The following is a 72089-nucleotide window of genomic DNA, read 5'->3' on the forward strand; positions in this document are numbered from 1 at the left end:
TAGAAAGCCACATGCCTACTGTTACAAGCAATAGTAATCAGAAAGATGAGATACGTGTGTTTTGGCAAACTTCTATAAATGATCAAAGACCTAAGCTGAGAGTGTGTGTAAATGGCATTTTTATTACTGGCCTACTGGACACAGGTGCTGATGTAAGTATCATTACCCCCAGAATCTTGGCATCCATATTGGCCTCTTCAGAATGTAAATGTTCTGCTCCTGGGAATTGGAACCCTATGTCGAGTAAGGCAGAGCACGAGATGGGTTGAATGTATAGGGCCTGAGGGACAAATAGGAAAATTAAGGCCTTATGTAGCCAATATTGCAATGAATTTATGGGGTTGTGACCTATTACAACAATGGAATACTCAAATTAACATTCCTGCTACTTCTAGAGCCCATATTTCTGAAAGGAATATTAAAAGTTATTACAAAAGGACAAAACCGGCCATTAGGGCTGTGCAGGAACAAGCAATTGATGTCCCTTCAGAAATACCAACAGCCTTGCCTCTAAAATGGTTGACTGAGAAACCAATATGGACAAAGCAATGGCCTTTAGCTGAGGAAAAGCTACAGGCTTTAGAACAGCTGGTACAAGAGCAACTAGATGCTGGACATATAGAAGAATCTACCAGCCCTTGGAATTCTCCTGTATTTGTGGTTAAGAAAAAATCAGGTAAATGGAGAATGGTGACAGATCTCAGGGCCATCAACAAGGTTATTCAACCTATGGGCCCTCTGCAATCTGGAATTCCGTTGCCCTCTTTATTACCAAAAGGATGGCCTCTCCTAGTTATTGATTTAAAGGATTGTTTTTTCACTATACCTTTGCAAAAAGAAGATAGAGAAAAATTTGCCTTCACAGTGCCTACTTATAACAATTCTCAACCTTCGAGGAGGTACCACTGGACCGTCCTCCCCCAGGGTATGTTAAATAGCCCCTCCCTGTGCCAATATTTTGTGAACCAACCATTGCAAATAATACGCAAGAAATTTCCCAAATCTATTGTATACCATTACATGGACGACATATTGTTATCTGATTCAAACATAGATACCTTGAACAGACTGTTTGAAGAAATACAGATACTGTTACCTAAATGGGGATTGCAAATTGCTCCTGAAAAGATTCAGAAGGGAGATTCTGTTAATTATTTAGGTTATAGAATAGGTTTGCAAAAAATTAAGACACAGAAGGCACAAATTTGGAGAGATCGCTTACGGACTCTTAATGACTTTCAAAGACTGTTAGGAGACATTTCCAGTTTACGACCAACTATTGGGATAACACCTGATCTAATAATTCATTTGAACAAAACCTTGGATAGTGATAAAGATTTAAACAGTCCCAGAGAATTAACAGCTGAAGCAGAAAAGGAACTGACAAAATAAAGGCAATGCAGATATCAAAGAATATTTACCAGTTTATTGTTAAACTTACTGAACCAAAGTTCCAGCGTAGCACAGGTAGCGAGGAACAAAAAAGGGGTGAGCCGCCTCTCCGCGCACCCTTTATTGGCAGGGATTCGCCTGAGGCAAACCCCGCCCTCTAAAGGGAGCTGATTTAACCCCTTCATCTCCCCCTTTTGTCTAAATAAGACACAACTAAACCAAATATAACTATAACAATAATAACAAATGATAAATATAACAAACAATATTGAGAGCAAAAGTTTTGCTAAAGAGTAACTACAATTAAATAATCTTCAACTCCATCAAAGATCTGAGAAGGGAGTAAATATTACTTAACAAAAAAGAGATATCCAAAATGTGCAACAAATGACAGAGACAACTGACTGCCTGGGCAATCACCCAAAATCTCGTTTGCAATGTTGAGTCAACCAACTTTGGCTAAGGCCTAACATAACTGACATACCATTCTCAAATGCAAGGAACTTTCTTAGGATTATCCTACCCTGTCTTGGCAAGATAAGACAATCCTGTTTATATCTTAGTCAGTAGTTGAGGTATGGGTTTTTCTTAACCCAAAGGCCAGTTCTGCCAGGAAGACAAGCTCCCAGTGGAGTGTCTTTGGTGCTCAACGTTCTCTCGGGAGTAGAGTGGTGTTGCCAGGAGTAAATTGTGTCTCGATGGCACAGAATTCTAGGTTAGATTAAAGGCCATTTTCTACAGCTCTTCAAAGAGGCTGAAGATTATACTATCTATACTGAAAATAATCTCTATGTATCTAAAAGACCTGATTAACCTAAAAATAATATGACAAACATGTAATTCTCAATACCTATCTAATTTGAAAACTAAGGGAATAAACAATTGTGCAATGTATGAAGACAATGATCTTCACCTGTAAACAATGTCATTACTTATCAAATGTAAACAATGTTATTACATAAATAGTACCAGAGGTAGAAATGTACATTGTGATATGATAGATGTATCCATACAATATAAGCATACTCTTATACCAAAATAGAGGTAGGAACACTCACATTCAATATTCAATATATCAATATACAAGAAACAGTACCAACATAATTTTCTAAAAACAGTAAGTCACAAATACCAATCATCCCATCAACCCAGTTAATCCCCCCCTTTTTTTTTATCCCTAATTACATACAATATCTCCCCATCCCCTCACTCCTAAACCAACCACTAAAAGATGTCCCTAACCCTGTGGGCAAACTCTGTTGGGAGAGGGGACGTCGTCCTCTTAGATTGCTTCTAGCTGACATGGGGGCGACGTTCTTCTTAGGGGCCCCTGTGAAAGCAAACGATGGTAAAATTCCCAAATTAACCTTTGACTTAAGAAAATTATAACTAGTCTCTGTGTGTTTTGAGAAGGTCCGGCCAGAGAATGTGCATCATATGAAATTGTCTCTTGCAGTTGGTACCAAAAAACAGGTCTAAAATTAGTGCTTAAAAAAAAAAATTCATGACGTCATAAAAACCAGATTGAGGTGATGTTGTGGGGCCCCATCTTCATCCTGGAAACTTCAAAAATTACTGTAGGAAAATATGTTGCTTGTTATGGGAAATTTAAACATTAACAACAAGGACTTATACTGACATATAAAGAAAGACACAGATGTGAGGGAAGGCAAAGAAAGTTTATCAAGTATAAAATTATTCTTATTCTGTCCCATTTCATGGCTCCTGACCTGAGACAGAAACTTTGAAATACCTCTTATCAACAGGCTTGGAATTGAAGAAGGACTGAGCCATAGTCCAACTCCAAAACCAGCTCTACACATTTATAAAGAAATGTTCAATAAAACATATGAATATATATATATATATATATATATATATATATATATATATATATATATATATATAAAATCAATACTTACGATATGTATAGAATTTTATTGTTGATGTTTAATGGGTCGTAACTATTTTCCATCCATCAGTAATTAAATATTCAGGGTCCCTCAAATTCTTTGGAGATGAATATTTTCCTGTGGAGATAAGAAAAGAACCCTGCCCCCATCCTATTAGTAATCCTTACCATCTGTACGTCGGTCATCCTTGTGAATGAATTGTTATTTATCTTTTCCAAGTGACTTCCCTTCCTCAAACCGAACCTTTATTAATTTTGACGGTATCCATAATTTTTCCTCACCTGTGGAGATAAGAGCAAAACCCCTTCCCCAACGCAGCACATCTCCTGGCTTCCATTGTGAGGTCAGTACATCCTTGAAATAAACTGGTTGATTTAGTTCAGCAGACTTTTCCATTATCCAATGTCTTTCTGCAGCCGTCGTTCCCTTCTCGTTAGTGTTGAGAAAATTCAAGGTTAACAAAGCATTATGTAACCTATTTCTAGGGGTGTTTTCCACTCCTTTCTGTTTGTTCAACATATCCTTTATAGTTCGATTTGATCTTTCTATGACTGCTTGACCTGTAGGATTGTATGGTATACCTGTAACATGATTGATATTGTAATGATCAAAAAACCGTTTCATCTTCCTAGAGACATAAGCAGGACCATTATCTGTCTTTATTTGTGTAGGTATACCCATGATAGCCATGACTTCTAATAAATGAGTGATTACTGATCAGCTTTTTCTGAACTTAAAGCAGTTGCCCACTGAAAGCCTGAATAAGTGTCGATGGTGTGATGAACATACTTCAATTTGCCAAATTCTGCAAAGTGGAACACATCCATCTGCCAGATTTCATTTCTATGAGTGCCCTTTGGATTAACTCCTGCCGGCAGTGGCGTTTGGTTATAGAAAGAGCAGGTAGGGCATTTCTTCACAATCTCCTTAGCATGTTGCCATGTAATAGAAAACTCTTTCTTCAAAACTTTGCTATTAACATGATGTTTTTTATGAAATTCAGAGGCTTGAAGCACACTACCAATCAATAATTGATCAATTTCTGCATTACCTTGTGCTAGAGGACCTGGCAGACCCGTATGGGATCGGATGTGTGTTATGTACATAGGGCAAAGCCGGTTCCTTACAGGATGGGAGTCAGACATCAGTACCATACTGGTATTTGGCGGTTTGATGGGTGTGTGGGGTCTTTGCCAGACTCCACCTAGCATCATGGATTCCCTACTTTACTGATATTATGGAGTTCGGTGCATTCATCATATGTGTGCATGTCACACACTAGTGGGCAACATATGTACATGTTTATCCTGTGTGTGGGTGAGTGTTTGAGTGTATTCATGAGTTTTATAACCCAAGTACTACAGAACATGATCAATGAAAGGGAACACTGTTTTCCAGATATGGCAGGGAAATTATTTAAATGAAGTCACAAGGGTTGGATGGCATGGATAAGACCTATGAGAGTTCAAGGCATATCGAATCCAGGCATGACAAAGTAGGTGGCAGACAGAATTCTGGCAAAACTAAGTAGGTAGCTTGATGTCCAACTTACTGGAGAAGAGCAACTGAGCGGAGACACTTTTCACTAAGCAACATGCTCTAGTGGAGATCAAACATCCTTTGACTTACAGCCAGTACGAATTAACCCTTTCATCAAATGAAACCTAATTTTCTCTGATTTTGAGTATACATTTGTGTCCCTTCCTGATTAATCTACTCTTTATCCTCTTAAGTCCCAATAACTCACGCTGATATCGGTCACATCTTTCCATTTGACATGGTTTTCCCTCAAGCTTCATACCGCCCCGAGATCATACAACTTTTTGTCCCCTCTCCACTGCTTCTTGACAGCCATCTTGTCCTTTACCACACCACGCATCCCCAGTCCTTTACTCTCCAAGGGGAAAAGACCATAAATCCTGCTTTGTTTGGAGGCATGTATTTCTGTGATGCCCCATCCACCAAACACAATCCATCATTGACCAAATAACACAACATGTTAACAAATTTTTATTCTTTGAGAAAGAATAATCCATTGGAAAAGATACCAGCATTCATAGAAGACCTGAGGTATCTCTGAAAAAACACATTCCCAAAGAGAGCATTAAGTCTGCCCCTCAAAATTTGAGAATTTCACTTTAACAGATCTTCACCAAATCATAGACATAGATATGGAAGTCATTATCAAACTTGATGAAATACACAGAAGGTTTGTTGGGAACTTGGCAAATAATTTTACCTATCTCTTGGGTTCCATCTTTTTTGTTGTACTGCACTCTTTTGCCCTGCAAGGAATCCCTGCCTAATTCCAAAGTCACCTCTACTGGAGGACATTCAGGCGTGATGTGGAGGTTGCCTTCAATGGAATCATCATGATGGTGGTAAAGGTACAGGACCGGATCATTCTCGTTGACAATGTAGAAACAGGTCGTTATGGTCTGCACCTCATCTGGGACCACGCCACTCCACTCTTCCTTAGAGCCTGGCATGATGTGGAGGTTGCCTTCCAGGTAGTCATCCAGGAGGTGGTAAATGTACAAGACCGGATCTTTCTTGTAGGTAATATAAAACCAGGTCTTCATGATTGGCACCTCTTCTAGGACCATCCCGTTCCAGTCATTCTTAGAGCCATTTGTGCCCATGAATGTATGTTTCACTGCTCTGCCAACTATGGTGTTTGAGAGATGAGTGTCTGTCACCTGAGGAAATGGCACATTGTTAGGCAGGATCTTCAGGTTTAAAATCCTTTCATCACTATGAAGCTCCAAGCCATAGACACAATCAATCCCATCATATTTCAACAAATAGAGAGAGGGATATGTTGGCAGTTGATCTAGAATGATGGCTTTCCAATGGGTGACTGGTTCATTGGCTTCCTTCCAGCCATGAGAAATTCTGTGGCCAACAATATTCTCCAGGGCCTCAAAAGGCTTACTAAGTTTTTGCTTCTGGAGCGATGGCCCATTCTTCTTCTGGAGATGTGGCATGCAACTCATACTAAGAGACATCTTCATCATGGCGGGAGACTTTCTGAGATAGGCCACAGCACTCCTGTTCCACTGTCTCTTGGCTCTGTTTCTGTGCTTGGGCTTCATTGCTGCCAATCTCTGCATAGGAAGAACTCTTCAGTTTAAATCAGACACAAAGTGGTTTCCTCCACCATAAGTGCCTGCAAGGATAAGAAGGTGAGCATGTGAGGTCAAGGCTCTTTTTAGGAATAACTTTGGAGCAGGTGAAAAAGGCAGGGCTGAATAGATTTGGATACCTAAATGTAATATGTTCTTAAGAAATTAATAGGAAAATTATCAAACTCTTGTCTACAGCTCAGTATATGTGTATCAGAGACATATTCCTGCTGCAAAATGCAATTGACCTCTACTGAGAAACCTACTTCCTGACTTACTATATCAATGAGAGACGAAGCTATGCCTATACCTAAAGTGAGAAAGAAATATCTGAACAAATGGCAAAGAATTCAAAGAACATCCACTCCTCTCCTTACCACTCAAGATACTGGTTAGTTGGCTGATCTATAACCACCTGCCCAAGGTCATGGCACTCCAGTCCACTGGCTATCTCTATTGTGTCTCCTGATCCAGATCCAGGTTGATTACATAAAGATATTCTGTATCTTCATTAGAGAAGTGAGTACTGTGAGTCAAACTGCCAAAAGAAAGAAACATTAATCTGTGCAACAGCACCTATTAGAAATAATTATCTTTTAAAACACATATGGACAAAGAGGATCTTTGCCATTTAAGTGGACTGAGGAATTGGACATTTTTAGCAAAGATAGACTGGGGAGAATACCTGACATTAACCGTCCCGCAGCTATCAAATATAGGAGCTGTTAACGACATAAATTTTGGACCCAGAGCAGATTTGAAAGAAACCTTTCTTTGACTACAGAGGTCCTAGTTGCTTCCTAAACATATTTACCAAAAGAAAATATCTTGGCTCTCTAGATTCCAACTTCTGGAAATTCGGTTGAACAGTTGTGGAGCCCAAGAGCTGAACTGACCTCCTCAGCCACCATGAAGATAGTAAGCCCACCTTCACAGAAGACCAGTGCTTCATGTGGAACAGAGTTGCCACCCCCAACCAAAGCTTTGTGACATCATCAAGGCTCTACTTATGTCATAAAACTCCTCCTAGCCAGGTTTCTTCCCTACTAACCCCCAGAAATATCCAGCATACAGGTCCTAAAATGCTGTTCATACAGCCCCATGAAGACCCAAAATAAAAACCCCAATCTTCTTCCCAATTACTTGAGACATATTTTCCAAGTAACTCAACCCCTTTATGTGTTTTTTTTTTTTTTTCTGTAAAATAATTTTTGGTCTGAGTCAACAACTCACATGAATCTTTTTTTTTCCTAGCTCCAATGTCCTCATTGGTTATTTTCTATTGATTTTTCCATTACTTCATAATAATAATTATCAAACTTTCCACTTCTCTTCCTCCTCCCACATTCTTCTTGCTCCGCAAATAAACCTCTCCACTCAAACACCAGTCCAAATAGAGGGCAGGGTACATTGAGCTGTGGGAAGTCCAAGCCCACCCTTCATCCATCCAGATTTAGCAAGGTATGCATCCACAAAAAATATGATCACAAAAAGCCAGTGTATGATATGCAGACAATTGCAAGTGCCATTATCTTTGGCTTCTCCGTCTGCCCCAATTGTCAGCCACATTCAGAGCCTCCTGTTTGATCCCATGTTCTTTCACTCCCAGGTCACTGGATTAGTTGAAATCCCCTTAGTTCAGGCACAGTGTCTCATAGTGTGGATCAAGCCCTTATATTCCTGACATCCTTGCTCTTTTTCTCCATCCATCTGCTCTTCCACTGGAGCTTGGAAGCTCCATCTAGTTTTCTGATTTTGACCCTGACTTGATCTCCATCATTTGCCAAACAAAAGTTCCATGGTGGTTTTCAAGATAGTCAGTCATCAGTCTGACTATGGGACAAGGCACACATAGTTCCTAGGGACATGTCACAGTGCGGTCAACTTCTCCTCCCTGCTTAAGTACCTAGAGAGGGTCACCCTATGGCCTTCTGAGAACCACTCGAGAGATATCGATCTTGACATCCCCAGAATGGCCCCATAAATTGAGATATCATCAGTGTATGTGCATTAACTTGTGTGTGTTTGTGTGTGTGTATTTAAATCACAATAACAAATGGATTATAATATTGAAGTTTCTTCTCATCTTGAGAAGAATATTTGCTACAGAAACACTCTCACAGTAATAGTGAGAGTGTAAACTATCTAAGAAAGGAGAAATAACTGGAGGAATCCCCCAGGAGTTAGGCTCAGTGTCCCAGGAATTACGCCCAAGGAAAGTCAATGAAATCAGTGATGGAAGATAAAACCCAGCCTAAATAAAACCCTAAATCATTTAGGTGGAACATGAGATACTCTTACAACAGTTACAAGAGGTCTAAAATGCCTGGACTGGAACATAAGGGGAACACAATGACGTGGAGCTGAGAGTGCATGTCAAAACTTACTGAATCTGGCAAAAATTATGTAAGCATACCAAAGAAACCACCAGTGGGACAAAACCCTAAGAAATCTGTATGAGAACATATCATGTTGAACATAATGAGATTTATAGACAAAGGAAAGATCTCAATTATGTCACTGTCACACAGGTGATGATGAACCAGTTCCATCGTAGAGTGACTCCCTGCTGTGTTTAAGATAACCTGTCAATTCTGTCTAGTCAGTTACAAGGAAATTTGCATTAAGTGCACAGATTAACTATCAGAATCATTTACTGCACAATCAAAGGCAAGGCAAAGAAATCATAGACATGTTGTTGAATGCTGATGATGTTATTGGGAGTTTTGATGGGTTTTTTTCTTAAAGGGAAATCATCGTTGACTCTCATGCATGAAGCAGATCCTTTCTCTGTGATGTTTCCTGAATAGCCACTGAGATACCAGCCCATTGAGTTGTGGTCTCTCTCTCTTTTACAAAGCAACTTCTACCTTCAGCTTGATCTCTTGCTTGAGCTTCCCTTCCGGCTACTAGGCTCCTTTTCTGATCCTGCAGAGGGCTTTTGTAAGGGATTGTGATCTCTAAGTTTTTCCCCTTTCAAGAACTAATCATTCTATTAATCACAATTCTAAACTGCTGTGGGAGTTGTTTGTGACTTATGCCTTCACATGTGATACAAGCGACCTGTGTGTATAGGGTCTTCTCTCTGTTCATGCGGGGAAGGCATGGCAGCAGGAGTAGATGGCTGCTCATTCTCTGTAAGGAAATCAGTAAACACTGGGGACCAAGTACAAGGATGTCCTGAAATATTAAGTCTTGTCCTTTCAAGGCCCCAAAGCCTCAAGCTAGGTTCATGGTCACGACAATCTCCAAAACCCACCGAGCATGAAGTATTCAGAACCAGAAGCCTGTGTGTGCCATATCACATAAATTCATCGTGAGTTCACCAATCTGTTTTTTTTAATTCTAAATTATTTTCTTCCATCAGAACGATCTCTATTACCAATTAACCAAATTTGCTGCATCTTTGGTGTCCTAGAATTGCTTTAAATTGTTGCTGGGACAGTCTTACAAACCTTCCTGTGCTGTTATGAGACCTTAAGGGGACAGCACTTATTTCAGAAATCAAAGGCAGTTGGGTTCAATCCTATGGTTAGCTGTTAGCTAGACACTGGAAGGATGGATTTGACTAAGAAAGGGAGACAGAATACATGGAGGCAGGTAATTTTTCCTTTGTAAAATGACCCATTTTGAGGCCTTACTCAGGCTCTTCTCTTCTCCTAATCTTGGTTTTTTTATTAGTTTAGGAGAAGAATTAAAACTCCATTTACAGTATCTGTGAACCTGAATGAGTTAAGTATGTGTGACCAACTTGATGTCTGCCTGTCTGTCAACAGGGCCAGAGTTCAGGGGCATCTGATGCATAGCACAGGAATGTCAGCCATCAATCTCTGGTCCACCTAACTCTACAGCATTAGAGTTGTCATGGTTGCTCATCTGATCTTCCTCATATGATCTCCATCCACAGAGATGTCAGAAAAATCCTCCCCTAAGAGTGCAAGTTCTTTACAAATGAAAGAGTATACAACAGAAGACACATGGGAGATTGATATGGGCAAGCTGTTGAAAGGATAAAGTGACAGAAGAAGTTTATTGATTAATTAAAGAAAGAATCCGCTTCAGCTGATAGGTTAGAACATAGGTAGGTGGAGTAAACAAAATAGAATGCCGGGAGGAAGAGGTAGTGAGCTCAGAGAAGCCATGCTCCCCTCTCCCCGGCAGATGCCATAGCTCTGCTCTCTGAGGCAGATGTCGATGCAGCCAGCCACCATGTCAGACATGCTGAATTTTTCCTGGTAATTGCACCTCGTTATACTACACTGATTATTAGAAATGGGTTAAAATGCTGAATCTAATGGGCCAGCAGTGTTTAAAAGAATACAGTTTTTGTGTATTTATTTCAGGCATAACCTTCATGCGGCCGTGGTGCTGGGGACACAGCCTCGCTGCTCAAATAACTACAGAATGGCTTGCAGCCTTGTGGACAACTGAATCCACTGAAAGCCTGAGAAAGCTTGGGAAAGAGTAAAGCATGTTTTCTTGGTAGCAGCGATTTCTCGGTCTGCTCTGCTTGCTAGAAGATAGCAAGGTCTCTCATCTAAAAGAGGCTTGCTGACTCAGCTTCAGCTGCAAAACCCTGCAGCCCTTAAGAGGTCCTGCCACAAAACATTTAAATGGTGTTGATAAAAGCCAACTGAATGCTTGTATGTTTTCAGCAGTAGCAGGAAAAAAAACTGTGTTATTTTAAAATGCCGGCTTTCTGGGCCATCCTGCCTGGGCAAACTCTGACTGTTTGAGGAAGGAGGGCCAGCTACAGAAAGAGGTCTTGAGTGTTGTCTGTTGCAGCCTCTTTGATAGCAAGGACCTTGAAACACTGTAGACTTGTGGCACTGAATGCGGCTCTGTTCGGTACCTCAGCCACAAGGTTGGAATGGCAGAAAGCTAAGGAATGGGCTACATCTGGCCAGCAAAGCCACGGCCTTAGTCCTACTGAGATTGCTTGGTAAATGAAAGACTCATGTGGTCAGAAAAACAGAGAGACAAATAGAGTAAAGAGAGATTCAAAGAGAAAGGAAAATTTTAAATGATTTACAGTGTGTTAAAAATATGTGCAGGCGAAAATTTGAAGTTCTTAAAGTTAAAAAAAGGAAGAGAGTTGTTGGGTGTGGTAGGACACACCTGTAAACCCAACACATGGGAGGCAGAGGGAGATTGACCTCTGTACCTTCAAGGTGAGGTAGCACACACCTTTAATCCCAGTGCCTTGAAGGCAGAGACAAACAGATCTTTGTGAGTTCAATGTGTAGTCGCATACACCTTTAATCCCAATGCCTGAAAGGCAGAGAGAGGCAGATCTCTGAGACTTCAAGGACAGACAGGTATACAGAGTTATTCCAGGTCAAAGAACAGAGAACCTGTCTCAAAAGGCAAAAAATAAAAAGGAAAAATATATAAAATAGAGGTTAAATTGAAGCGCACAAAGATGGAAAATTCACAGCGAATTTTGATATTGTATGCTATTATGCTCTTTTTGAATCATTTGAATTTTGAGGCAGTAGCAATAGCTGCTGGAAGATGTTTCTTTATAAAAGCTGCTGAAATAATCCAACATAGATGTTTTGAAAATGCCTTGACTTTGAAATTTGGATCTAAGGACATGATGCTTTGGAAAGGAGTTTCTATTTTGTTTTCACAGAGGGTGATAGTCTGTGGATGCCTCTATCCTAATATGGTAGGATGGACCACGCCCTACTTAAAGGTTGCTGTGAACACCTTTAAAAAATTGCTTCGCTCAACTGCCAACTGAGATAAATCAATAATGATGCCACCATTCAGCAGGAAGCATTTTGGAGAGAAGAAACTGCACCCACGTTCCCAAATATAGCTTATAAACATTCTTTTACATTTAAAGTGGGTAGTGATATAGATATGAATATTTGCATTAGTATAGATTTTGCTTTACTGATAGAGATTTTAGGTCAATTTTGTTATATGTATATGCATTTTTGATCTTAATTAAGGTATTGTGATTGTGTAGTTCATTTAAAAATATAATGTATATAGGTTATTAATGGATAATCATTAATAATAGTCAAGTTTGTAGTCAAGTTAGTTAGATCTTCTATCTACATAGATATATATATATATTTCAGTTAGATAGGCATTATTCATATCTCTCTAGACTAAAAATTAGGCTATTTAATGTTTTAGTACCTTAGGGTTTTTCATGACAGTGAGACACTCTACTCTTGGCAGCACATATCTACTTCAGGAAGAAGATGGGCATCAAAGAGGATCCTTATGGAGTTTGATAGCCATTTGGGGAAGAAACTGCTCTTGCCTGGATTGTTGCATAAACTGTACACAGAAAACACTCAGAGAGAGGACTACTGAACTTGCCTAAAGGTGAGATGATCTTTTCGTGTTCCTGATTCAGGAAAGGGTCAGCAAAACATTCTTCAAGACAAGCAGATAGTGACTGCCTTTGAAATTTACTGCTTCATGGAAATGTCTGCTGGAAACTATGGGCCTGTAGACTGAGGATGGAAACCCCAACGGTACAGAGGAACTTTGGGTGACTGTCCAGGCAGCGAGATGTCTCTGTCATTTCTAGAGTTTGAAAATGGCTTACTTTTTGTTTGCTTAGGTAATACTGTAGTATTTTGGAGTCTCTGATGGAGTTGAAGAAGAGATAGATAGTTATAGTTTTCCATTGTTATGATAAAAGATAAAATAGATATAAATATTGTAACTGTAATTCTTGCTTGATAACTGTTTTGTTATATGTAATTTTGCTATGTTAAAGTTAAAGATTCCGTTCTTGTTTAAACAGAAATAGGAGTAATGATGGAGTATAGGTCATTGGTTAATTAAATAAAGAAACTGTTTGGCCTGCAAGGTTAGAACATAGGTGGGTGGAATAAACATAAGAGAATGCTGGGAGGAATAGGAATTGAGCTTAGAGATGCTATGCACCTCTCCCATGGGCAGAAATGGTAGCTCTGCACTCTGAGGCAGATGGCGATACAGCCAGCCACCAGGTCAGACATGCTAAATCTTTCCTTCTAAGCGCACCTCGTGCTGCAACATACATTATTAGACATGGGTTAAGAGGCTGAAAATAATGGGGCAGGCAGTGTTGAAATGAATAGTTTTGTGTTGTTATTTCGGAGCATAACCTTACAAGGCGGCCCCATGGGGATGCAGTCCTGCTGCTCCAATTTCTACAATCAAGGGGGAAATGGAAGAAGGGAAGAAAGAAGAGAGAGAGACAAGGAAGAATGGATGAATTCAATCATTCATGGGAAAAATGAGTGAACCAATGAATGAGGAGACCTAGTAGGAAAAAATGTGCTGCATTCCCTCAGAGAGTCAGGTCAAATTAAGGATTGACAAGGTTTTCCACTAAGGAGGAGGCTTATTCCATTTTACCTTCTTTGTGCTCCAGGCCCACCCACAAGATTGATGATGAGGACAGGGAGAAGAAGAGGAGAGGGTGTACCAGAATTCCCTGGTACAATTTCTCACCCAAATTGTAGCCAAATCACCTGACCTGGGACAGCTGATCTACATGCTGGACCCTAACTCCCAGTTTGAAAACTCTAACATTTTAACCAAGTTTGTGAAGATGAAGGAACCAAAAAGAGCCCAGTTACAGGATGGCAGGTTCCTTACAGGATGGGAGTCAGACATCAGTACCATACTGGTATTTGGCGGTTTGATGGGTGTGTGGGGTCTTTGCCAGACTCCAGCTAGCATCATGGATTCCCTACTTTACTGATATTATGGAGTTCGGTGCATTCATCATATGTGTGCATGTCACACACTAGTGGGCATCATATGTACATGTTTATCCTGTGTGTGGGTGAGTGTGTTCATGAGTTTTATAGCCCAAGTACTACAGAACATGATCAATGAAAGGGAACACTGTTTTCCAGATATGGCAGGGCAATTATTTAAATGAACTGACAAGGGTTGGATGGCATGGATAAGACCTATGAGAGTTCAAGGCATAACGAATCCAGGCATGACAAAGTAGGTGGCAGACAGAATTCTGGCAAAACTAAGTAGGTAGCTTGATGTCCAACTTGCTGGAGAAGAGCAACTGAGCGGAGACACTTTTCACTAAGCAACATGCTCTAGTGGAGATCAAACATCCTTTGACTTACAGCCAGTACGAATTAAACCATTCATCAAATGAAACCTAATTTTCTCTGATTTTGAGTATACTTTTGTGTCCCTTCCTGATTAATCTACTCTTTATCCTCTTAAGTCCCAATACCTCATGCTGATATCGGTCACATCTTTCCATTTGACATGGTTTTCCCTCAAGCTTCATACCGCCCCGAGATCATACAACTTTTTGTCCCCTCTCCACTGCTTCCTTGACAGCCATCTTGTCCTTTACCACACCACGCATCCCCAGTCCTGTACTCTCCAAGGGGAAAAGACCATAAATCCTGCTTTGTTTTGAGGCATGTATTTCTGTGATGCCCCATCCACCAAACACAATCCATCATTGACCAAATAACACAACATGTTAACAAATTTTTATTCTTTGAGAAAGAATAATCCATTGGAAAAGATACCAGGATTCATAGAAGACCTGAGGTATCTCTGAAAAAACACATTCCCAAAGAGAGCATTAAGTCTGCCCCTCAAAATTTGAGAATTTCACTTTAACAGATCTTCACCAAATCATAGACATAGATATGGAAATCATTATCAAACTTCATGAAATACACAGAAGGTTTGTTGGGAACTTGGCAAATAATTTTACCTATCTCTTGGGTTCCATCTTTTTTGTTGTACTGCACTCTTTTGCCCTCCAAGGAATCCCTGCCTAATTCCAAAGTCACCTCTACTGGAGGACATTCAGGCGTGAGGTGGAGATTGCCTTCAATGGAATCATCATGATGGTGGTAAAGGTACAGGACCGGATCATTCTCGTTGACAATGTAGAAACAGGTCGTTATGGTCTGCACCTCATCTGGGACCACGCCACTCCACTCTTCCTTAGAGCCTGGCATGATGTGGATATTGCCTTCCCAGTAGTCATCCAGGAGGTGGTAAATGTACAAGACTGGATCTTTCTTGTAAGTAATATAAAACCAGGTCTTCATGATTGGCACCTCTTCTAGGACCATCCCGTTCCAGTCATTCTTAGAGCCATTTGTGTCCATGAATGTATGTTTCACTGCTCTGCCAACTATGGTGTTTGAGAGATGAGTGTCTGTCACCTGAGGAAATGGCACATTATTAGGCAGGATCTTCAGGTTTAAAATCCTTTCATCACTATGAAGCTCCAAGCCATAGACACAATCAATCCCATCATATTTCAACAAATAGAGAGAGGGATATGTTGGCAGTTGATCTAGAATGATGGCTTTCCAATGGGTGACTGGTTCATTGGCTTCCTTCCAGCCATGAGAAATTCTGCGGCCAACAATATTCTCCAGGGCCTCAAAAGGCTTACTAAGTTTTTGCTTCTGGAGCGATGGCCCATTCTTCTTCTGAAGATGTGGCATGCCACTCATACTAAGAGGCATCTTCATCATGGCGGGAGACTTTCTGAGATAGGCCACAGCACTCCTGTTCCACTGTCTCTTGGCTCTGTTTCTGTGCTTGGGCTTCATAGCTGCCAATCTCTGCATAGGAAGAACTCTTCAGTTTAAATCAGACACAAAGTGGTTTCCTCCACCATAAGTGCCTGCAAGGATAAGAAGGTGAGGATGTGAGGTCAAGGCTCTTTTTAGGAATAACTTTGGAGCAGGTGAAAAAGGCAGGGCTGAATAGATTTGGATACCTAAATGTAATATGTTCTTAAGAAATTAATAGGAAAATTATCAAACTCTTGTCTACAGCTCAGTATATGTGTATCAGAGACATATTCCTGCTGCAAAATGCAATTGACCTCTACTGAGAAACCTACTTCCTGACTTACTATATCAATGAGAGAGGAAGCTATGCCTATACCTAAAGTGAGAAAGAAATATCTGAACAGATGGCAAAGAATTCAAAGAACGGCCACTCCTCTCCTTACCACTCAAGCTACTGGTTAGTTGGCTGATCTATAACCACCTGCCCAAGGTCATGGCACTCCAGTCCACTGGCTCTCTCTATTGTGTCTCCTGATCCAGATCCAGGTTGATTACATAAAGATATTCTGTATCTTCATTAGAGAAGTGAGTACTGTGAGTCAAACTGCCAAAAGAAAGAAACATTAATCTGTGCAACAGCACCTATTAGAAATAATTATCTTTTAAAACACATATGGACAAAGAGGATTTTTGCCATTTAAGTGGACTGAGAAATTGGACATTTTTAGCAAAGATAGAGTGGGGAGAATACCTGACATTAACCGTCCCCCAGCTATCAAATATAGGAGCTGTTAACGACATAAATTTTGGACCCAGAGCAGATTTGAAAGAAACCTTTCTTTGACTACAGAGGTCCTAGTTGCTTCCTAAACATATTTACCAAAAGAAAATATCTTGGCTCTCTAGATTCCAACTTCTGGAAATTCGGTTGAACAGTTGAGGAGCCCAAGAGCTGAACTGACCTCCTCAGCCACCGTGAAGATAGTAAGCCCACCTTCACAGAAGACTAGTGCTTCATGTGGAACAGAGTTGCCACCCCCAACCAAAGCTTTGTGACATCATCAAGGCTCTACTTATGTCATAAAACTTCTCCTAGCCAGGTTTCTTCCCTACTAACCCCCAGAAATATCCAGCATACAGGTCCTAAAATGCTGCTCATACAGCCCCATGAAGACCCAAAATAAAAACCCCAATCTTCTTCCCAATTACTTGAGTTATATTTTCCAAGTAACTCAACCTTTTTATGTGTGTTTTTTTTTTTCTTCTGTATATTAATTTTTGGTCTGAGTCAACAACTCACACGAATGTTTTTTTTTCCTAGCTCCAATGTCCTCATTGGTTATTTTCTATTGATTTTTCCATTACTTCATAATAACAATTATCAAACTTTCCACTTCTCTTCCTCCTCCCACATTCTTCTTGCTCCTCAAATAAACCTCTCCACTCAAACACCAGTCCAAATAGAGGGCAGGGTACTTTGAGCTGTGGGAAGTCCAAGCCCACCCTTCATCCATCCAGATTTAGCAAGGTATGCATCCACAAAAAATATGATCACAAAAAGCCAGTGTATGATATGCACACATTTGCAAGTGCCATTATCTTTGGCTTCTCCGTCTGCCCCAATTGTCAGCCACATTCAGAGCTTCCAGTTTGATCCCATGTTCTTTCATTCCCAGGTCACTGGATTAGTTGAAATCCCCTTAGTTCAGGCACAATGTCTCATAGTGTGGACCAAGCCCTTATATTCTGGACATCCTTACTCTTTTTCTCCATCCTTCTGCTCTTCCACTGGAGCTTGGAAGCTCGATCTAGTTTTCTGATTTTGACCCTGACTTGATCTCCATCATTTGCCAAACAAAAGTTCCATGGTGGTTTTCAAGATAGTCAGTCATCAGTCTGACTATGGGACAAGGCACACATAGTTCCTAGGGACATGTCACAGTGCGGTCAAATTCTCTTCCCTGCTTAAGGACCTAGAGAGGGTCACCCTATGGCCTTCTGAGAACCACTAGAGAGATATCGATCTTGACATCCAGGGAATGGCCCCATAAATTGAGATATCATCAGTGTAAGTGCATTAACTTGTGTGTGTTTGTGTGTGTGTATTTAAATCACAATAACAAATGGATTGTAATATTGAAGTTTCTTCTCATCTTGAGAAGAATATTTGCTACAGAAACCCTCTCACAGTAATAGTGAGAGTGTAAACTATCTAAGAAAAGAGAAATAACTGGAGGAATCCCCCAGGAGTTAGGCTCAGTGTCCCAGGAATTACGCCCAAGGAAAGTCAATGAACTCAGTGATGGAAGATAAAACACAGCCTAAATAAAACCCTAAATCATTTAGGTGGAACATGAGATACTCTTACAACAGTTACAAGAGGTCTAAAATGCCTGGACTGGAACATAAGTGGAACACAATGACGTGGAGCTGAGAGTGCATGGCAAAACTGATTGGATCTGGAAAAAATTATGTAAGCATACCAAGGAAACCACCAGTGGAACAAAACCCTAAGAAATCTGTATGACAACATATCATGTTGAACATAATGAGATTTATAGACAAAGGAAAGATCTCAATTATGTCACTGTCACACAGGTGATGATGAACCAGTTCCATCGTAGAGTGACCCCCTGCTGTGTTTAAGATAACCTGTCAATTCTGTCTAGTCAGTTACAAGGAAATTTGCATTAATTGCACAGATTAACTACAGCATCATTTACTGCTCAATCAAAGGCAAGGCAAAGAAATCATAGACATGTTGTTGAATGCTGATGATGTTATTGGGAGTTTTGATGGTTTTTTTTTCTTAAAGGGAAATCATCGGTGACTCTCATGCATGAAGCAGATCCTTTCACTGTGATGTTTCCTGAATAGCCACTGAGATACCAGCCCATTGAGTTGTGGTCTCTCTCTCTTTTAAAAAGCAACTTCTACCTTCAGCTTGATCTCTTGCTTGAGCTTCCCTTCTGGCTACTAGGCTCCTTTTCTGATCATGCAGAGGGCTTTTGTATATGATTGTGATCTCTAAGTTTTTCCCCTTTCAAGAACTAATCATTCTATTAATCACAATTCTAAACTGCTGTGGGAGTTTGTTTCTGACTTATGCCTTCACATGTGATACAAGCGACCTGTGTGTATAGGGTCTTCTCTCTGTTCATGTGGGGAAGGCATGGCAGCAGGAGTAGATGGCTGCTCATTCTCTGTAAGGAAATCAGTAAACAGTGGGGACCAAGTACAAGGATGTCCTGAAATATTAAGTCTTGTCCTTTCAAGGCGCCAAAGCCTCCAGCTAGGTTCATGGTCACGACAATCTCCAAAACCCACCGAGCATGAAGTATTCAGAACCAGAAGCCTGTGTGTGCCATATCACATAAATTCATCGTGAGTACACCAATCTGTTTTTTTTTTAATTCTAAATTATTTTGTCCCATCGGAACGATCTATATTACCAATTAACCAAATTTGCTGCATCTTTGGTGTCCTAGAATTGCTTTAAATTGTTGCTGGGACAGTCTTACAAACCTTCCTGTGCTGTTATGAGACCTTAAGGGGACAGCACTTATTTCAGAAATCAAAGGCAGTTGGGTTCAATCCTATGGTTAGCTGTTAGCTAGACACTGGAAGGATGGATTTGACTAAGAAAGGGAGACAGAATACATGGAGGCAGGTAACCTTTCCTTTGCAAAATGACCCATTTTGAGGCCTTACTTCAGGCTCTTCTCTTCTCTAAATCTTGGTTTTTTTTATTAGTTTAGGAGAAGAATTAAAACTCCATTTACAGTATCTGTGAACCTGAATGAGTTAAGTATGTGTGACCAACTTGATGTCTGCCTGTCTGTCAACAGGGCCAGAGTTCAGGGGCATCTGATGCATAGCACAGGAATGTCAGCCATCAATCTCCTGTCCACCTAACTCTACAGCATTAGAGTTGTCATGGTTGCTCATCTGATCTTTCTCATATGATCTCCATCCACAGAGATGTCAGAAAAATCCTCCCCTGAGAGTGCAAGTTCTTTACAAATGAAAGATTATACAACAGAAGACACATGGGAGATTTATATGGGCAAGCTGTTGAAAGGATAAAGTGACAGAAGAAGTTTATTGATTAATTAAAGAAAGAATCCGCTTCAGCTGATAGGTTAGAACATAGGTAGGTGGAGTAAACAAAATAGAATGCCGGGAGGAAGAGGTAGTGAGCTCAGAGAAGCCATGCTCCCCTCTCCCCGGCAGATGCCATAGCTCTGCTCTCTGAGGAAGATGTCGATGCAGCCAGCCACCATGTCAGACATGCTGAATTTTTCCTGGTAAGCGCACCTCATAATACTACACTGATTGTTAGAAATGGGTTAAAATGCTGAATCTAATGGGCCAGCAGTGTTTAAAAGAATACAGTTTTTGTGTATTTATTTCAGGCATAACCTTCATGCGGCCGTGGTGCTGGGGACACAGCCTCGCTGCTCAAATAACTACAGAATGTCTTGCAGCCTTGTGGACAACTGAATCCACTGAAAGCCTGAGAAAGCTTGGGAAAGAGTAAAGCATGTTTTCTTGGTAGCAGCGATTTCTCGGTCTGCTCTGCTTGCTAGAAGAAAGCAAGGGCTCTCATCTAAAAGAGGCTTGCTGACTCAGCTTCAGCTGCAAAACACTGCAGCGCTTAAGAGGTCCTGCCACAAAACAGTTAATTGGTGTTGATAAAAGCCAACTGAATGCTTGTATGTTTTCAGCAGTAGCAGGAAAAAAAAAACTGTGTTGTTTTAAAATGCCGGCTTTCTGGGCCATCCTGCCTGGGCAAACTCTGACTGTTTGAGGAAGGAGGGCCAGCTACAGAAAGAGGGCTTAAGTGTTGTCTGTTGCAGCCTCTTTGATGGCAAGGACCTTGAAACACTGAAGACTTGTGGCACTGAATGCGGCTCTGTTCGGTACCTCAGCCACAAGGTTGGAATGGCAGAAAGCTAAGGAATGGGCTACATCTGGCCAGCAAAGCCACGGCTTTAGTCCTACTGAGATTGCTTGGTAGATGAAAGACTCATGTGGTCAGAAAAACAGAGAGAGAAATAGAGTAAAGAGAGATTCAAAGACAAAGGAAATTTTTAAATGATTTACAGTGTGTTAAAAATATGTGCAGGCTAAAATTTGAAGTTCTTAAAGTTAAAAAAAGGAAGAGAGTTGTTGGGTGTGGTAGTACACACCAGTAAACCCAACACATGGGAGGCAGAGGGAGATTGACCTCTGTACCATCAGGGTGAGGTAGCACACGTCTTTAATCCCAGTGCCTTGAAGGCAGAGACAAACAGATCTTTGTGAGTTCAATGTGTAGTAGCATACACCTTTAATCCCAATGCCTGAAAGGCAGAGAGAGGCAGATCTCTGAGACTTCAAGGACAGACAGGTATACAGAGTTATTCCAGGTCAAAGATACAGAGAACCTGTCTCAAAAGGCAAAAAATAAAAAGGAAAAATAAACAAAATAGAGGTTAAATTGAAGCGCACAAAGATGGAAAAATCACAGCGAATTTTGATATTGTATGCTATTATGCTCTTTTTGAATCATTTGAATTTTGAGGCAGTAGCAATAGCTGCTAAAAGATGTTTCTTTATAAAAGCTGCTGAAATAATCCAACAGAGATATTTTGAAAATGCCTTTACTTTGAAATTTGGATCTAAGGACATGATGCTTTGGAAAGGATTTTCTATTTTGTTTTCACAGAGGGTGATAGTCTGTGGATGCCTCTATCCTAATATGGTAGGATGGACCACGCCCTACTTAAAGGTTGCTGTGAACACCTTTAAAAAATTGCTTCGCTCAACTGCCAACTGAGATAAATCAATAATGATGCCACCATTCAGCAGGAAGCATTTTGGAGAGAAAAAACTGCACCCACGTTCCCAAATATGGCTTATAAACGTTCTTTTACATTTAAAGTGGGATGTGATATAGACATGAATATTTGCATTAGTATAGATTTTGCTTTTCTGATAGAGATTTTAGGTCAATTTTGTTATATGTACATGCATTTTTGATCTTAATTAAGGTATTGTGATTGTGTAGTTCATTTAAAAATATAATGTATATAGGTTATTAATGGATAATCATTAATAATAGTCAAGTTTGTAGTCATGTTAGTTAGAGTTTCTAGCTACATAGATATATATATTTCTGTTAGATAGGCATTATTCATATCTCTCTAGACTACAAAATAGGGTATTTAATATTTTAGTACCTTAGGGTTTTTCATGACAGTGAGACACTCTACTCTTGGCAGCACATATCTACTTCAGGAAGAAGATGGGCATCACAGAGGATCCTTATGTAGTTTGATAGCCATTTGGGGAAGAAACTGCTCTTGCCTGGATTGTTGCATAAACTGTACACAGAAAACACTCAGAGAGAGGACTACTGAACTTGCCTAAAGGTGAGATGATCTTTTCGTGTTCCTGATTCAGGAAAGGGTCAGCAAAACATTCTTCAAGACAAGCAGATAGTGACTGCCTTTGAAATTTCCTGCTTCATGGAAATGTCTGCTGGAAACTATGGGCCTGTAGGCTGAGGATGGAAACACCAACGCTACAGAGGAACTTTGGGTGACTGTCCAGGCAGCGAGATGTCTCTGTCATTTCTAGAGTTTGAAAATGGCTTACTTTTTGTTTGCTTAGGTAATACTGTATTATTCTGGAGTCTCTGATGGAGTTGAAGAATAGATAGACAGTTATAGTTTTCCATTTTTATGATAAAAGATAAAATAGATATAAATATTGTAACTGTAATTCTTGCTTGATAACTGTTTTGTTATATGTAATTTTGCTATGTTAAAGTTAAAGATTCCGTTCTTGTTTAAACAGAAATAGGAGTAATGATGGAGTATAGGTCATTGGTTAATTAAATAAAGAAACTGTTTGGCCTGAAAGGTTAGAACATAGGTGGGTGGAATAAACATAAGAGAATGCTGGGAGGAATAGGAATTGAGCTTAGAGATGCCATGCACCTCTCCCATGGGCAGAAATGGTAGCTCTGCACTCTGAGGCAGATGGCGATACAGCCAGCCACCAGGTCAGACATGCTAAATCTTTCCTTCTAAGCGCACCTCGTGCTGCAACATACATTATTAGACATGGGTTAAGAGGCTGAAAATAATGGGGCAGGCAGTGTTGAAATGAATAGTTTTGTGTTGTTCTTTCGGAGCATAACCTTACAAGGCGGCCCCATGGGGATGCAGCCCTGCTGCTCAAATTTCTACAATCAAGGGGGAAATGGAAGAAGGGAAGAAAGAAGAGAGAGAGACAAGGAAGAATGGATGAATTCAATCATTCATGGGAAAAATGAGTGAACCAATGAATGAGGAGACCTAGTAGGAAAAAATGTGCTGCATTCCCTCAGAGAGTCAGGTCAAATTAAGGATTGACAAGGTTTTCCACTAAGGAGGAGGCTTATTCCATTTTACCTTCTTTGTGCTCCAGGCCCACCCACAAGAGTGATGATGAGGACAGGGAGAAGAAGAGGAGAGGGTGTACCAGAATTCCCTGGTACAACTTCTCACCCAAATTGTAGCCAAATCACCTGACCTGGGAATGCTGATCTACATGCTGGACCCTACCTCCCAGTTTGACCACTCTAACATTTTAACCAAGTTTGTGAAGATGAAGGAACCAAAAATAGCCCAGTTACAGGATGGCAGGTTCCTTACAGGATGGGAGTCAGACATCAGTACCATACTGGTATTTGGCGGTTTGATGGGTGTGTGGGGTCTTTGCCAGACTCCACCTAGCATCATGGATTCCCTACTTTACTGATATTATGGAGTTCGGTGCATTCATCATATGTGTGCATGTCACACACTAGTGGGCATCATATGTACATGTTTATCCTGTGTGTGGGTGAGTGTGTTCATGAGTTTTATAGCCCAAGTACTACAGAACATGATCAATGAAAGGGAACACTGTTTTCCAGACATGGCAGGGCAATTATTTAAATGAACTGACAAGGGTTGGATGGCATGGATAAGACCTATGAGAGTTCAAGGCATACCGAATCCAGGCATGACAAAGTAGGTGGCAGACAGAATTCTGGCAAAACTAAGTAGTTAGCTTGATGTCCAACTTACTGGAGAAGAGCAACTGAGCGGAGACACTTTTCACTAAGCAATATGCTCTAGTGGAGATCAAACATCCTTTGACTTACAGCCAGTACGAATTAAACCATTCATCAAATGAAACCTAATTTTCTCTGATTTTGAGTATACATTTGTGTCCTTTCCTGAATAATCTACTCTTTATCCTCTTAAGTCCCAATACCTCACGCTGATATCGGTCACATCTTTCCATTTGACATGGTTTTCCCTCAAGCTTCATACCGCCCCGAGATCATACAACTTTTTGTCCCCTCTCCACTGCTTCCTTGACAGCCATCTTGTCCTTTACCACACCACGCATCCCCAGTCCTTTACTCTCCAAGGGGAAAAGACCATAAATCCTGCTTTGTTTTGAGGCATGTATTTCTGTGATGCCCCATCCACCAAACACAATCCATCATTGACCAAATAACACAACATGTTAACAAATTTTTATTCTTTGAGAAAGAATAATCCATTGGAAAAGATACCAGGATTCATAGAAGACCTGAGGTATCTCTGAAAATAACACGTTCCCAAAGAGAAAATTAAGTCTGCCCCTCAAAATTTGAGAATTTCACTTTAACAGATCTTCACCAAATCATAGACATAGATATGGAAGTCATTATCAAACTTGATGAAATACACAGAAGGTTTGTTGGGAACTTGGCAAATAATTTTACCTATCTCTTGGGTTCCATCTTTTTTGTTGTACTGCACTCTTTTGCCCTCCAAGGAATCCCTGCCTAATTCCAAATTCACCTCTACTGGAGGACATTCAGGCGTGATGTGGAGGTTGCCTTCAATGGAATCATCATGATGGTGGTAAAGGTACAGGACCGGATCATTCTCGTTGACAATGTAGAAACAGGTCGTTATGGTCTGCACCTCACCTGGGACCACGCCACTCCACTCTTCCTTAGAGCCTGGCATGATGTGGAGGTTGCCTTCCAGGTAGTCATCCAGGAGGTGGTAAATGTACAAGACCGGATCTTTCTTGTAGGTAATATAAAACCAGGTCTTCATGATTGGCACCTCTTCTAGGACCATCCCGTTCCAGTCTTTCTTAGAGCCATTTGTGCCCATGAATGTATGTTTCACTGCTCTGCCAACTATGGTGTTTGAGAGATGAGTGTCTGTCACCTGAGGAAATGGCACATTATTAGGCAGGATCTTCAGGTTTAAAATCCTTTAATCACTATGAAGCTCCAAGCCATAGACACAATCAATCCCATCATATTTCAACAAATAGAGAGAGGGATATGTTGGCAGTTGATCTAGAATGATGGCTTTCCAATGGGTGACTGGTTCATTGGCTTCCTTCCAGCCATGAGAAATTCTGCGGCCAACAATATTCTCCAGGGCCTCAAAAGGCTTACTAAGTTTTTGCTTCTGGAGCGATGGCCCATTCTTCTTCTGGAGATGTGGCATGCAACTCATACTAAGAGGCATCTTCATCATGGCGGGAGACTTTCTGAGATAGGCCACAGCACTCCTGTTCCACTGTGTCTTGGCTCTGTTTCTGTGCTTGGGCTTCATAGCTGCCAATCTCTGCATAGGAAGAACTCTTCAGTTTAAATCAGACACAAAGTGGTTTCCTCCACTATAAGTGCCTGCAAGGATAAGAAGGTGAGGATGTGAGGTCAAGGCTCTTTTTAGGAATAACTTTGGAGCAAAGTGAAAAAGGCAGGGCTGAATAGATTTGGATACCTAAATGGAATATGTTCTTAAGAAATTAATAGGAAAATTATCAAACTCTTGTTTACATCTCAGTATTTGTGTATCAGAGACATATTCCTGCTGCAAAATGCAATTGACCTCTACTGAGAAACCTACTTCCTGACTTACTATATCAATGAGAGAGGAAGCTATGCCTATACCTAAAGTGAGAAAGAAATATCTGAACAGATGGCAAAGAATTCAAAGAACGGCCACTCCTCTCCTTACCACTCAAGCTACTGGTTAGTTGGCTGATCTATAACCACCTGCCCAAGGTCATGGCACTCCAGTCCCCTGGCTCTCTCTATTGTGTCTCCTGATCCAGATCCAGGTTGATTACATAAAGATATTCTGTATCTTCATTAGAGAAGTGAGTACTGTGAGTCAAACTGCCAAAAGAAAGAAACATTAAGCTGTGCAACAGCACCTCTTAGAAATAATTATCTTTTAAAACACATATGGACAAATAGGATCTTTGCCATTTAAGTGGACTGAGGAATTGGACATTTTTAGCAAAGATAGAGTGGGGAGAATACCTGACATTAACCGTCCCCCAGCTATCAAATATAGGAGCTGTTAACGACATAAATTTTGGACCCAGAGCAGATTTGAAAGAAACCTTTCTTTGACTACAGAGGTCCTAGTTGCTTCCTAAACATATTTACCAAAAGAAAATATCTTGGCTCTCTAGATTCCAACTTCTGGAAATTCGGTTGAACAGTTGAGGAGCCCAAGAGCTGAACTGACCTCCTCAGCCACCGTGAAGATAGTAAGCCCACCTTCACAGAAGACTAGTGCTTCATGTGGAACAGAGTTGCCACCCCCAACCAAAGCTTTGTGACATCATCAAGGCTCTACTTATGTCATATAACTCCTCCTAGCCAGGTTTCTTCCCTACTAACCCCCAGAAATATGTAGCATACAGGTCCTAAAATGCTGCTCATACAGCCCCATGAAGACCCAAAATAAAAACCCCAATCTTCTTCCCAATTACTTGAGTTATATTTTCCAAGTAATTCAACCTTTTTATGTGTGTTTTTTTTTTCTTCTGTATAATAATTTTTGGTCTGAGTCAACAACTCACATGAATGTTTTTTTTCCTAGCTCCAATGTCCTCAGTGGTTATTTTCTATTGATTTTTCCATTACTTCATAATAATAATTATCAAACTTTCCACTTCTCTTCCTCCTCCCACATTCTTCTTGATCAGCAAATAAACCTCTCCACTCAAACACCAGTCCAAATAGAGGGCAGGGTACTTTGAGCTGTGGGAAGTCCAAGCCCACCCTTCATCCATCCAGATTTAGCAAGGTATGCATCCACAAAAAATATGATCACAAAAAGCCAGTGTATGATATGCAGACAATTGCAAGTGCCATTATCTTTGGCTTCTCCGTCTGCCACAATTGTCAGCCACATTCAGAGCTTCCAGTTTGATCCCATGTTCTTTCATTCCCAGGTCACTGGATTAGTTGAAATCCCCTTAGTTCAGGCACAGTGTCTCATAGTGTGGACCAAGCCCTTATATTCCTGACATCCTTGCTCTTTTTCTCCATCCATCTGCTCTTCCACTGGAGCTTGGAAGCTCCATCTAGGTTTCTGATTTTGACCCTGACTTGATCTCCATCATTTGCCAAACAAAAGTTCCATGGTGGTTTTCAAGATAGTCAGTCATCAGTCTGACTATGGGACAAGGCACACATAGTTCCTAGGGACATGTCACAGTGCGGTCAACTTCTCCTCCCTGCTTAAGTACCTAGAGAGGGTCACCCTATGGCCTTCTGAGAACCACTCGAGAGATATCGATCTTGACATCCAGAGAATGGCCCCATAAATTGAGATATCATCAGTGTAAGTGCATTAACTTGTGTGTGTTTGTGTGTGTGTATTTAAATCACAATAACAAATGGATTGTAATATTGAAGTTTCTTCTCATCTTGAGAAGAATATTTGCTACAGAAACACTCTCACAGTAATAGTGAGAGTGTAAACTATCTAAGAAAGGAGAAATAACTGGAGGAATCCCCCAGGAGTTAGGCTCAGTGTCCCAGGAATTACGCCCAAGGAAAGTCAATGAACTCAGTGATGGAAGATAAAACACAGCCTAAATAAAACCCTAAATCATTTAGGTGGAACATGAGATACTCTTACAACAGTTACAAGAGGTCTAAAATGCCTGGACTGGAACACAATGACGTGGAGCTGAGAGTGCATGGCAAAACTGATTGGATCTGGCAAAAATTATGTAAGCATACCAAGGAAACCAGGAGTGGGACAAAACCCTAAGAAATCTGTATGACAACATATCATGTTGAACATAATGAGATTTATAGACAAAGGAAAGATCTTAATTATGTCACTGTCACACAGGTGATGATGAACCAGTTCCATCATAGAGTGACTCCCTGCTGTGTTTAAGATAACCTGTCAATTCTGTCTAGTCAGTTACAAGGAATTTTGCATTAATTGCACAGATTAATTTTCATCATCATTTACTGCACCATCAAAGGCAAGGCAAAGAAATCATAGACATGTTGTTGAATGCTGATGATGTTATTGGGAGTTTTGATGGGTTTTTTCTTAAAGGGAAATCATCGGTGACTCTCATGCATGAAGCAGATCCTTTCTCTGTGATGTTTCCTGAATAGCCACTGAGATACCAGCCCATTGAGTTGTGGTCTCTCTCTCTTTTACAAAGCAACTTCTACCTTCAGCTTGATCTCTTGCTTGAGCTTCCCTTCCGGCTACTAGGCTCCTTTTCTGATCCTGCAGAGGGCTTTTGTAAGGGATTGTGATCTCTAAGTTTTTCCCCTTTCAAGAACTAATCATTCTATTAATCACAATTCTAAACTGCTGTGGGAGTTTGTTTGTGACTTATGCCTTCACATGTGATACAAGCGACCTGTGTGTATAGGGTCTTCTCTCTGTTCATGTGAGGAAGGCATGGCAGCAGGAGTAGATGGCTGCTCATTCTCTGTAAGGAAATCAGTAAACAGTGGGCACCAAGTACAAGGATGTCCTGAAATATTAAGTCTTGTCCTTTCAAGGCCCCAAAGCCTCCAGCTAGGTTCAGGGTCACGACAATCTCCAAAACCCACCGAGCATGAAGTATTCAGAACCAGAAGCCTGTGTGTGCCATATCACATAAATTCATCGTGAGTACACCAATCTGTTTTTTTTTTTAATTCTAAATTATTTTGTCCCATCAGAACGATCTATATTACCAATTAACCAAATTTGCTGCATCTTTGGTGTCCTAGAATTGCTTTAAATTGTTGCTGGGACAGTCTTACAAACCTTCCTGTGCTGTTATGAGACCTTAAGGGGACAGCACTTATTTCAGAAATCAAAGGCAGTTGGGTTCAATCCTATGGTTAGCTGTTAGCTAGACACTGGAAGGATGGATTTGACTAAGAAAGGGAGACAGCATACATGGAGGCAGGTAACCTTTCCTTTGCAAAATGACCCATTTTGAGGCCTTACATCAGGCTCTTCTCTTCTCCTAATCTTGGTTTTTTTATTAGTTTAGGAGAAGAATTAAAACTCCATTTACAGTATCTGTGAACCTGAATGAGTTAAGTATGTGTGACCAACTTGATGTCTGCCTGTCTGTCAACAGGGCCAGAGTTCAGAGGCATCTGATGCATAGGACAGGAATGTCAGCCATCAATCTCTGGTCCACCTAACTCTACAGCATTAGAGTTGTCATGGTTGCTCATCTGACCTTCCTCATATGATCTCCATCCACAGAGATGTCAGAAAAATCCTCCCCTGAGAGTGCAAGTTCTTTACAAATGAAAGATTATACAACAGAAGACACATGGGAGATTTATATGGGCAAGCTGTTGAAAAGATAAAGTGACAGAAGAAGTTTATTGATTAATAAAAGAAAGAATCCACTTCAGCTGATAGGTTAGAACATAGGTAGGTGGAGTAAACAAAATAGAATGCCGGGAGGAAGAGGTAGTGAGCTCAGAGAAGCCATGCTCCCCTCTCCCCGGCAGATGCCATAGCTCTGCTCTCTAAGGCAGATGTCGATGCAGCCAGCCACCATGTCAGACATGCTGAACTTTTCCTGGTAAGTGCACCTCGTTATACTACACTGATTATTAGAAATGGGTTAAAATGCTGAATCTAATGGGCCAGCAGTGTTTAAAAGAATACAATTTTTGTGTATTTATTTCAGGCATAACCTTCATGCGGCCGTGGTGCTGGGGACACAGCCTCGCTGCTCAAATAACTACAGAATGGCTTGCAACCTTGTAAACAACAGAATCCACTGAAAGCCTGAGAAAGCTTGGGAAAGAGTAAAGCATGTTTTCTTGGTAGCAGCGATTTCTCGGTCTGCTCTGCTTGCTAGAAGAAAGCAAGGGCTCTCATCTAAAAGAGGCTTGCTGACTCAGCTTCAGCTGCAAAACCCTGCAGCCCTTAAGAGGTCCTGCCACAAAACAGTTAAATGGTGTTGATAAAAGCCAACTGAATGCTTGTATGTTTTCAGCAGTAGCAGGAAAACAAACTGTGTTGTTTTAAAATGCCGGGTTTCTGGGCCATCCTGCCTGGGCAAACTCTGACTGTTTGAGGAAGGAGGGCCAGCTACAGAAAGAGGGCTTGAGTGTTGTCTGTTGCAGCCCCTTTGATGGCAAGGACCTTGAAACACTGTAGACTTGTGGCACTGAATCGGCTCTGTTCGGTACCTCAGCCACAAGGTTGGGATGGCAGAAAGCTAAGGAATGGGATACATCTGGCCAGCAAAGCCACGGCTTTAGTCCTACTGAGATTGCTTGGTAAATGAAAGACTCATGTGGTCAGAAAAACAGAGAGAGAAATAGAGTAAAGAGAGATTCAAAGACAAAGAAAAATTTGAAATGATTTACAGTGTGTTAAAAATATGTGCAGGCTAAAATTTGAAGTTCTTAAAGTTAAAAAAAGGAAGAGAGTTGTTGTGTGTGGTAGTACACAGCTGTAAACCCAACAAATGGGAGGCAGAGGGAGATTGACCTCTGTACCTTCAAGGTGAGGTAGCACACGCCTTTAATCCCAGTGCCTTGAAGGCAGAGACAAACAGATCTTTGTGAGTTCAATGTGTAGTAGCATACACCTCTAATCCCAATGCCTGAAAGGCAGAGAGAGGCAGATCTCAGAGACTTCAAGGACAGACAGGTATACAGAATTATTCCAGGTCAAAGATACAGAGAACCTGTCTCAAAAGGCAAAAAATAAAAAGGAAAAATAAACAAAATAGAGGTTAAATTGAAGCGCACAAAGATGGAAAATTCACAGCGAATTTTGATATTGTATGCTATTATGCTCTTTTTGAATCATTTGAATTTTGAGGCAGTAGCAATAGCTGCTCAAAGATGTTTCTTTATAAAAGCTGCTGAAATAATCCAACATAGATATTTTGAAAATGCCTTGACTTTGAAATTTGGATCTAAGGACATGATGCTTTGGAAAGGAGTTTCTATTTTGTTTTCACGGAGGGTGATAGTCTGTGGATGCCTCTATCCTAAAATGGTAGGATGGACCAAGCCCTACTTAAAGGTTGCTGTGAACACCTTTAAAAAATTGCTTCGCTCAACTGCCAACTGAGATAAATCAATAATGATGCCACCATTCAGCAGGAAGCATTTTGGAGAGAAAAAAACTGCACCCACATTCCCAAATATGGCTTATAAACGTTCTTTTACATTTAAAGTGGGATGTGATATAGATATGAATATTTGCATTAGTATAGATTTTGCTTTACTGATAGAGATTTTAGGTCAATTTTGTTAAACGTATATGCATTTTTGATCTAATTAAGGTATTGTGATTGTGTAGTTCATTTAAAAATATAATGTATATAGGTTATTAATGGATAATCATTAATAATAGTGAAGTTTGTAGTCATGTTAGTTAGATTTTCTATCTACATAGATATATATATTTCAGTCAGGTAGGCATTATTCATAACTCTCTATACTACAAAATAGGCTATTTAATGTTTTAGTACCTTAGGGTTTTTCATGACAGTGAGACACTCTACTCTTGGCAGCACATATCTACTTCAGGAAGAAGATGGGCATCACAGAGGATCCTTATGTAGTTTGATAGCCATTTGGGGAAGAAACTGCTCTTGCCTGGATTGTTGCATAAACTGTACACAGAAAACACTCAGAGAGAGGACTACTGAACTTGCCTAAAGTGAGATGATCTTTCGTGTTCCCGATTCAGGAAAGGGTCAGCAAAACATTCTTAAAGAGAAGCAGATAGTGACTGCCTTTGAAATTTCCTGCTTCATGGAAATGTCTGCTGGAAACTATGGGCCTGTAGGCTGAGGATGGAAACACCAATGGTACAGAGGAACTTTGGGTGACTGTCCAGGCAGCGAGATGTCTCTGTCATTTCTAGAGTTTGAAAATGGCTTACTTTTTGTTTGCTTAGGTAATACTGTATTATTCTGGAGTCTCTGATGTAGTTGAAGAATAGATAGACAGTTATAGTTTTCCATTGTTATGATAAAAGATAAAATAGATATAAATATTGTAACTGTAATTCTTGCTTGATAACTGTTTTGTTATATGTAATTTTGCTATGTTAAAGTTAAAGATTCCGTTCTTGTTTAAACAGAAATAGGAGTAATGATGGAGTATAGGTCATTGGTTAATTAAATAAAGAAACTGTTTGGCCTGAAAGGTTAGAACATAGGTGGGTGGAATAAACATAAGAGAATGCTGGGAGGAATAGGAATTGAGCTTAGAGATGCCATGCACCTCTCCCATGGGCAGAAATGGTAGCTCTGCACTCTGAGGCAGATGGCGATACAGCCAGCCACCAGGTCAGACATGCTAAATCTTTCCTTCTAAGCGCACCTCGTGCTGCAACATACATTATTAGACATGGGTTAAGAGGCTGAAAATAATGGGGCAGGCAGTGTTGAAATGAATAGTTTTGTGTTGTTCTTTCGGAGCATAACCTTACAAGGCGGCCCCATGGGGATGCAGCCCTGCTGCTCAAATTTCTACAATCAAGGGGGAAATGGAAGAAGGGAAGAAAGAAGAGAGAGAGACAAGGAAGAATGGATGAATTCAATCATTCCTTGGAAAAATGAGTGAACCAATGAATGAGGAGACCTAGTAGGAAAAAATGTGCTGCATTCCCTCAGAGAGTCAGGTCAAATTAAGGATTGACAAGGTTTTCCACTAAGGAGGAGGCTTATTCCATTTTACCTTCTTTGTGCTCCAGGCCCACCCACAGAGTGATGATGAGGACAGGGAGAAGAAGAGGAGAGTGTGTACCAGAATTCCTTGGTACAATTTCTCACCCAAATTGTAGCCAAATCTCCTGACCTGCGACAGCTGATCTACATGCTGGACCCTAACTCCCAGTTTGAAAACTCTAACATTTTAACCAAGTTTGTGAAGATGAAGGAACCAAAAATAGCCCAGTTACAGGATGGCAGGTTCCTTACAGGATGGGAGTCAGACATCAGTACCATACTGGTGTTTGGCGGTTTGATGGGTGTGTGGGGTCTTTGCCAGACTCCACCTAGCATCATGGATTCCCTACTTTACTGATATTATGGAGTTCGGTGCATTCATCATATGTGTGCATGTCACACACTAGTGGGAATCATATGTACATGTTTATCCTGTGTGTGGGTGAGTGTGTTCATGAGTTTTATAGCCCAAGTACTACAGAACATGATCAATGAAAGGGAAAACTGTTTTCCAGATATGGCAGGGCAATTATTTAAATGAACTGACAAGGGTTGGATGGCATGGATAAGACCTATGAGAGTTCAAGGCATACCGAACCCAGGCATGACAAAGTAGGTGGCAGACAGAATTCTGGCAAAACTAAGTAGGTAGCTTGATGTCCAACTTACTGGAGAAGAGCAACTGAGCGGAGACACTTTTCACTAAGCAACATGCTCTAGTGGAGATCAAACATCCTTTGACTTACAGCCAGTACGAATTAAACCATTCATCAAATGAAACCTAATTTTCTCTGATTTTGAGTATACATTTGTGTCCCTTCCTGATTAATCTACTCTATCCTCTTAAGTCCCAATACCTCACGCTGATAGCGGTCACATCTTTCCATTTGACATGGTTTTCCATCAAGCTTCATACCGCCCCGAGATCATACAACTTTTTGTCCCCTCTCCACTGCTTCCTTGACAGCCATCTTGTCCTTTACCACACCACGCATCCCCAGTCCTGTACTCTCCAAGGGGTAAAGACCATAAATCCTGCTTTGTTTTGAGGCATGTATTTCTGTGATGCCCCATCCACCAAACACAATCCATCATTGACCAAATAACACAACATGTCAACAATTTTTTATTCTTTGAGAAAGAATAATCCATTGGAAAAGATACCAGGATTCATAGAAGACCTGAGGTATCTCTGAAAAAACACATTCCCAAAGAGAGAATTAAGTCTGCCCCTCAAAATTTGAGAATTTCACTTTAACAGATCTTCACCAAATCATAGACATAGATATGGAAGTCATTATCAAACTTGATGAAATACACAGAAGGTTTGTTGGGAACTTGGCAAATAATTTTACCTATCTCTTGGGTTCCATCTTTTTTGTTGTACTGCACTCTTTTGCCCTCCAAGGAATCCCTGCCTAATTCCAAAGTCACCTCTGCTAGAGGACATTCAGGCATGATGTGGAGGTTGCCTTCAATGGAATCATCATGATGGTGGTAACGGTACAGGACCGGATCATTCTCGTTGACAATGTAGAAACAGGTCGTTATGGTCTGCACCTCATCTGGGACCACGCCACTCCACTCTTCCTTAGAGCCTGGCATGATGTGGAGGTTGCCTTCCTGGTAGTCATCCAGGAGGTGGTAAATGTACAAGACGGGATCTTTCTTGTAGGTAATATAAAACCAGGTCTTCATGATTGGCACCTCTTCTAGGACCATCCCGTTCCAGTCATTCTTAGAGCCATTTGTGTCCATGAATGTATGTTTCACTGCTCTGCCAACTATGGTGTTTGAGAGATGAGTGTCTGTCACCTGAGGAAATGGCACATTATTAGGCAGGATCTTCAGGTTTAAAATACTTTCATCACTATGAAGCTCCAAGCCATAGACACAATCAATCCCATCATATTTCAACAAATAGAGAGAGGGATATGTTGGCAGTTGATCTAGAATGATGGCTTTCCAATGGGTGACTGGTTCATTGGCTTCCTTCCAGCCATGAGAAATTCTGCGGCCAACAATATTCTCCAGGGCCTCAAAAGGCTTACTAAGTTTTTGCTTCTGGAGCGATGGCCCATTCTTCTTCTGGAGAGGTGGCATGCAACTCATACTAAGAGGCATCTTCATCATGGCGGGAGACTTTCTGAGATAGGCCACAGCACTCCTGTTCCACTGTCTCTTGGCTCTGTTTCTGTGCTTGGGCTTCATAGCTGCCAATCTCTGCATAGGAAGAACTCTTCAGTTTAAATCAGACACAAAGTGGTTTCCTCCACCATAAGTGCCTGCAAGGATAAGAAGGTGAGGATGTGAGGTCAAGGCTCTTTTTAGGAATAACTTTGGAGCAGGTGAAAAAGGCAGGGCTGAATAGATTTGGATACCTAAATGGAATATGTTCTTAAGAAATTAATAGGAAAATTATCAAACTCTTGTCTACAGCTCAGTATATGTGTATCAGAGACATATTCCTGCTGCAAAATGCAATTGACCTCTACTGAGAAACCTACTTCCTGACTTATTACATCAATGAGAGAGGAAGCTATGCCTATACCTAAAGTGAGAAAGAAATATCTGAACAGATGGCAAAGAATTCAAAGAAAAGCCACTCCTCTCCTTACCACTCAAGCTACTGGTTAGTTGGCTGATCTATAACCACCTGCCCAAGGTCATGGCACTCCAGTCCACTGGCTCTCTCTATTGTGTCTCCTGATCCAGATCCAGGTTGATTACATAAAGATATTCTGTATCTTCATTAGAGAAGTGAGTACTGTGAGTCAAACTGCCAAAAGAAAGAAACATTAATCTGTGCAACAGCACCTATTAGAAATAATTATCTTTTAAAACACATATGGACAAAGAGGATCTTTGCCATTTAAGTGGACTGAGGAATTGGACATTTTTAGCAAAGATAGACTGGGGAGAATACCTGACATTAACCGTCCCCCAGCTATCAAATATAGGAGCTGTTAACGACATAAATTTTGGACCCAGAGCAGATTTGAAAGAAACCTTTCTTTGACTACAGAGGTCCTAGTTGCTTCCTAAACATATTTACCAAAAGAAAATATCTTGGATCTCTAGATTCCAACTTCTGGAAATTCGGTTGAACAGTTGTGGAGCCCAAGAGCTGAACTGACCTCCTCAGCCACCGTGAAGATAGTAATCCCACCTTCACAGAAGACTAGTGCTTCATGTGGAACAGAGTTTCCACCCCCAACCAAAGCTTTGTGACATCATCAAGGCTCTACTTATGTCATAAAACTCCTCCTAGCCAGGTTTCTTCCCTACTAACCCCCAGAAATATGTAGCATACAGGGCCTAAAATGCTGCTCATACAGCCCCATGAAGACCCAAAATAAAAACCCCAATCTTCTTCCCAATTACTTGAGTCATATTTTTCAAGTAACTCAAGCCCTTTATGTGTTTTTTTTTTTCTGTAAAATAATTTTTGGTCTGAGTCAACAACTCACATGAATGTTTTTTTTTCCTAGCTCCAATGTCCTCATTTGTAATTTTCTATTGATTTTTCCATTACTTCATAATAATAATTATCAAACTTTCCACTTCTCTTCCTCCTCCCACATTCTTCTTGCTGCGCAAGTAAACCTCTCCACTAAACACCAGTCCAAATAGAGGGCAGGGTACTTTGAGCTGTGGAAAGTCCAAGCCCACCCTTCATCCATCCAGATTTAGCAAGGTATGCATCCACAAAAATTATGATCACAAAAAGCCAGTGTATGATATGCAGACAATTGCAAGTGCCTTTATCTTTGGCTTCTCCGTCTGCCCCAATTGTCAGCCACATTCAGAGCTTCCAGGTGATCCCATGTTCTTTCATTCCCAGGTTACTGGATTAGTTGAAATCCCCTTAGTTCAGGCACAGTGTCTCATAGTGTGGACCAAGCCCTTATATTCCTGACATCTTTGCTCTTTTTCTCCATCCATCTGCTCTTCCACTGGAGCTTGGAAGCTCCATCTAGTTTTCTGATTTTGACCCTGACTTGATCTCCATCATTTGCCAAACAAAAGTTCCATGGTGGTTTTCAAGATAGTCAGTCATCAGTCTGACTATGGGACAAGGCACACATAGTTCCTAGGGACATGTCACAGTGCGGTCAACTTCTCCCCCTGCTTAAGTGCCTAGAGAGAGTCACCCTATGGCCTTCTGAGAACCACTCGAGAGATATTGATCTTGACATCCCCAGAATGGCCCCATTAATTGAGATATCATCAGTGTATGTGCATTAACTTGTGTGTGTTTGTGTGTGTGTATTTAAAGCACAATAACAAATGGATTGTAATATTGAAGTTTCTTCTCATCTTGAGAAGAATATTTGCTACAGAAACACTCTCACAGTCATAGTGAGAGTGTAAACTATCTAAGAAAGGAGAAATAACTGGAGGAATCCCCCAGGAGTTAGGCTCAGTGTCCCAGGAATTATGCCCAAGGAAAGTCAGTGAACTCAGTGATGGAAGATAAAACCCAGCCTAAATAAAACCCTAAATCATTTAGGTGGAACATGAGATACTCTTACAACAGTTACAAGAGGTCTAAAATGCCTGGACTGGAACATAAGGGGAACACAATGACGTGGAGCTGAGAGTGCATGTCAAAACTGATTGGATATGGCAAAAATTATGTAAGCATACCAAGGAAACCACCAGTGGGACAAAACCCTAAGAAATCTGTATGACAACATATCATGTTGAACATAATGAGATTTATAGACAAAGGAAAGATCTCAATTATGTCACTGTCACACAGGTGATGATGAACCAGTTCCATCGTAGAGTGACTCCCTGCTGTGTTTAAGATAACCTGTCAATTCTGTCTAGTCAGTTACAAGGAAATTTGCATTAATTGCACAGATTAACTATCAGCATCATTTACTGCACAATCAAAGGCAAGGCAAAGAAATCATAGACATGTTGTTGAATGCTGATGATGTTACGGGAGTTTTGATGGGTTTTTTTTCTTAAAGGGAAATCATCGGTGACTCTCATGCATGAAGCAGATCCTTTCTCTGTGATGTTTCCTGAATAGCCACTGAGATACCAGCCCATTGAGTTATGTTCTCTCTCTCTTTTACAAAGCAACTTCTACCTTCAGCTTGATCTCTTGCTTGAGCTTCCCTTCCGGCTACTAGGCTCCTTTTCTGATCCTGCAGAGGGCTTTTGTAAGGGATTGTGATCTCTAAGTTTTTCCCCTTTCAAGAACTAATCATTCTATTAATCACAATTCTAAACTGCTGTGGGAGTTTGTTTGTGACTTATGCCTTCACATGTGATACAAGCGACCTGTGTGTATAGGGTCTTCTCTCTGTTCATGTGGGGAAGGCATGGCAGCAGGAGTAGATGGCTGCTCATTCTCTGTAAGGAAATCAGTAAACAGTGGGCACCAAGTACAAGGATGTCCTGAAATATTAAGTCTTGTCCTTTCAAGGCCCCAAAGCCTCCAGCTAGGTTCAGGTCACGACAATCTCCAAAAACCACCGAGCATGAAGTATTCAGAACCAGAAGCCTGTGTGTGCCATATCACATAAATTCATCGTGAGTTCACCAAACTGTTTTTTTTAATTCTAAACTATTTTGTCCCATCAGAACGATCTATATTACCAATTAACCAAATTTGCTGCATCTTTGGTGTCCTAGAATTGCTTTAAATTGTTGCTGGGACAGTCTTACAAACCTTCCTGTGCTGTTATGAGACCTTAAGGGGACAGCACTTATTTCAGAAATCAAAGGCAGTTGGGTTCAATCCTCTGGTTAGCTGTCAGCTAGACACTGGAAGGATGGATTTGACTAAGAAAGGGAGACAGCATACATGGAGGCAGGTAACCTTTCCTTTGCAAAATGACCCATTTTGAGGCCTTACTTCAGGCTCTTCTCTTCTCCTAATCTTGTTTTTTTTTTTAGTTTAGGAGAAGAATTAAAACTCCATATACAGTATCTGTGAACCTGAATGAGTTAAGTATGTGTGACCAACTTGATGTCTGCCTGTCTGTCAACAGGGCCAGAGTTCAGTGGCATCTGATGCATAGCACAGGAATGTCAGCCATCAATCTCTGGTCCACCTAACTCTACAGCATTAGAGTTGTCATGGTTGCTCATCTGATCTTCCTCATATGATCTCCATCCACAGGGATGTCAGAAAAATCCTCCCCTGAGAGTGCAAGTTCTTTACAAATGAAAGATTGTACAACAGAAGACACATGGGAGATTTATAGGGGTAAGCTGTTGAAAGGATAAAGTGACAGAAGAAGTTTATTGATTAATTATGAAAGAATCGCTTCAGCTGATAGCTTAGAACATAGGTAGTTGGAGTAAACAAAATAGAATGCCAGGAGGAAGAGGTAGTGAGTTCAGAGAAGCCATGCTCCCCTCTCCCCGGCAGATGCCATAGCTCTGCTCTCTGAGGCAGATGTCGATGCAGCCAGCCACCATGTCAGACATGCTGAATTTTTCCGGGTAAGTGCACCTCGTTATACTACACTGATTATTAGAAATGGGTTAAAATGCTGAATCTAATGGGCCAGCAGTATTTAAAAGAATACAGTTTTTGTGTATTTATTTCAGGCATAACCTTCATGCGGCCTTGGTGCTGGGGACACAGCCTCGCTGCTCAAATAACTGCAGAATGGCTTGCAACCTTGTAAACAACAGAATCCACTGAAAGCCTGAGAAAGCTTGGGAAAGAGTACAGCATGTTTTCTTGGTAGCAGCGATTTCTCGGTCTGCTCTGCTTGCTTAAAGATAGCAAGGGCTCTCATCTAAAAGAGGCTTGCTGACTCAGCTTCAGCTGCAAAACCCTGCAGCCCTTAAGAGGTCCTGCCACAAAACAGTTAAATGGTGTTGATAAAAGCCAACTGAATGCTTGTATGTTTTCAGCAGTAGCAGGAAAACAAACTGTGTTGTTTTAAAATGCCGGCTATCTGGGCCATCCTGCCTGGGTAAACTCTGACTGTTTGAGGAAGGAGGGCCAGCTACAGAAAGAGGGCTTGAGTGTTGTCTGTTGCAGCCTCTTTGATGGCAAGGACCTTGAAACACTGTAGACTTGTGGCACTGAATGCGGCTCTGTTCGGTACCTCAGCCACAAGGTTGGAATGGCAGAAATCTAAGGAATGGGCTACATCTGGCCAGCAAAGCCACGGCTTTAGTCCTACTGAGATTGCTTGGTAAATGAAAGACTCATTTGGTCAGAAAAACAGGAGGGGAAATAGAGTAAAGAGAGATTCAATGACAAAGAAAAATTTGAAATGATTTACAGTGTGTTAAAAATATGTGCAGGCTAAAATTTGAAGTTCTTAAAGTTAAAAAAAGGAAAGAGTTGTTGGGTGTGGTAGTACACAGCTGTAAACCCAACACATGGGAGGCAGAGGGAGATTGACCTCTGTACCTTCAAGGTGAGGTAGCACACGCCTTTAATCCCAGTGCCTTGAAGGCAGAGACAAACAGATCTTTGTGAGTTCAATGTGTAGTAGCATACACCTTTAATCCCAATGCCTGAAAGGCAGAGAGAGGCAGATCTCTGAGACTTCAAGGACAGACAGGTATACAGAGTTATTCCAGGTCAATGATACAGAGAACCTGTCTCAAAAGGCAATAAATAAAAAGGAAAAATAAACAAAATAGAGGTTAAATTGAAGCGCACAAAGATGGAAAATTCACAGCGAATTTTGATATTGTATGCTATTATGCTCTTTTTGAATCATTTGAATTTTGAGGCAGTAGCAATAGCTGCTAAAAGATGTTTCTTTATAAAAGCTGCTGAAATAATCCAACATAGATATTTTGAAAATGCCTTGACTTTGAAATTTGGATCTAAGGACATGATGCTTTGGAAAGGAGTTTCTATTTTGTTTTCACAGAGGGTGATAGTCTGTGGATGCCTCTATCCTAATATGGTAGGATGGACCACGCCCTACTTAAAGGTTGCTGTGAACACCTTTAAAAAATTGCTTCGCTCAACTGCCAAGTGAGATAAATCAATAATGATGCCACCATTCAGCAGGAAGCATTTTGGAGAGAAAAATCTGCACCCACATTCCCAAATATGGCTTATAAACGTTCTTTTACATTTAAAGTGGGATGTGATAAAGATATGAATATTTGCATTAGTATAGATTTTGCTTTACTGATAGAGATTTTAGGTCAATTTTGTTATATGTATATGCATTTTTGATCTCAATTAAGGTATTGTGATTGTGTAGTTCCTTTAAAAATATAATGTATATAGGTTATTAATGGATAATCATTAATAATAGTCAAGTTTGTAGTCATGTTAGTTAGATTTTCTATCTACATAGATATATATATTTCAGTTAGATAGGCATTATTCATATCTCTCTAGACTACAAAATAGGCTATTTAATGTTTTAGTACCTTAGGGTTTTTCATGACAGTGAGACACTCTACTCTTGGCAGCACATGTCTACTTCAGGAAGAAGATGGGCATCAAAGAGGATCCTTATGGAGTTTGATAGCCATTTGGGGAAGAAACTGCTCTTGCCTGGATTGTTGCATAAACTGTACACAGAAAACACTCAGAGAGAGGATTACTGAACTTGCCTAAAGTGAGATGATCTTTTCGTGTTCCCGATTCAGGAAAGGGTCAGCAAAACATTCTTCAAGACAAGCAGATAGCGAGTGCCTTTGAAATTTCCTGCTTCATGGAAATGTCTGCTGGAAACTATGGGCCTGTAGGCTGAGGATGGAAACACCAACGGTACAGAGGAACTTTGGTTGACTGTCCAGGCAGCGAGATGTCTCTGTCATTTCTAGAGTTTGAAAATGGCTTACTTTTTGTTTGCTTAGGTAATACTGTATTATTCTGGAGTCTCTGATGGAGTTGATAGTTATAGTTTTCCATTGTTATGATAAAAGATAAAATAGATATAAATATTGTAACTGTAATTCTTGCTTGATAACTGTTTTGTTATATGTAATTTTGCTATGTTAAAGTTAAAGATTCCGTTCTTGTGTAAATAGAAATAGGAGTAATGATGGAGTATAGGTCATTGGTTAATTAAATAAAGAAACTGTTTGGCCTGCAAGGTTACAACATAGGTGGGTGGAATAAACATAAGAGAATGCTGGGAGGAATAGGAATTGAGCTTAGAGATGCCATGCACCTCTCCCATGGGCAGAAATGGTAGCTCTGCACTCTGAGGCAGATGGCGATACAGCCAGCCACCAGGTCAGACATGCTAAATCTGTCCTTCTAAGCGCACCTCGTGCTGCAACATACATTATTAGACATGGGTTAAGAGGCTGAAAATAATGGGGCAGGCAGTGTTGAAATGAATAGTTTTGTGTTGTTATTTCGGAGCATAAACTTACAAGGCGGCCCCATGGGGATGCAGCCCTGCTGCTCAAATTTGTACAATCAAGGGGGAAATGGAAGAAGGGAAGAAAGAAGAGAGAGAGACAGGGAAGAATGGATGAATTCAATCATTCCTTGGAAAAATAGTGAACCAATGAATGAGGAGACCTAGTAGGAAAAAATGTGCTGCATTCCCTCAGAGAGTCAGATCAAATTAAGGATTGACAAGGTTTTCCACTAAGGAGGAGGCTTATTCCATTTTACCTTCTTTGTGCTCCAGGCCCACCCACAAGAGTGATGATGAGGACAGGGAGAAGAAGAGGAGAGGGTGTACCAGAATTCCCTGGTACAATTTCTCACCCAAATTGTAGCCAATCATCTGACCTGGGACAGCTGATCTACATGCTGGACCCTAACTCCCAGTTTGACAACTCTAACATTTTAACCAAGTTTGTGAAGATGAAGGAACCAAAAATAGCCCAGTTACAGGATGGCAGGTTCCTTACAGGATGGGAGTCAGACATCAGTACCATACTGGTATTTGGCGGTTTGATGGGTGTGTGGGGTCTTTGCCAGACTCCACCTAGCATCATGGATTCCCTACTTTACTGATATTATGGAGTTGGGTGCATTCATCATTTGTGTGCATGTCACACAATAGTGGGCATCATATGTACATGTTTATCCTGTGTGTGGGTGAGTGTGTTCATGAGTTTTATAGCCCAAGTACTACAGAACATGATCAATGAAAGGGAACACTGTTTTCCAGATATGGCAGGGCAATTATTTAAATGAACTGACAAGGGTTGGATGGCATGGATAAGACCTATGAGAGTTCAAGGCATACCGAATCCAGGCATGACAAAGTAGGTGGCAGACAGAATTCTGGCAAAACTAAGTAGGTAGCTTGATGTCCAACTAGCTGGAGAAGAGCAACTGAGCGGAGACAATTTTCACTAAGCAACATGCTCTAGTGGAGATCAAACATCCTTTGACTTACAGCCAGTACGAATTAAACCATTCATCAAATGAAACCTAATTTTCTCTGATTTTGAGTAGACATTTGTGTCCCTTCCTGATTAATCTACTCTTTATCCTCTTAAGTCCCAATACCTCACGCTGATATCGGTCACATCTTTCCATTTGACATGGTTTTCCCTCAAGCTTCATACAGCCCCGAGATCATACAACTTTTTGTCCCCTCTCCACTGCTTCCTTGACAGCCATCTTGTCCTTTACCACACCACGCATCCCCAGTCCTGTACTCTCCAAGGGGAAAAGACCATAAATCCTGCTTTGTTTTGAGGCATGTATTTCTGTGATGCCCCATCCACCAAACACAATCCATCATTGACCAAATAACACAACATGTTAACAAATTTTTATTCTTTGAGAAAGAATAATCCATTGGAAAAGATACCAGGATTCATAGAAGACCTGAGGTATCTCTGAAAAAACACATTCCCAAAGAGAGAATTAAGTCTGCCCCTCAAAATTTGAGAATTTCACTTTAACAGATCTTCACCAAATCATAGACATAGATATGGAAATCATTATCAAACTTGATGAAATACACAGAAGGTTTGTTGGGAACTTGGCAAATAATTTTACCTATCTCTTGGGTTCCATCTTTTTTGTTGTACTGCACTCTTTGCCCTCCAAGGAATCCCTGCCTAATTCCAAAGTCACCTTTATTGGAGGACATTCAGGCGTGATGTGGAGGTTGCCTTCAATGGAATCATCATGATGGTGATAAAGGTACAGGACCGGATCATTCTCGTTGACAATGTAGAAACAGGTCGTTATGGTCTGCACCTCATCTGGGACCACGCCACTCCACTCTTCCTTAGAGCCTGGCATGATGTGGAGGTTGCCTTCCAGGTAGTCATCCAGGAGGTGGTAAATGTACAAGACCGGATCTTTCTTGTAGGTAATATAAAACCAGGTCTTCATGATTGGCACCTCTTCTAGGACCATCCCGTTCCAGTCATTCTTAGAGCCATTTGTGTCCATGAATGTATGTTTCACTGCTCTGCCAACTATGGTGTTTGAGAGATGAGTGTCTCTCACCTGAGGAAATGGCACATTGTTAGGCAGGAACTTCAGGTTTAAAATCCTTTCATCACTATGAAGCTCCAAGCCATAGACACAATCAATCCCATCATATTTCAACAAATAGAGAGAGGGATATGTTGGCAGTTGATCTAGAATGATGGCTTTCCAATGGGTGACTGGTTCATTGGCTTCCTTCCAGCCATGAGAAATTCTGCGGCCAACAATATTCTCCAGGGCCTCAAAAGGCTTACTAAGTTTTTGCTTCTGGAGCGATGGCCCATTCTTCTTCTGGAGATGTGGCATGCAACTCATACTAAGAGGCATCTTCATCATGGTGGGAGACTTTCTGAGATAGGCCACAGCACTCCTGTTCCACTGTCTCTTGGCTCTGTTTCTGTGCTTGGGCTTCATAGCTGCCAATCTCTGCATAGGAAGAACTCTTCAGTTTAAATCAGACACAAAGTGGTTTCCTCCACCATAAGTGCCTGCAAGGATAAGAAGGTGAGGATGTGAGGTCAAGGCTCTTTTTAGGAATAACTTTGGAGCAAAGTGAAAAAGGCAGGGCTGAATAGATTTGGATACCTAAATGGAATATGTTCTTAAGAAATTAATAGGAAAAGTATCAAACTCTTGTCTACAGCTCAGTATATGTGTATCAGAGACATATTCCTGCTGCAAAATGCAATTGACCTCTACTGAGAAACCTACTTCCTGACTTACTATATCAATGAGAGAGGAAGCTATGCCTATACCTAAAGTGAGAAAGAAATATCTGAACAGATGGCAAAGAATTCAAAGAACAGCCACTCCTCTCCTTACCAATCAAGCTACTGGTTAGTTGGCTGATCTATAACCACCTGCCCAAGGTCATGGCACTCCAGTCCCCTGGCTCTCTCTATTGTGTCTCCTGATCCAGATCCAGGTTGATTACATAAAGATATTCTGTATCTTCATTAGAGAAGTGAGTACTGTGAGTCAAACTGCCAAAAGAAAGAAATATTAATCTGTGCAACAGCACCTTTTAGAAATAATTATCTTTTAAAACACATATGGACAAAGAGGATCTTTGCCATTTAAGTGGACTGAGGAATTGGACATTTTTAGCAAAGATAGAGTGGGGAGAATACCTGACATTAACCGTCCCCCAGCTATCAAATATAGGAGCTGTTAACGACATAAATTTTGGACCCAGAGCAGATTTGAAAGAAACCTTTCTTTGACTACAGAGGTCCTAGTTGCTTCCTAAACATATTTATCAAAAGAAAATATCTTGGCTCTCTAAATTCTCACTTCTGGAAATTCGATTGAACAGTTGTGGAGCCCAAGATCTGAACTGACCTCCTCAGCCACCGTGAAGTTAGTAAGCCCACCTTCACAGAAGACTAGTGCTTCATGTGGAACTGAGTTGCCACCCCAACCAAAGCTTTGTGACATCATAAATGCTCTACTTATGTCATAAAACTCCTCCTAGCCAAGTTTCTTCCCTACTAACCCCCAGAAATATCCAGCATACAGGTCCTAAAATACTGCTCATACAGCCCCATGAAGACCCAAAATAAAAACCCCAATCTTCTTCCCAATTACTTGAGTCATATTTTCCAAGTAACTCAACCCCTTTATGTGTTTTTTTTTTCTGTAAAATAATTTTTGGTCTGAGTCAACAACTCACATGAATTTTTTTTCCTATCTCCAATGTCCTCATTGGTTAGTTTCTATTACTTCATAATAATAATTATCAAACTTTCCACTTCTCTTCCTCCTCCCACATTCTTCTTGCTCCGCAAATAAACCTCTCCACTCAAACACCAGTCCAAATAGAGGGCAGGGTACTTTGAGCTGTGGGAAGTCCAAGCCCACCCTTCATCCATCCAGATTTAGCAAGGTATGCATCCACAAAAAATATGATCACAAAAAGCCAGTGTATGATATGCAGACAATTGCAAGTGCCATTACCTTTGGCTTCTCCGTCTGCCCCAATTGTCAGCCACATTCAGAGCTTCCAGTTTGATCCCATGTTCTTTCATTCCCAGGTCACTAGATTAGTTGAAATCCCCTTAGTTCAGGCACAGTGTCTCATAGTGTGGACCAAGCCCTTATATTCCTGACATCCTTGCTCTTTTTCTCCATCCATCTGCTCTTCCACTGGAGCTTGGAAGCTCCATCTAGTTTTCTGATTTTGACCCTGACTTGATCTCCATCATTTGCCAAACAAAAGTTCCATGGTGGTTTTCAAGATAGTCAGTCATCAGTCTGACTATGGGACAAGGCACACATAGTTCCTAGGGACATGTCCCAGTGCGGTCAACTTCTCCCCCCTGCTTAAGTACCTAGAGAGGGTCACCCTATGGCCTTCTGAGAACCACTCGAGAGATATCGATCTTGACATCCCCAGAATGGCCCCGTTAATTGAGATATCATCAGTGTATGTGCATTAACTTGTGTGTGTTTGTGTGTGTGTATTTAAATCACAATAACAAATGGATTGTAATATTGAAGTTTCTTCTCATCTTGAGAAGAATATTTGCTACAGAAACACTCTCACAGTAATAGTGAGAGTGTAAACTATCTAAGAAAGGAGAAATAACTGGAGGAATCCCCCAGGAGTTAGGCTCAGTGTCCCAGGAATTACGTCCAAGGAAAGTCAATGAACTCAGTGATGGAAGATAAAACCCAGCCTAAATAAAACCCTAAATCATTTAGGTGGAACATGAGATACTCTTACAACAGTTACAAGAGGTCTAAAATGCCTGGACTGGAACATAAGGGGAACACAATGACGTGGAGCTGAGAGTGCATGGCAAAACTGATTGGATCTGGAAAAAATTATGTAAGCATACCAAGGAAACCACCAGTGGGACAAAACCCTAAGAAATCTGTATGACAACATATCATGTTGAATATAATGAGATTTATAGACAAAGGAAAGATCTTAATTATGTCACTGTCACACAGGTGATGATGAACCAGTTCCATCGTAGAGTGACTCCCTGCTGTGTTTAAGATAACCTGTCAATTCTGTCTAGTCAGTTACAAGGAAATTTGCATTAATTGCACAGATTAACTATCAGCATCATTTACTGCACAATCAAAGGCAAGGCAAAGAAATCATAGACATGTTGTTGAATGCTGATGATGTTATTGGGAGTTTTGATGGGTTTTTTTCTTAAAGGGAAATCATCGGTGACTCTCATGCATGAAGCAGATCCTTTCTCTGTGATGTTTCCTGAATAGCCACTGAGATACCAGCCCATTGAGTTGTGGTCTCTCTCTCTTTTAAAAAGCAACTTCTACCTTCAGCTTGATCTCTTGCTTGAGCTTCCCTTCCGGCTACTAGGCTCCTTTTCTGATCCTGCAGAGGGCTTTTGTAAGGGATTGTGATCTCTAAGTTTTTCCCCTTTCAAGAACTAATCATTCTATTAATCACAATTCTAAACTGCTGTGGGAGTTTGTTTGTGACTTATGCCTTAACATGTGATACAAGCGACCTGTGTGCATAGGGTCTTCTCTCTGTTCATGTGGGGAAGGCATGGCAGCAGGAGTAGATGGCTGCTCATTCTTTGTAAGGAAATCAGTAAACAGTGGGCACCAAGTACAAGGATGTCCTGAAATATTAAGTCTTGTCCTTTCAAGGCCTCAAAGCCTCCAGCTAGGTTCAGGTCACGACAATCTCCAAAACCCACCGAGCATGAAGTATTCACAACCAGAAGCCTGTGTGTGCCTTATCACATAAATTCATCGTGAGTACACCAATCTGTTTTTTTTTAATTCTAAATTATTTTGTCCCATCAGAACGATCTATATTACCAATTAACCAAATTTGCTGCATCTTTGGTGTCCTAGAATTGCTTTAAATTGTTGCTGGGACAGTCTTACAAACCTTCCTGTGCTGTTATGAGACCTTAAGGGGACAGCACTTATTTCAGAAATCAAAGGCAGTTGGGTTCAATCCTATGGTTAGCTGTTAGCTAGACACTGGAAGGATGGATTTGACTAAGAAAGGGAGACAGCATACATGGAGGCAGGTAACCTTTCCTTTGCAAAATGACCCATTTTGAGGCCTTACTCAGGCTCTTCTCTTCTCCTAATCTTGGTTTTTTTATTAGTATAGGAGAAGAATTAAAACTCAATTTACAGTATCTGTGAACCTGAATGAGATAAGTATGTGTGACCAACTTGATGTCTGCCTGTCTGTCAAAAGGGACAGAGTTCAGGGGCATCTGATGCATAGCACAGGAATGTCAGCCATCAATCTCTGGTCCACCTAACTCTACAGCATTAGAGTTGTCATGGTTGCTCATCTGATCTTCCTCATATGATCTCCATCCACAGAGATGTCAGAAAAATCCTCCCCTGAGAGTGCAAGTTCTTTACAAATGAAAGATTATACAACAGAAGACACATGGGAGATTTATATGGGCAAGCTGTTGAAAGGATAAAGTGACAGAAGAAGTTTATTGATTAATTAAAGAAAGAATCCGCTTCAGCTGATAGGTTAGAACATAGGTAGGTGGAGTAAACAAAATAGAATGCCGGGAGGAAGAGGTAGTGAGCTCAGAGAAGCCATGCTCCCCTCTCCCCGGCAGATGCCATAGCTCTGCTCTCTGAGGCAGATGTCAATGCAGCCAGCCACCAGGTCAGACATGCTGAATTTTTCCTGGTAAGTGCACCTCGTTATACTACACTGATTATTAGAAATGGGTTAAAATGCTGAATCTAATGGGCCAGCAGTGTTTAAAAGAATACAGTTTTTGTGTATTTATTTCAGGCATAACCTTCATGCGGCTGTGGTGCTGGGGACACAGCCTCGCTGCTCAAATAACTACAGAATGGCTTGCAGCCTTGTGGACAACTGAATCCACTGAAAGCCTGAGAAAGCTTGGGAAAGAGTACAGCATGTATTCTTGGTAGCAGCAATTTCTCGGTCTGCTCTGCTTTCTAGAAGAAAGCAAGGGCTCTCATCTAAAAGAGGCTTGCTGACTCAGCTTCAGCTGCAAAACCCTGCAGCCCTTAAGAGGTCCTGCCACAAAACATTTAAATGGTGTTGATAAAAGCCAACTGAATGCTTGTATGTTTTCAGCAGTAGCAGGAAAACAAACTGTGTTGTTTTAAAATGCCGGGTTTCTGGGCCATCCTGCCTGGGCAAATTCTGACTGTTTGAGGAAGGAGGGCCAGCTACAGAAAGAGGTCTTGAGTGTTGTCTGTTGCAGCCTCTTTGATGGCAAGGACCTTGAAACACTGTAGACTTGTGGCACTGAATGCGGCTCTGTTCGGTACCTCAGCCACAAGGTTGGAATGGCAGAAAGCTAAGGAATGGGCTACATCTGGCCAGCAAAGCCACGGCTTTAGTCCTACTGAGATTACTTGGTAAATGAAAGACTCATGTGGTCAGAAAAACAGAGAGAGATATAGAGTAAAGAGAGATTCAAAGACAAAGAAAATTTTTAAATGATTTACAGTGTGTTAAAAATATGTGCAGGCTAAAATTTGAAGTTCTTAAGGTTAAAAAAAGGAAGAGAGTTGTTGGGTGTGGTAGTACACACCTGTAAACCCAACACATGGGAGGCAGAGGGAGATTCACCTCTGTACCTTCAAGGTGAGGTAGCACACACCTTTAATCCCAGTGCCTTGAAGGCAGAGACAAACAGATCTTTGTGAGTTCAATATGTAGTAGCATACACCTTTAATCCCAATGCCTGAAAGGCAGAGAGAGGCAGATCTCTGAGACTTCAAGGACAGACAGGTATACAGAGTTATTCCAGGTCAAAGATACAGAGAACCTGTCTCAAAAGGCAAAAAATAAAAAGGAAAAATAAATAAAATAGAGGTTAAATTGAAGCGCACAAAGATGGAAAATTCACAGCGAATTTTGATATTGTATGCTATTATGCTCTTTTTGAATCATTTGAATTTTGAGGCAGTAGCAATAGCTGCTAAAAGATGTTTCTTTATAAAAGCTGCTGAAATAATCCAACATAGATATTTTGAAAATGCCTTGACTTTGAAATTTGGATCTAAGGACATGACGCTCTGGAAAGGAGTTTCTATTTTGTTTTCACAGAGGGTGATAGTCTGTGGATGCCTCTATCCTAATATGGTAGGATGGACCACGCACTACTTAAAGGTTGCTGTGAACACCTTTAAAAAATTGCTTCGCTCAACTGCCAAGTGAGATAAATCAATAATGATGCCACCATTCAGCAGGAAGCATTTTGGAGAGAAAAAAACTGCACCCACGTTCCCAAATATGGCTTATAAACGTTCTTTTACATGTAAAGACGGATGTGATATAGATATGAATATTTGCATTAGTATAGATTTTGCTTTACTGATAGAGATTTTAGGTCAATTTTGTTATATGTATATGCATTTTTGATCTAATTAAGGTATTGTGATTGTGTAGTTCATTTAAAAATATAATGTATATAGGTTATTAATGGATAATCATTAATAATCGTCAAGTTTGCAGTCATGTTAGTTAGATTTTCTAGCTACATAGATATATATATATTTCAGTTAGATAGGCATTATTCATATCTCTCTAGACTACAATATAGGCTATTTAATGTTTTAGTACCTTAGGGTTTTTCATGACAGTGAGACACTCTACTCTTGGCAGCACATATCTACTTCAGGAAGAAGATGGGCATCAAAGAGGATCCTTATGGAGTTTGATAGCCATTTGGGGAAGAAACTGCTCTTGCCTGGATTGTTGCATAAACTGTACACAGAAAACACTCAGAGAGAGGACTACTGAACTTGCCTAAAGGCGAGATGATCTTTTCGTGTTCCTGATTCAGGAAAGGGTCAGCAAAACATTCTTCAAGACAAGCAGATAGTGACTGCCTTTGAAATTTCCTGCTTCATGGAAATGTCTGCTGGAAACTATGTGCCTGTAGGCTGAGGATGGAAACACCAATGGTACAGAGGAACTTTGGGTGACTGTCCAGGCAGCGAGATGTCTCTGTCATTTCTAGAGTTTGAAAATGGCTTACTTTTTGTTTGCTTAGGTAATACTGTATTATTCTGGAGTCTCTGATGGAGTTGAAGAATAGATAGATAGTTATAGTTTTCCATTGTTATGATAAAAGATAAAATAGACATAAATATTGTAACTGTAATGCTTGCTTGATAACTGTTTTGTTATATGTAATTTTGCTATGTTAAAGTTAAAGATTCCGTTCTTGTTTAAACAGAAATAGGAGTAATGATGGAGTATAGGTCATTGGTTAGTTAAAGAAAGAAACTGTTTGGCCTGAAAGGTTAGAACATAGGTGGGTGGAATAAACATAAGAGAATGCTGGGAGGAATAGGAATTGAGCTTAGAGATGCCATGCACCTCTCCCATGGGCAGAAATGGTAGCTCTGCACTCTGAGGCAGATGGCGATACAGCCAGCCACCAGGTCAGACATGCTAAATCTTTCCTTCTAAGTGCACCTCGTGCTGCAACATACATTATTAGACATGGGTTAAGAGGCTGAAAATAATGGGGCAGGCAGTGTTGAAATGAATAGTTTTGTGTTGTTATTTCGGAGCATAACCTTACAAGGCGGCCCCATGGGGATGCAGCCCTGCTGCTCAAATTTCTACAATCAAGGGGGAAATGGAAGAAGGGAAGAAAGAAGAGAGAGAGACAAGGAAGAATGGATGAATTCAATCATTCATTGGAAAAATGAGTGAACCAATGAATGAGGAGACCTAGTAGGAAAAAATGTGCTGCATTCCCTCAGAGAGTCAGGTCAAATTAAGTATTGACAAGGTTTTCCACTAAGGAGGAGGCTTATTCCATTTTACCTTCTTTGTGCTCCAGGCCCACCCACAAGAGTGATGATGAGGACAGGGAGAAGAAGAGGAGAGGGTGTACCAGAATTCCCTGGTACAATTTCTCACCCAAATTGTAGCCAAATCACCTGACCTGGGACAGCTGATCTACATGCTGGACCCTAACTCCCAGTTTGACAACTCTAACATTTTAACCAAGTTTGTGAAGATGAAGGAACCAAAAATAGCCCAGTTACAGGATGGCAGGTTCCTTACAGGATGGGAGTCAGACATCAGTACCATACTGGTATTTGGCGGTTTGATGGGTGTGTGGGGTCTTTGCCAGACTCCACCTAGCATCATGGATTCCCTACTTTACTGATATTATGGAGTTCGGTGCATTCATCATATGTGTGCATGTCACACACTAGTGGGCATCATATGTACATGTTTATCCTGTGTGGGTGAGTGTGTTCATGAGTTTTATAGCCCAAGTAATACAGAACATGATCAATGAAATGGAACACTGTTTTCCAGATATGGCAGGGCAATTATTTAAATGAACTGACAAGGGTTGGATGGCATGGATAAGACCTATGAGAGTTCAAGGCATACCGAATCCAGGCATGACAAAGTAGGTGGCAGACAGAATTCTGGCAAAACTAAGTAGGTAGCTTGATGTCCAACTTACTGGAGAAGAGCAACTGAGCGGAGACACTTTTCACTAAGCAACATGCTCTAGTGGAGATCAAACATCCTTTGACTTACAGCCAGTATGAATTAAACCATTCATCAAATGAAACCTAATTTTCTCTGATTTTGATTATACATTTGTGTCCCTTCCTGATTAATCTACTCTTTATCCTCTTAAGTCCCAATACCTCACGCTGATATCGGTCACATCTTTCCATTTGACATGGTTTTCCCTCAAGCTTCATACCGCCCCGAGAACATACAACTTTTTGTCCCCTTTCCACTGCTTCCTTGACAGCCATCTTGTCCTTTACCACACCACGCATCCCCAGTCCTTTACTCTCCAAGGGGAAAAGACCATAAATCCTGCTTTGTTTAGAGGCATGTATTTCTGTGATGCCCCATCCACCAAACACAATCCATCATTGACCAAATAACACAACATGTTAACAAATTTTTATTCTTTGAGAAAGAATAATCCATTGGAAAAGATACCAGCATTCATAGAAGACCTGAGGTATCTCTGAAAAAACACATTCCAAGAGAGGGAATTAAGTCTGCCCCTCAAAATTTGAGAATTTCACTTTAACAGATCTTCACCAAATCATAGACATAGATATAGAAGTCATTATCAAACTTGATGAAATACACAGAAGGTTTGTTGGGAACTTGACAAATAATTTTACCTATCTCTTGGGTTCCATCTTTATTGTTGTACAGCACTCTTTTGCCCTCCAAGGAATCCCTGCCTAATTCCAAAGTCACCTCTACTGGAGGACATTCAGGCGTGATGTGGAGGTTGCCTTCAATGGAATCATCATGATGGTGGTAAAGGTACAGGACCGGATCATTCTCGTTGACAATGTAGAAACAGGTCGTTATGGTCTGCACCTCATCTGGGACCACGCCACTCCACTCTTCCTTAGAGCCTGGCATGATGTGGATGTTGCCTTCCAGGTAGTCATCCAGGAGGTGGTAAATATAAAAGACCGGATCTTTCTTGTAGGTAATATAAAACCAGGTCTTCATGATTGGCACCTCTTCTAGGACCATCCCGTTCCAGTCATTCTTAGAGCCATTTGTGCCCATGAATGTATGTTTCACTGCTCTGCCAACTATGGTGTTTGAGAGATGAGTGTCTGTCACCTGAGGAAATGGCACATTATTAGGCAGGATCTTCAGGTTTAAAATCCTTTCATCACTATGAAGCTCCAAGCCATAGACACAATCAATCCCATCATATTTCAACAAATAGAGAGAGGGATATGTTGGCAGTTGATCTAGAATGATGGCTTTCCAATGGGTGACTGGTTCATTGGCTTCCTTCCAGCCATGAGAAATTCTGCGGCCAACAATATTCTCCAGGGCCTCAAAAGGCTTACTAAGTTTTTGCTTCTGGAGCGATGGCCCATTCTTCTTCTGGAGAGGTGGCATGCAACTCATACTAAGAGGCATCTTCATCATGGCGGGAGACTTTCTGAGATAGGCCACAGCACTCCTCTTCCACTGTCTCTTGGCTCTGTTTCTGTGCTTGGGCTTCATAGCTGCCAATCTCTGCATAGGAAGAACTCTTCAGTTTAAATCAGACACAAAGTGGTTTCCTCCACCATAAGTGCCTGCAAGGATAAGAAGGTGAGGATGTGAGGTCAAGTCTCTTTTTAGGAATAACTTTGGAGCAGGTGAAAAAGGCAGGGCTGAATAGATTTGGATATCTAAATGGAATATGTTCTTAAGAAATTAATAGGAAAATTATCAAACTCTTGTCTACAGCTCAGTATATGTGTATCAGAGACATATTCCTGCTGCAAAATGCAATTGACCTCTACTGAGAAACCTACTTCCTGACTTACTATATCAATGAGAGAGGAAGCTATGCCTATACCTAAAGTGAGAAAGAAATATCTGAACAGATGGCAAAGAATTCAAAGAACAGCCACTCCTCTCCTTACCACTCAAGCTACTGGTTAGATGGCTGATATAACCACCTGCCCAAGGTCATGGCACTCCAGTCCACTGGCTCTCTCTATTGTGTCTCCTGATCCAGATCCAGGTTGATTACATAAAGATATTCTGTATCTTCATTAGAGAAGTGAGTACTGTGATTCAAACTGCCAAAAGAAAGAAACATTAATCTGTGCAACAGCACCTATTAGAAATAATTATCTTTTAAAACACATATGGACAAAGAGGATCTTTGCCATTTAAGTGGACTGAGGAATTGGACATTTTTAGCAAAGATAGAGTGGGGAGAATACCCGACATTAACCGTCCCCCAGCTATCAAATATAGGAGCTGTTAACGACATAAATTTTGGACCCAGAGCAGATTTGAAAGAAACCTTTCTTTGACTACAGAGGTCCTAGTTGCTTCCTAAACATATTTATCAAAAGAAAATATCTTGGCTCTCTAAATTCTCACTTCTGGAAATTCGATTGAACAGTTGTGGAGCCCAAGATCTGAACTGACCTCCTCAGCCACCGTGAAGATAGAAAGCCCACCTTCACAGAAGACTAGTGCTTCATGTGGAACTGAGTTGCCACCCCAACCAAAGCTTTGTGACATCATAAATGCTCTACTTATGTCATAAAACTCCTCCTAGCCAAGTTTCTTCCCTACTAACCCCCAGAAATATCCAGCATACAGGTCCTAAAATACTGCTCATACAGCCCCATGAAGACCCAAAATAAAAACCCCAATCTTCTTCCCAATTACTTGAGTCATATTTTCCAAGTAACTCAACCCCTTTATGTGTTTTTTTTTTCTGTAAAATAATTTTTGGTCTGAGTCAACAACTCACATGAATTTTTTTTCCTATCTCCAATGTCCTCATTGGTTAGTTTCTATTACTTCATAATAATAATTATCAAACTTTCCACTTCTCTTCCTCCTCCCACATTCTTCTTGCTCCGCAAATAAACCTCTCCACTCAAACACCAGTCCAAATAGAGGGCAGGGTACTTTGAGCTGTGGGAAGTCCAAGCCCACCCTTCATCCATCCAGATTTAGCAAGGTATGCATCCACAAAAAATATGATCACAAAAAGCCAGTGTATGATATGCAGACAATTGCAAGTGCCATTACCTTTGGCTTCTCCGTCTGCCCCAATTGTCAGCCACATTCAGAGCTTCCAGTTTGATCCCATGTTCTTTCATTCCCAGGTCACTAGATTAGTTGAAATCCCCTTAGTTCAGGCACAGTGTCTCATAGTGTGGACCAAGCCCTTATATTCCTGACATCCTTGCTCTTTTTCTCCATCCATCTGCTCTTCCACTGGAGCTTGGAAGCTCCATCTAGTTTTCTGATTTTGACCCTGACTTGATCTCCATCATTTGCCAAACAAAAGTTCCATGGTGGTTTTCAAGATAGTCAGTCATCAGTCTGACTATGGGACAAGGCACACATAGTTCATAGGGACATGTCCCAGTGCGGTCAACTTCTCCCCCCTGCTTAAGTACCTAGAGAGGGTCACCCTATGGCCTTCTGAGAACCACTCGAGAGATATCGATCTTGACATCCCCAGAATGGCCCCATAAATTGAGATATCATCAGTGTATGTGCATTAACTTGTGTGTGTTTGTGTGTGTGTATTTAAATCACAATAACAAATGGATTGTAATATTGAAGTTTCTTCTCATCTTGAGAAGAATATTTGCTACAGAAACACTCTCACAGTAATAGTGAGAGTGTAAACTATCTAAGAAAGGAGAAATAACTGGAGGAATCCCCCAGGAGTTAGGCTCAGTGTCCCAGGAATTACGTCCAAGGAAAGTCAATGAACTCAGTGATGGAAGATAAAACCCAGCCTAAATAAAACCCTAAATCATTTAGGTGGAACATGAGATACTCTTACAACAGTTACAAGAGGTCTAAAATGCCTGGACTGGAACATAAGGGGAACACAATGACGTGGAGCTGAGAGTGCATGGCAAAACTGATTGGATCTGGCAAAAATTATGTAAGCATACCAAGGAAACCACCAGTGGGACAAAACCCTAAGAAATCTGTATGACAACATATCATGTTGAATATAATGAGATTTATAGACAAAGGAAAGATCTTAATTATGTCACTGTCACACAGGTGATGATGAACCAGTTCCATCGTAGAGTGACTCCCTGCTGTTTTTAAGATAACCTGTCAATTCTGTCTAGTCAGTTACAAGGAAATTTGCATTAATTGCACAGATTAACTATCAGCATCATTTACTGCACAATCAAAGGCAAGGCAAAGAAATCATAGACATGTTGTTGAATGCTGATGATGTTATTGGGAGTTTTGATGGGTTTTTTGCTTAAAGGGAAATCATCGGTGACTCTCATGCATGAAGCAGATCCTTTCTCTGTGATGTTTCCTGAATAGCCACTGAGATACCAGCCCATTGAGTTGTGGTCTCTCTCTCTTTTAAAAAGCAACTTCTACCTTCAGCTTGATCTCTTGCTTGAGCTTCCCTTCCGGCTACTAGGCTCCTTTTCTGATCCTGCAGAGGGCTTTTGTAAGGGATTGTGATCTCTAAGTTTTTCCCCTTTCAAGAACTAATCATTCTATTAATCACAATTCTAAACTGCTGTGGGAGTTTGTTTGTGACTTATGCCTTCACATGTGATACAAGCGACCTGTGTGCTTGGGGTCTTCTTTCTGTTCATGTGGGGAAGGCATGGCAGCACGAGTAGATGGCTGCTCATTCTTTGTAAGGAAATCAGTAAACAGTGGGCACCAAGTACAAGGATGTCCTGAAATATTAAGTCTTGTCCTTTCAAGGCCCCAAAGCCTCCAGCTAGGTTCAGGTCACGACAATCTCCAAAACCCACCGAGCATGAAGTATTCACAACCAGAAGCCTGTGTGTGCCTTATCACATAAATTCATCGTGAGTACACCAATCTGTTTTTTTTTAATTCTAAATTATTTTGTCCCATCAGAACGATCTATATTACCAATTAACCAAATTTGCTGCATCTTTGGTGTCCTAGAATTGCTTTAAATTGTTGCTGGGACAGTCTTACAAACCTTCCTCTGCTGTTATGAGACCTTAAGGGGACAGCACTTATTTCAGAAATCAAAGGCATTTGGGTTCAATCCTATGGTTAGCTGTTAGCTAGACACTGGAAGGATGGATTTGACTAAGAAAGGGAGACAGCATACATGGAGGCAGGTAACCTTTCCTTTGCAAAATGACCCATTTTGAGGCCTTACTCAGGCTCTTCTCTTCTCCTAATCTTGGTTTTTTTATTAGTTTAGGAGAAGAATTAAAACTCCATTTACAGTATCTGTGAACCTGAATGAGTTAAGTATGTGTGACCAACTTGATGTCTGCCTGTCTGTCAAAAGGGACAGAGTTCAGGGGCATCTGATGCATAGCACAGGAATGTCAGCCATCAATCTCTGGTCCACCTAACTCTACAGCATTAGAGTTGTCATGGTTGCTCATATGATCTTCCTCATATGATCTCCATCCACAGAGATGTCAGAAAAATCCTCCCCTGAGAGTGCAAGTTCTTTACAAATGAAAGAGTATACAACAGAAGACACATGGGAGATTTATATGGGCAAGCTGTTGAAAGGATAAAGTGACAGAAGAAGTTTATTGATTAATTAAAGAAAGAATCCACTTCAGCTGATAGGTTAGAACATAGGTAGGTGGAGTAAACAAAATAGAATGCCGGGAGGAAGAGGTAGTGAGCTCAGAGAAGCCATGCTCTCCTCTCCCCGGCAGATGCCATAGCTCTGCTCTCTGAGGCAGATGTCGATGCAGCCAGCCACCATGTCAGACATGCTGAATTTTTCCTGGTAAGTGCACCTCGTTATACTACACTGATTATTAGAAATGGGTTAAAATGCTGAATCTAATGGGCCAGCAGTGTTTAACAGAATACAATTTTTGTGTATTTATTTCAGGCATAACCTTCATGCGGCCTTGGTGCTGGGGACACAGCCTCGCTGCTCAAATAACTACAGAATGGCTTGCAGCCTTGTGGACAACTGAATCCACTGAAAGCCTGAGAAAGCTTGGGAAAGAGTAAAGCATGTTTTCTTGGTAGCAGCGATTTCTCGGTCTGCTCTGCTTGCTAGAAGAAAGCAAGGGCTCTCATCTAAAAGAGGCTTGCTGACTCAGCTTCAGCTGCAAAACCCTGCAGCCCTTAAGAGGTCCTGCCACAAAACATTTAAATGGTGTTGATAAAAGCCAACTGAATGCTTGTATGTTTTCAGCAGTAGCAGGAAAAAAAACTGTGTTGTTTTAAAATGCCGACTTTCTGGGCCATCCTGCCTGGGCAAACTCTGACTGTTTGAGCAAGGAGGGCCAGCTACAGAAAGAGGGCTTGAGTGTTGTCTGTTGCAGCCTCTTTGATGGCAAGGACCTTGAAACACTGGAGACTTGTGGCACTGAATGCGGCTCTGTTCGGTACCTCAGCCACAAGGTTGGAATGGCAGAAAGCTAAGGAATGGGCTACATCTGGCCAGCAAAGCCACGGCCTTAGTCCTACTGAGATTGCTTGGTAAATGAAAGACTCATGTGGTCAGAAAAACAGAGAGACAGATAGAGTAAAGAGAGATTCAAAGACAAAGAAAATTTTTAAATGATGTACAGTGTGTTAAAAATATGTGCAGGCTAAAATTTGAAATTCTTAAAGTTAAAAAAAGGAAGAGAGTTGTTGGGTGTGGTAGTACACACCTGTCAACCCAACACATGGGAGGCAGAGGGAGATTGACCTCTGTACCTTCAAGGTGAGGTAGCAAACGCCTTTAATTCCAGTGCCTTGAGGCAGAGACAAACAGATCTTTGTGAGTTCAAAGTGTAGTAGCATACACCTTTAATCCCAATGCCTGAAAGGCAGAGAGAGGCAGATCTCTGAGACTTCAAGGACAGACAGGTATACAGAGTTATTCCAGGTCAAAGATACAGAGAACCTGTCTCAAAAGGCAAAAAATAAAAAGGAAAAATAAACAAAATAGAGGTTAAATTGAAGCGCACAAAGATGGAAAATTCACAGCGAATTTTGATATTGTATGCTATTATGCTCTTTTTGAATCATTTGAATTTTGAGGCAGTAGCAATAGCTGCTAAAAGATGTTTCTTTATAAAAGCTGCTGAAATAATCCAACATAGATATTTTGAAAATGCCTTGACTTTGAAATTTGGATCTAAGGACATGATGCTTTGGAAAGGAATTTCTATTTTGTTTTCACAGAGGGTGATAGTCTGTGGATGCCTCTATCCTAATATGGTAGGATGGACCACGCCCTACTTAAAGGTTGCTGTTAACACCTTTAAAAAATTGCTTCGCTCAACTGCCAACTGAGATCAATCAATAATGATATCACCATTCAGCAGGAAGCATATTGGAGAGAAAAAACTGCACCCACATTCCCAAATATGGCTTATAAACGTTCTTTTACATTTAAAGTGGGATGTGATATAGATATGAATATTTGCATTAGTATAGATTTTGCTTTACTGATAGAGATTTTAGGTCAATTTTGTTATATGTATATGCATTTTTGATCTTAATTAAGGTATTGTGATTGTGTAGTTCATTTAAAAATATAATGTATATAGGTTATTAATGGAAAATCATTAATAATAGTCAAGTTTGTAGTCATGTTATTTAGATTTTCTAGCTACATATATATATATATATTTCAGTTAGATAGGCATTATTCATATCTCTCTAGACTACAAAATAGGCTATTTAATGTTTTATTACCTTAGGGTTTTTCATGACAGTGAGACACTCTACTCTTGGCAGCACATATCTTCTTCAGGAAGAATATGGGAATCAAAGAGGATCCTTATGGAGTTTATAGCCATTTGGGGAAGAAACTGCTCTTGCCTGGATTGTTGCATAAACTGTACACAGAAAACACTCAGAGAGAGGACTACTGAACTTGCCTAAAGGTGAGATGATCTTTTCATGTTCCTGATTCAGGAAAGCGTCAGCAAAACATTCTTCAAGACAAGCAGATAGTGACTGCCTTTGAAATTTCCTGCTTCATGGAAATGTCTGCTGGAAACTATGGGCCTGTAGGCTGAGGATGGAAACACCAACGCTACAGAGGAACTTTGGTTGACTGTCCAGGCAGCGAGATGTCTCTGTCATTTCTAAAGTTTGAAAATGGCTTACTTTTTGTTTGCTAAGGTAATACTGTATTATTCTGGAGTCTCTGATGGAGTTGAGGAATAGATAGATAGTTATAGTTTTCCATTCTTATGATAAAAGATAAAATAGATATAAATATTGTAACTGTAATTCTTGCTTGATAACTGTTTTGTTATATGTAATTTTGCTGTTAAAGTTAAAGATTCCGTAGTTGTTTAAACAGAAATAGGAGTAATGATGGAGTATATGTCATTGATTAATTAAATAAAGAAACTGTTTGGCCTGAAAAGTTAGAACATAGGTGGGTGGAATAAACATAAGAGAATGCTGGGAGGAATAGGAATTGAGCTTAGAGATGCCATGCACCTCTCCCATGGGCAGAAATGGTAGCTCTGCACTCTGAGGCAGATGGCGATACAGCCAGCCACCAGGTCAGACATGCTAAATCTTTCCTTCTAAGTGCACCTCGTGCTGCAACATACATTATTAGACATGGGTTAAGAGACTGAAAATAATGGGGCAGGCAGTGTTTAAATGAATAGTTTTGTGTTGTTATTTCGGAGCATAACCTTACAAGGCAGCCCCATGGGGATGCAGCCCTGCTGCTCAAATTTCTACAATCAAGGGGGAAATGGGACAAGGGAAGAAAGAAGAGAGAGAGACAAAGAAGAATGGATGAATTCAATCATTCCTTGGAAAAATGAGTGAACAAATGAATGAGGAGACCTAGTAGGAAAAAATGTGCTGCCTTCCCTCAGAGAGTCAGGTCAAATTAAGGATTGACAAGGTTTTCCACTAAGGAGGAAGCTTATTCCATTTTACCTTCTTTGTGCTCCAGGCCCACCCACAAGAGTGATGATGAGAACAGGGAGAAGAAGAGGAGAGGGTGTACCAGAATTCCCTGGTACAATTTCTCACCCAAATTGTAGCCAAATCACCTGACCTGGGACAGCTGATCTACATGCTGGACCCTAACTCCCAGTTTGACAACTCTAACATTTTAACCAAGTTTGTGAAGATGAAGGAACCAAAAATAGCCCAGTTACAGGATGGCAGGTTCCTTACAGGATGGGAGTCAGACATCAGTACCATACTGGTATTTGGCGGTTTGATGGGTGTGTGGGGTCTTTGCCAGACTCCACCTAGCATCATGGATTCCCTACTTTACTGATATTATGGAGTTCGGTGCATTCATCATAGGTGTGCATGTCACACACTAGTGGGCATCATATGTACATGCTTATCCTGTGTGTGGGTGAGTGTGTTCATGAGTTTTATAGCCCAAGTACTACAGAACATGATCAATGAAAGGGAACACTGTTTTCCAGATATGGCAGGGCAATTATTTAAATGAACTGACAAGGGTTGGATGGCATGGATAAGACCTATGAGAGTTCAAGGCATACCGAATCCAGGCATGACAAAGTAGGTGGCAGACAGAATTCTGGCAAAACTAAGTAGGTAGCTTGATGTCCACCTTACTGGAGAAGAGCAACTGAGCGGAGACACTTTCCACTAAGCAACATGCTCTAGTGGAGATCAAACATCCTTTGACTTACAGCCAGTACGAATTAAACCATTCATCAAATGAAACCTAATTTTCTCTGATTTTGAGTATATATTTGTGTCCCTTCCTGATTAATCTACTCTTTATCCTCTTAAACCCCAATACCTCACGCTGATATCGGTCACATCTTCCATTTGACATGGTTTTCCCTCAAGCTTCATACCGCCCCGAGATCATACAACTTTTTGTCCCCTCTCCACTGCTTCCTTGACAGCCATCTTGTCCTTTACCACACCACGCATCCCCAGTCCTTTACTGTCCAAAAGGAATAGACCATAAATCCTGCTTTGTTTTGAGGCATGTATTTCTGTGATGCCCCATCCACCAAACACAATCCATCATTGACCAAATAACACAACATGTTAACAAATTTTTATTCTTTGAGAAAGAATAATCCATTGGAAAAGATACCAGGATTCATAGAAGACCTGAGGTATCTCTGAAAAAACACATTCCCAAAGAGAGAATTAAGTCTGCCCCTCAAAATTTGAGAATTTCACTTTAACAGATCTTCACCAAATCATAGACATAGATATGGAAGTCATTATCAAACTTGATGAAATACACAGAAGGTTTGTTGGGAACTTGGCAAATAATTTTACCTATCTCTTGGGTTCCATCTTTTTTGTTGTACAGCACTCTTTTGCCCTCCAAGGAATCCCTGCCTAATTCCAAAGTCACCTCTACTGGAGGACATCCAGGCGTGATGTGGAGGTTGCCTTCAATGGAATCATCATGATGGTGGTAAAGGTACAGGACCGGATCATTCTCGTTGACAATGTAGAAACAGGTCGTTATGGTCTGCACCTCATCTGGGACCACGCCACTCCACTCTTCGTTATAGCCTGGCATGATGTGGAGGTTGCCTTCCAGGTAGTCATCCAGGAGGTGGTAAATGTACAAGACGGGATCTTTCTTGTAGGTAATATAAAACCAGGTCTTCATGATTGGCACCTCTTCTAGGACCATCCCGTTCCAGTCATTCTTAGAGCCATTTGTGCCCATGAATGTATGTTTCACTGCTCTGCCAACTATGGTGTTTGAGAGATGAGTGTCTGTCACCTGAGGAAATGGCACATTATTAGGCAGGATCTTCAGGTTTAAAATCCTTTCATCACTATGTAGCTCCAAGCCATAGACACAATCAATCCCATCATATTTCAACAAATAGAGAGAGGGATATGTTGGCAGTTGATCTAGAATGATGGCTTTCCAATGGGTGACTGGTTCATTGGCTTCCTTCCAGCCATGAGAAATTCTGCGGCCAACAATATTCTCCAGGGCCTCAAAAGGCTTACTAAGTTTTTGCTTCTGGAGCGATGGCCCATTCTTCTTCTGGAGATGTGGCATGCAACTCATACTAAGAGGCATCTTCATCATGGCGGGAGACTTTCTGAGATAGGCCACAGCACTCCTCTTCCACTGTCTCTTGGCTCTGTTTCTGTGCTTGGGCTTCATAGCTGCCAATCTCTGCATAGGAAGAACTCTTCAGGTTAAATAAGACACAAAGTGGTTTCCTCCACCATAAGTGCCTGCAAGGATAAGAAGGTGAGGATGTGAGGTCAAGGCTCTTTTTAGGAATAACTTTGGAGCAGGTGAAAAAGGCAGGGCTGAATACATTTGGATACCTAAATGTAATATGTTCTTAAGAAATTAATAGGAAAATTATCAAACTCTTGTCTACAGCTCAGTATATGTGTATCAGAAACATATTCCTGCTGCAAAATGCAATTGACCTCTACTGAGAAACCTACTTCCTGAGTTACTATATCAATGAGAGAGGAAGCTTTGCCTATACCTAAACTGAGAAACAAATATCTGAACAGATGGCAAAGAATTCAAAGAACAGCCACTCCTCTCCTTACCACTCAAGCTACTGGTTAGTTGGCTGATCTATAACCACCTGCCCAAGGTCATGGCACTCCAGTCCACTGGCTCTCTCTATTGTGTCTCCTGATCCAGATCCAGGTTGATTACATAAAGATATTCTGTATCTTCATTAGAGAAGTGAGTACTGTGAGTCAAACTGCCAAAAGAAAGAAACATTAATCTGTGCAACAGCACCTATTAGAAATAATTATCTTTTAAAACACATATGGACAAAGAGGATCTTTGCCATTTAGTGGACTGAGGAATTGGACATTTTTAGCAAAGATAGAGTGGGGAGAATACCTGACATTAACCGTCCCCAGCTTTCAAATATAGGAGCTGTTAACGACATAAATTTTGGACCCAGAGCAGATTTGAAAGAAACCTTTCTTTGATTACAGAGGTCCTAGTTGCTTCCTAAACATATTTACCAAAAGAAAATATCTTGGCTCTCTAGATTCCAACTTCTGGAAATTCGGTTGAACAGTTGTGGAGCCCAAGATCTGAACTGACCTCCTCAGCCACCGTGAAGATAGTAAGCCCACCTTCACAGAAGACTAGTGCTTCATGTGGAACAGAGTTTCCACCCCAACCAAAGCTTTGTGACATCATCAAGGCTCTACTTATGTCATAAAACTCCTCCTAGCCAGGTTTCTTCCCTACTAACCCCCAGAAATATCCAGCATACAGGTCCTAAAATGCTGCTCATACAGCCCCATGAAGACCCAAAATAAAAACCCCAATCTTCTTCCCAATTACTTGAGTCATATTTTCCAATAACTCAACCACTTTATGTGTTTTTTTTTCTGTAAAATAATTTTTGGTCTGAGTCAACAACTCACATGAATGTTTTTTTTCCTAGCTCCAATGTGCTCATTGGTTATTTTCTATTGATTTTTCCATTACTTCATAATAATAATTATCAAACTTTCCACTTCTCTTCCTCCTCCCACATTCTTCTTGCTCCGCAAATAAACCTCTCCACTCAAACACCAGTCCAAATAGAGGGCAGGGTACTTTGAGCTGTGGGAAGTCCAAGCCCACCCTTCATCCATCCAGATTTAGCAAGGTATGCATCCACAAAAAATATGATCACAAAAAGCCAGTGTATGATATGCACACAATTGCAAGTGCAATTATCGTTGGCTTCTCCGTCTGCCCCAATTGTCAGCCACATTCAGAGCTTCCAGTTTGATCCCATGTTCTTTCATTCCCAGGTCACTGGATTAGTTGAAATCCCCTTAGTTCAGGCACAGTGTCTCATAGTGTGGACCAAGCCCTTATATTCCTGACATCCTTGCTATTTTTCTCCATCCATCTGCTCTTCCACGGGAGCTTGGAAGCTCCATCTAGGTTTCTGATTTTGACCCTGAATTGATCTCCATCATTTGCCAAACAAAAGTTCCATGGTGGTTTTCAAGATAGTCAGTCATCAGTCTGACTATGGGACAAGGCACACATAGTTCCTAGGGACATGTCACAGTGCGGTCAACTTCTCCTCCCTGCTTAAGTACCTAGAGAGTGTCTCCCTATGGCCTTCTGAGAACCAATCGAGAGATATCGATCTTGACATCCCCAGAATAGCCCCATAAATTGAGATATCATCAGTGTATGTGCATTAACTTGTGTGTGTTTGTGTGTGTGTATTTAAATCACAATAACAAATGGATTGTAATATTGAAGTTTCTTCTCATCTTGAGAAGAATATTTGCTACAGAAACACTCTCACAGTAATAGTGAGAGTGTAAACTATCTAAGAAAGGAGAAATAACTGGAGGAATCCCCCAGGAGTTAGGCTCAGTGTCCCAGGAATTACGCCCAATGAAAGTCAATGAACTCAGTGATGGAAGATAAAACCCAGCCTAAGTAAAACGCTAAATCATTTAGGTGGAACATGAGATACTCTTACAACAGTTACAAGAGGTCTAAAATGCCTGGACTGGAACATTATGGGAACACAATGACGTGGAGCTGAGAGTGCATGGCAAAACTGATTGGATCTGGCAAAAATTATGTAAGCATACCAAGGAAACCACCAGTGGGACAAAACCCTAAGAAATCTGTATGACAACATATCATGTTGAACATAATGAGATTTATAGACAAAGGAAAGATCTCAATTATGTCACTGTCACACAGGTGATAATGAACCAGTTCCATCGTAGAGTGACTCCCTGCTGTGTTTAAGATAACCTGTCAATTCTGTCTAGTCGGTTACAAGGAAATTTGCATTAATTGCACAGATTAACTATCAGCATCATTTACTGCACAATCAAAGGCAAGGCAAAGAAATCATAGACATGTTGTTGAATGCTGATGATGTTATTGGGAGTTTTGATGGGTTTTTTTCTTAAAGGGAAATCATCGGTGACTCTCATTCATGAAGCAAATCCTTTCTCTGTGATGTTTCCTGAATAGCCACTGAGATACCAGCCCATTGAATTGTGGTCTCTCTCTCTTTTAAAAAGCAACTTCTACCTTCAGCTTGATCTCTTGCTTGAGCTTCCCTTCCGGCTACTAGGCTCCTTTTCTGATCCTGCAGAGGGCTTTTGTCAGGGATTGTGTTCTCTAAGTTTTTCCCCTTTTAAGAACTAATCATTCTATTAATCACAATTCTAAACTGCTGTGGGAGTTTGTTTGTGAATTATGCCTTCACATGTGATACAAGCGACCTGTGTGTATAGGGTCTTCTCTCTGTTCATGTGGGGAAGGCATGGCAGCAGGAGTAGATGGCTGCTCATTCTCTGTAAGGAAATCAGTAAACAGTGGGGACCAAGTACAAGGATGTCCTGAAATATTAAGTCTTGTCCTTTCAAGGCCCCAAAGCCTCCAGCTAGGTTCAGGGTCACGACAATCTCCAAAACCCACCGAGCATGAAGTATTCAGAACCAGAAGCCTGTGTGTGCCATATCACATAAATTCATCGTGAGTACACCAATCTGTTTTTTTTTTTAATTCTAAATTATTTTGTCCCATCAGAACGATCTATATTACCAATTAACCAAATTTGCTGCATCTTTGGTGTCCTAGAATTGCTTTAAATTGATGCTGGGACAGTCTAACAAACCTTCCTGTGTTGTTATGAGACCTTAAGGGGACAGCACTTATTTCAGAAATCAAAGGCAGTTGGGTTCAATCCTATGGTTAGCTGTTAGCTAGACACTGGAAGGATGGATTTGACTAAGAAAGGGAGACAGCATACATGGAGGCAGGTAACCTTTCCTTTGCAAAATGAACCATTTTGAGGCCTTACTTCAGGCCTTTCTCTTCTCCTAATCTTGGTTTTTTTATTAGTTTAGGAGAAGAATTAAAACTCCATTTACAGTATCTGTGGACCCGAATGAGTTAAGTATGTGTTACCAACTTGATGTCTGCCTGTCTGTCAACAGGGTCAGAGTTCAGGGGCATCTGATGTATAGCACAGGAATGTCAGTCATCAATCTCTGGTCCACCTAACTCTACAGCATTAGAGTTGTCATGGTTGCTCATCTGATCTTCCTCATATGATCCCCAATCACAGAGATGTCAGAAAAATCCTCCCCTGAGAGTGCAAGTTCTTTACAAATGAAAGATTATACAACAGAAGACACATGGGAGATATATATGGGCAAGCTGTTGAAAGGATAAAGTGACAGAAGAAGTTTATTGATTAATTAAAGAAAGAATCCGCTTCAGCTGATACGTTAGAACATAGGTAGGTGGAGTAAACAAAATAGAATGCAGGGAGGAAGAGGTAGCGAGCTCAGAGAAGCCATGCTCCCCTCTCCCCGGCAGATGCCATAGCTCTGCTCTCTGAGGCTGATGTCGATGCAGCCAGCCACCATGTCAGACATGCTGAATTTTTCCTGGTAAGTGCACCTCGTTATACTACACTGATTATTAGAAATGGGTTAAAATGCTGAATCTAATGGGCCAGCAGTGTTTAAAAGAATACAGTTTTTGTGTATTTATTTCAGGCATAACCTTCTTGCGGCCATGGTGCTGGGGACACAGCCTCGCTGCTCAAATAACTACAGAATGGCTTGCAGCCTTGTGGACAACTGAATCCACTGAAAGACTGAGAAAGCTTAGGAAAGTGTAAAGCATGTTTTCTTGGTAGCAGTGATTTCCCGGTCTGCTCTGCTTGCTAGAAGAAAGCAAGGGCTCTCATCTAAAAGAGGCTTGCTGACTCAGCTTCAGCTGCAAAACCCTGCAGCCCTTAAGAGGTCCTGCCACAAAACAGTTAAATGGTGTTGATAAAAGCCAACTGAATGCTTGTATGTTTTCAGCAGTAGCAGGAAAAAAAACTGTGTTGTTTTAAAATGCCGGCTTCTGGGCCATCCTGCCTGGGCAAACTCTGACTGTTTGAGGAAGGAGGGCCAGCTACAGAAAGAGAGCTTGAGTGTTGTCTGTTGCAGCCTCTTTGATGGCAAGAACCTTGAAACACTGTAGACTTGTGGCACTGAATGCGGCTCTGTTCGGTACCTCAGCCACAAGGTTGGAATGGCAGAAAGCTAAGGAATGGGCTACATCTGGCCAGCAAAGCCACGGCTTTAGTCCTACTGAGATTGCTTGGTAAATGAAAGACTCATGTGGTCAGAAAAAACAGAGGAAGAAATACAGTAAAGAGAGATTCAAAGACAAAGAAAATTTTTAAATGATTTACAGTGTGTTAAAAATATGTGCAGGCTAAAATTTGAAGTTCTTAAAGTTAAAAAAAGGAAGAGAGTTGTTGGGTGTGGTAGTACACACCTGTAAACCCGACACATGGGAGGCAGAGGAGATTGACCTCTGTACCTTCAAGGTGAGGTAGCACACGCCTTTAATCCCAGTGCCTTGAAGGCAGAGACAAACAGATCTTTGTGAGTTCAATGTGTAGTAGCATACACCTTTAATCCCAAAGCCTGAAAGACAGAGAGAGGCAGATCTCTGAGACTTCAAGGACAGACAGGTATACAGAGTTATTCCAGGTCAAAGATACAGAGAACTTGTCTCAAAAGGCAAAAAATAAAAAGGAAAAATAAACAAAATAGAGGTTAAATTGAAGCGCACAAAGATGGAAAATTCACAGCGAATTTTGATATTGTATGCTATTATGCTCTTTTTGAATCATTTGAATTTTGAGGCAGTAGCAATAGCTGCTAAAAGATGTTTCTTTATAAAAGCTGCTGAAATAATCCAACATAGATATTTTGAAAATGCCTTGACTTTGAAATTTGGATCTAAGGACATGATGCTTTGGAAAGGAGTTTCTATTTTGTTTTCACAGAGGGTGATAGTCTGTGGATGCCTCTATCCTAATATGGTAGGATGGACCACGCCCTACTTAAAGGTTGCTGTGAACACCTTTAAAAATTTGCTTCGCACAACTGCCAACTGAGATAAGTCAATAATGATGCCACCATTCAGCAGGAAGCATTTTGGAGAGAAAAAACTGAACCCACGTTCCCAAATATGGCTTATAAACGTTCTTTTACATTTAAAGTGGGATGTGATATAGATATGAATATTTGCATTAGTATAGATGTTGCTTTACTGATAGAGATTTTAGGTCAATTTTGTTATATGTATATGCATTTTTGATCTTAATTAAGGTATTGTGATTGTGTAGTTCATTTAAAAATATAATGTATATAGGTTATTAATGGATAATCATTAATAATAGTCAAGTTTGTAGTCATGTTAGTTAGATTTTCTAGCTACATAGATATATATATTTCAGTTAGATAGGCATTATTCATATCTCTCTAGACTACAAAATAGGCTATTTAATGTTTTAGTACCTTAGGGTTTTTCATGACAGTGAGACACTCTACTCTTGGCAGCACATATCTACTTCAGGAAGAAGATGGGCATCAAAGAGGATCCTTATGGAGTTTGATAGCCATTTGGGGAAGAAACTGCTCTTGCCTGGATTGTTGCATAAACTGTACACAGAAAACACTCAGAGAGAGGACTACTGAACTTGCCTAAAGGCGAGATGATCTTTTCGTGTTCCTGATTCCGGAAAGGGTCAGCAAAACATCCTTCAAGACAAGCAGATAGTGACTGCCTTTGAAATTTCCTGCTTCATGGAAATGTCTGCTGGAAACTATGGGCCTGTAGGCTGAGGATGGAAACACCAACGCTACAGAGGAACTTTGGGTGACTGTCCAGGCAGCGAGATGTCTCTGTCATTTCTAGAGTTTGAAAATGGCTTACTTTTTGTTTGCTTAGGTAATACTGTATTATTCTGGAGTCTCTGATGAGGTTGAAGAATAGATAGATAGTTATAGTTTTCCATTGTTATGATAAAAGATAAAATAGATATAAATATTGTAACTGTAATTCTTGCTTGATAACTGTTTTGTTATATGTAATTTTGCTATGTTAAAGTTAAAGATTCCGTTCTTGTTTAAACAGAAATAGGAGTAATGATGGAGTATAGGTCATTGGTTAATTAAATAAAGAAACTGTTTGGCCTGAAAGGGTAGAACATAGGTGGGTGGAATAAACATAAGAGAATGCTGGGAGGAATAGGAATTGAGCTTAGAGATGCCATGCACCTCTCCCATGGGCAGAAATGGTAGCTCTGCACTCTGAGGCAGATGGCGATACAGCCAGCCACCAGGTCAGACATGCTAAATCTTTCCTTCTAAGCGCACCTCGTGCTGCAACATACATTATTAGACATGGGTTAAGAGGCTGAAAATAATGGGGCAGGCAGTGTTGAAATGAATAGTTTTGTGTTGTTATTTCAGAGCATAACCTTACAAGGCGGCCCCATGGGGATGCAGCCCTGCTGCGCAAATTTCTACAATCAAGGGGGAAATGGAAGAAGGGAAGAAAGAAGAGAGAGAGACAAGGAAGAATGGATGAATTCAATCATTCCTTGGAAAAATTAGTGAACCAATGAATGAGGAGACCTAGTAGGAAAAAATGTGCTGCATTCCCTCAGAGAGTCAGGTCAAATTAAGGATTGACAAGGTTTTCCACTAATGAGGAGGCTTATTCCATTTTACCTTCTTTGTGCTCCAGGCCCACCCACAAGAGTGATGATGAGGACAGGGAGAAGAAGAGGAGAGGGTGTACCAGAATTCCCTGGTACAATTTCTCACCCAAATTGTAGCCAAATCACCTGACCTGCGACAGCTGATCTACATGCTGGACCCTAACTCCCAGTTTGACAACTCTAACATTTTAACCAAGTTTGTGAAGATGAAGGAACCAAAAATAGCCCAGTTACAGGATGGCAGGTTCCTTACAGGATGGGAGTCAGACATCAGTACCATACTGGTATTTTGCGGTTTGATGGGTGTGTGGGGTCTTTGCCAGACTCCACCTAGCATCATGGATTCCCTACTTTACTGATATTATGGAGTTCGGTGCATTCATCATATGTGTGCATGTCACACCCTAGTGGGCATCATATGTACATGTTTATCCTGTGTGTGGGTGAGTGTGTTCATGAGTTATATAGCCCAAGTACTTCAGAACATGATCAATGAAAGGGAACACTGTTTTCCAGATATGGCAGGGCAATTATTTAAATGAACTGACAAGGGTTGGATGGCATGGATAAGACCTATGAGAGTTCAAGGCATACCGAATCCAGGCATGACAAAGTAGGTGGCAGACAGAATTCTGGCAAAACTAAGTAGGTAGCTTGATGTCCAACTTGCTGGAGAAGAACAACTGAGCGGAGACACTTTTCACTAAGCAACATGCTCTAGTGGAGATCAAACATCCTTTGACTTACAGCCAGTACGATTTAAACC

This window comes from Microtus pennsylvanicus, chromosome Y (genome assembly GCF_037038515.1).
Source record: "Microtus pennsylvanicus isolate mMicPen1 chromosome Y, mMicPen1.hap1, whole genome shotgun sequence".
NCBI lineage: Eukaryota > Metazoa > Chordata > Mammalia > Rodentia > Cricetidae > Microtus > Microtus pennsylvanicus.